Here is a 72,089-nt window from a genome sequence, read left to right on the forward strand (position 1 = left end):
TTTTACTTTATGGGGTGCAGACCTGTCCTGTCAATCCATACCTAGAGTGGTTAAGGGTCGTTGGGAAAGTTAAAGGGTATGGTTTAGAGTATGGGCTTGTCAGATACAGGGTTTTGTATTATGATATTGACAGCTTTTCCCTTACCCTGCCCCTACACTGAGTTTGCCCATTTCTTCAGGCATTTCGTGAGGTGCTCAGCATGAGGTCGTCCTCGGCAATATCCTTATGCTCCTTTTGGGATTTCATTATGCGTCCTCAGCGAATGCTCTCCTCGGCTTGGGCCTTGGGCCCTAATGTAGAGTGGCCTGGGGCCGCGAATTCTCTGGCCCCACAAGTTCAAATGATAAGAACAGGAAGATAGATTGATTTAACCTAAAGAAAATTGTCCTCGGCACCGTCCGAGGAGATCAGCTTTTATATATTTCTACTGAGTTTGATTACAAATTTGATTCCTGATTGCTACAGTGTTTCTCTCTTGATTTCTCGATCCCTTCTCCATGAAGGGTATCTTCCATTATATAGTTCTCTTTAGATGATCTTTGCCCTCCACTTGTTGACCATCCAAGCCACTCCTTAAGTGCTTGTCCCATTGGACACCCTCCTAGGCCCTCTGTGCGTTGGGGTAGCCAATGCAGCACTATTCAGGGGTCTTCTCCACATTAATGCAATCAGAAAGTTAGCTGCAGAGTATTCAATGCAGTGGTAGCAACTTTCTTCTTAGATATTTTAGGACTCCTCTCTATCCTGTGTTCCTATAATGCTTATCCGTATCAATAGAATTTTCCTGGAGTGCTCCCCCGGACGGCAGACCAACTCTTCTAACCTCGGCTTTGGTTAACCAATGAGGCATTCATCCTTGGCCCACCCTCCTGGGCCCTTATGACCAAAATTAACTTCTTCATTTACTAACATGGATTCCCTTTACAATGTTTACTCCTCCTCAGATGATTTTACGTCATCAGATTAGGCCCCAAGCCCAATGTATACATAGATAATAAGCTCCTGGGCCCAATATCCCCACAGCTTCTATTACCATTTCAAGTTTTTACTATGTAAAGGATTTGTACTGATATTAGCACGCTAAGTGACTAAGAGCAATCACATTCAGGTTGCTAAAAAATTAAGTTTAGCATCTCAAAATGATATTTTATATTTCTTTTAATACCACCCTTAACAATACATCATACGTCTTATTCTTATTTTAACATAAAACTTATTAAGAATAATATAAACATTATCTACCCATCAAATAATTTTTTTTTATATAAAAAAACCCACAAAAAATAGAAACACTTACAAACACCATTCCACAATCATGGAAAACTCACACCCACAACTAAACACCCAAACCCACAACAACAGAACACCCATAAACAATCATACCAATAGCCAAACACCCATTTCTCAGCAAGTCACCAACCATTCCACAGCCACACCACCACTTCCACAACCGTCAACCACTCCATAACCACCGACAAAACCAACCAAACACCAACACAACCCAACCACAACTCTACTAAAACCCAACCATAGAAAAAAAAAATAAAAAATAAAAAAATAAAAAACCATGGCAACAAGCCACCCACAAAACCCAATGTCCCACGAAGACAATCGACCCAAAAACAAAAAACCATCAAATGAGCCACCCATGGAATCTAGAGACCCACAACAACGAGTGACTCATGGCAACAAGACAAACACGGAAGAAGGGTACGAAGAGATGAGGAAATTGAGACGATAGGAGAGTGAAGAGGAGAGTATCTGAGAAGAGAAGGGAGAGAGGAGAGAAGTGAATTTGGTCTAGTGAGAGGGAGTGAGGAGGGAGGATGGAGAAAAATAAAAACCAATAAAATATGAATATTAACTTGTTACTAGTAACAAATTAATGTAGCTAGTTGCTAAATATTTTTAGCTATAACATCTTTTATGTGGCATTTTTTTTTTTTGGACTCTAAAATAGTTTTTTATTGGGTTTACAACCTCTAATGTGAATGCTTATGTAGGTATTGGACGAATCGGAGAAACTAGATTGCAATTCTCCCATCCTCACTTATTTTTAAATGAACTTTTTTCCTCTTTTTTTTTTTTAATCTAAATGGAGCTTGCTATGATGCCTTACCCTTCATTTTGTGTGGAAAAAAAAAATTAAATTCATTAAAGTTGAAGTTTTGGGTGCTTGTGCATTCACATTAGTCTCAATGCACTTTTAGTCTATTTTGGTCTAAAAATTGCACTTTTGTTACTTTAGTTAATTTACTATTCATAGACAATTATATTGGTCTCAATACTCTTACCATTATTCTATTTAAATAGAGAGAGAGAGAGAAATGTGAGAAAGAATATTTTTTTATTAATATATTATTTTATTTATTGAGTGAACAGTTTACAATAAATGTATTGAACTCATTATTCATTGTACAATATTTTGACAATTTATTGAGCTTGATGCAAGGCATTTTGAAGAGCTTAATGCTAAATTACTAATGCTTTGCAAAGGATGGTCGAAGCTAGTTGGGTGGAATGGGTTGTTGATGTTATCTTTTTTTTCTTTGACGTAACTGTTGGGATCTTTTTCTAGTAGAGAATTAATATGGGTTATGAGCTGACATGACTGTTGGGTTTTTCTTCTATTCTTTGGCGCTAAAATTAACATGTCTACAAGATAAGCATGTCCTAACATCCGACATTTTTTAATGGTATAAAGTTTCTTCTTTTTTAATGTACATAATTAATGCTATCTTTTTATCTGTCAAAAACCATCTTATTTATTACTAGTATAAAATAAAATAATTATATATTTTTTTAAAATGAATTTCTTGTGAGTTATAGATAATTTTATTATGGCCTGATGATAAAAAAATAATTATCATTAAGCAGATGTTATAAGTGCATATACCAAAAATCAATTAGTATTTTGATTTAATGGTAAAGAACAATTATTATTAAGCAAACACCATATATTTAAAATACTACCATATCAATAATTAAAAAATCAAATCAAATTCTTGTAACTATATAGTGGGTTTACAATGTCCAACGTGTTATGTTAGGTATTGGGCACATCGAAGAAACTAGATTGGCCCATCCTCACTTATTTTTCTAAGGAACTTTATATATATATATATATATATATATATATATATTAAAAAAACGGAGCTTGCTATAATGCTTACCCTTCATTTTGTGTGGAAAATAAATTACATTCATTAAAGTTGATAAAGAATTTGGGTGGATTTGATGGCAATGAAGTTCTAGGTGCTTGATCATTCACATTAGTTCCAATTAATGCACTTTTAGTCCATTTTTGTCTAAAAATTGCACTTTTGTTACTTTAGTTAATTTACTATTCATAGACAATTACATTGGTTCAATACTCTATCACTATTTTATTTATAGAGAGAGAATAATTTTTTTATATTATATTATCTTATGTATTGAGTGAACAATTTTCAATAATAAGTGTATTGAGCTCATTATTCATTGTTAAATATTTTGACAATTTATTAAGTCTGATGCATAAGGCATTTGGGTGAGTTTAGTTCAAATGTTGGTTAAATGTGGTTTTGAAGAGCTTGATGCTAAATTGCTAGTGCTTTGCAAAGGATGGTCGAAGCTAGTTGAGTGGAATGGATTGTTGATGATATCCTCTTTTCTTTGACATAACTGATGGTATCTTTTTCTATTAGAGAATTAACGTGGGTTATTATTTGATAGGTTGATCCAACCCCACCCTCCAACCCCACTCTCTTTTTTTTAAAGGGAGTCAAGTCTTTATAATTAGGCTAGTTACAGTTGTATTTCTTAAACAATTATATATATATATATATATACATACATACATACATACATATACACACACTCCTTTTTGTACTGGTTAATAATTTAAAATCCTAAACCTAACAAGAACTTGACAAATGCTGCTAACCATGGGTAATTGATTTGTTAGATTGTCCATTGTCATACAAATGCTCCTTAATCTGTTCAATGGGGATAAAAATATATCCCTTGGGATTAATTGCTCTTTTAGTAACAACATGAGTTGGTCCTCAACAAACCTTTTGGACCAATGCACATAATTCTAACATCTATAACATGCCACACGGACTGTCCCAAAACAATAAATCTAGTAAATACTTTTTTCTTTTTTTTTTACATTGGTTGACATGACATATTATAATTGGTAAATAATACATTTGCATTTATCAATGTTGCTAGTCACAAAATGATCTTCATCCAAAGCTTTCTTAGCAATTCCTAACTGTTACCCCAATTTAGCCCTTTATTTTGATGTATTGGGTTCCCTCGTTTGTCTTTTTTTTTGGGGGGCGGTTGAAAATTGGGTTCCCTCATTTACACAAGGCAATGCTCTTTTGCTATTAATTTTTTAAATCTTTTTCCCTCTATTCTATATTTCTACACGTGAAGGGAACATGCGTTATCGTTGAGCAAACAGACTGTAATGTGTAATCCATCCTTTTCTTTTTTTTCTTTAACCAACCAAACACATTGTTAAGGCATCCACGATCACGAATGTAAGATGTGAATTATATCAATAGTCAAATATTCTATTTTAATTGAATAAAATGGAATAATCATGGGAACAAAATTGACCATTTGCTATAAAGAACTATATTTCTTTTCGTTAAGGGCAATGAAAGACCTTAGTGGTCAATTTGATAGAAGCATCTCATGTGTTCAATAACATAAGGAGAAAATTGGCCTCTGCCCTTTTTTTTTTTTTTTTTTAATCTAGCATTTTTCCCAATTTCTCAAACTAATTAGGAAAATGCCCCTATTATAACTCGATTGTCCAAAAATGAGTTTCAAAACACCACTATAGGGTCCTTAAAACGTCCACTATAGGTATGGGGTGATTAAACTTAAAAAAAAAAAAAAAGCCTAGAACTCGAGTTCCAAAACGCCACTATAGACCGTCACTATAGGTATGGGGTGATCAACTTTAAAAAAAAAAAAAAAAAAAAAAAAAAGCCTGGAACTCGAGTTCCAAAACAACCACTATAGGGTCTTAAAATGTCACTATAGGGCTCCTTAAAACGCCACTATAGGGCTCCATTTTTTTTTTTTTTTAATTTTCAGTTTGTTATAACTCAATTTTCCAAAAATCGAGTTTCAAAACAGGGGCATTTCCCTAATTAGTTTGAGAAAGGGGACAAAATGTTGGATTTTTTTTTTTTTTTAAAGGGGCAAAAGTCCATTTTCTCCATATAATAATCTAAGTGTAACAAATATATGTCATAGGGTCTTTAGTTCTTAAGAAGTTAACGCATGCTTAGGGTTTTTCGTTTAAGAAATATTTTTACATTAAGGGCAATGAAAGACCTTAGTGGTCAATTTGAATAATTTGATAGAAGCATTTCATATGTTCAATAATATAAGGATAAAATTAACCTTTGCCCTTTTTTAAAAAAAAATCTAGCATTTTGCCCCATTTCCCAAACTAATAAGGGAAATGTCCCTATTATAACTCGATTGTTTAAAAATCGAGTTTCAAAACACCACTATAGGGTCCTTAAAACGTCACAATAGGTATGGGGCGATCAAACTAAAAAAAAAAAAAAAAAAAACTTGCCTGGAACTTGAGTTTATAGAGCTCGAGTTCCAAAATGCCACTATAGGGCTCCAAATTTTTTTTTTTTTTTTAATTTTCAGTTTGTTATAACTCAATTGTCCAAAAATCAAGTTTTAAACTAAAACTCGATTTTTAGAAAATCGATTTTCAAAACAATGGCATTTTCCTAATTAGTTTGAAAAGGGGGGCAAAATGCTTGGTTTTTTTATAAAAAAAAAAAAAAAAAAAAAGGCAAAAGCCCATTTTCTCCATATAATAATCTAAGTGTAACAAATATATGTCATAGGGTCTTTAGTTCTTAAGAAGTTAACGCATGCTTAGGGTTTTTCGTTTAAGAAATATTTTTTTAAACTCTTTATAAGAAAAATAATTAATTTTTTAACGACTTTTTATATTTTCTATAAAAGTAATGTCATAACTTTCTTAAAATAGTTTATAAATAATTACTTTAATAAGAGTACCATTAACATAATTTTTTTTATATAATTGTTAAGAATAACATGACATATTGTAGTTGGTACATAATATAAAATTGTATTAACTTCACTAGTGGCAAAATGATCTTCCCTGCATGTTATGTTTCTGCACGTGAAGGGAGCGTGGGTTACTGTTGAGCAAACACAATGTAATCCTCCTTTCATTCCAACCAAACACATTATAAGGGCCTAAAGGCATCCACGAATGTGGGATGTGATTTTATGCGACGTTGTCTCAACCAAACAAGGTTCCCTCCCTCTCTCATTAAAATTGTGCGAAGTGAGGTGGCAGGTGTAAATGACAATCGTTAAGCATGCGTTTATTATATATGCCGAAAAAAGTGTTGCTGATACCTAGAATTCAACGGATAATAAACAAGGACCTTAGATATACACGTCCGTCGGTAACAACGACGTATTGCACTTGCATGTGCAAGTTCTTGTCCCTTGTAGAGTTTTGAGTCATACATAATAATGAGTAATGAATCTAATGATGTCGTGTGATGCCAGAATGAAAGCATATCAAATTTCAACTCAAAAATAAAAAATAAAAATAAAAAGACAAAAGAAAAGAAAGAAAGATTGAACTCTTATAGCTCAGTATGCACCGAGAGAAAGTAGAGGAGATACGATTCGAGTTGACCGGAAATTGCATCTAGATTTCACTGTAGCTCAATTGAGATAGGATATCCAGCCTAGTGCTGTGGCATGTGGCAGCTTTATTTTGCATTTTCTTTGTAATTTGGTTTATTTAAAAGAAACAAAATGAAATTTCTATCTTGACATTAAAAAAATATGTTCAAAATCCTTAGTTAAATAATTTCAAAATACCCAACTTGTAGTAAATAATTTGTCTAAGAAACCTTAGGTAAATATATTATAATAAATAGACATGCCATTAATATAAACAAAATTTTGAATTAAAAATATGAGTTGGACTTACTTCCTCTACTTTTTCAACTGGACATCCAATTAGTTTCTCCTTGAGATATAGAACGATGTGGTAGTGAGTTTTAATTTTCACATTTTATTTAGTTAGTGGGTGATGTGATAGTTTCTCATTAAAACAAAATAATATTCTAATTAAAAAAGTATGAGAAATGATATGTTCACAATATTTTCACAACATTTTTACAACAAATCCTAAGTGGCAGGTTGTTACTGGTTGTTATTGTTGGGGCAAAAAAGTAACTTAGTGTTAAGTTCAAATTTGAACCAATAAAAAATAATCACTTGTGATTTGTTGTAAAAATATTGTGGACGTAGCATCTCTAAAAAAGTATTAAAGATTATAAGCCAAACCCTAAAAATATCACTTAGTACAAATTAAAAATTGAAGGGTGAATTGCAACTGCACCGCTATAATTTAGGGATATTTGGATTTTACACCCTAAAGTTTAAGAATTTGGATTATACCCCCTTAAAGTTTGGAAGTGTTTGGATTTTACATTATGACATTTCAGAATTTGGATTTTATCTCCTAAAGTTTGGAGTGTATGAATTTTACTCTCTAAAGTTTGAGGCTATAAAATCCAAATTCCAAACACCCTAAAATTTAAGGGGTAAAATTCAAATTTTGAAACTTTAAGATGTAAGATTCAAACACCCTAAATTTTAGTGGTGTAGTTTGTAATTTAGCCAAAATTGAAATAATCAAAGAGATAATGGATTCATTAAAAGAACAAGTAGAGTAGGTGATAATAAGGAGATATATAATGGAACTTTTGTGATATTAATCAAGGGTTAATTGCACTTTTCTTTACCACCGCACACCCTTGGTACGATGGTTACTCCACAAGTATAAGTGCTTGTGGGGTGTGGGGGGCAAGACTTGGGATTCAAGTATCCAAGAGGAAGTTTTACACACATATACACTTAAATTAGACTATAGTAGAATTTCTATCTTGTAAAAAACAAAAATTGTACTTTTCTTTTCTTTGTTAATTATAGTGCAATTATGACATCGTCTTCCTTGATTTATTGGTAATAAACACTTTTGTCTGCCAGTATTATGATTTTTGTCAAATTTAATAGAAAAGTAAAAAAAAAAATTATAAAAATGTTTGACAAAAATTTGAAATATCCACTAAATTTAACAAAAATCTCAATAGTAGGGGCAAATGGCTTATTTACCAACATTGTTTGGTATTTGAAGTTTAGGAGGACATTGCAATTGCATCATAATTAAGGGAAGAATGTGCAAATTGCCCATTAATTAATGAAACACTAATAACAATAATGGTTATTGTAAGGGGGCGGGCTTTAGTCCTTTGATCCAAAGGATGAATGAATTAAGGCCCAAAGAGCCTAATACAATAAATTTGTAGAGAGTGGGCTAAAAAGCTAGGCTCCAATGAAATGACAACAACCCTAATGGGCTAAAGCGGATAAGAGAACAAGGAAAAAAAATGACTAGACAAATGTGATGCACAAAAATTCTTCCTCGGCAATGTTTAAGGAGAGTAGTTCTTCAATATATCTCTCTCAGATTTGATTAAAATTGATGTTCTTAATGCTATGGTGTTTTCTCTATAGATTTCCCATCCCCCCTCCCTTTAAAGGGTCTTTCACATTATATAGCTCCCTTCAGGCGATCCTAGCCTTCCATTTGTTGGTCGTTCGGTACACCACTTGAGTGCTTATCCCATCAGACACCTTCCCAAGCCCCTTGTGAGTTACAGCGGCCAAGAGAGCACTATTCAGGGATTTTCTCCACATAAATGCAGTCAGGAGGTTTGGTGGGATGCATTAAATGTGGGGGGCAGCCACCATCCCTTTAGACATGTCAGGGCTAACCCCTCTCTAAAACTTTTTCTCAGCAGTAAGACCTCCTCTGGCAATGTGCCACTGACGTGGCCTTATTGTACGAGCGTGTGGCCTCCTTGGCTTGGCAATGGACTCTTTGACCATGGATATGACACGTGGCGCAGGAGCCTTATTTAAATTCTTGTACCCCACAATAGCCCCTAAAAACTCTGGTTTTTTTTTTTTTTTTTAATAAATAATCCGAGGAGAAAAATGGGGTTTTGACTTTGGAATATTAACTCCACACTTTTCTTTGATTTCCACACATGAAAGCATCACTTCGCGTGTCCCGCAACTGTTCTGGCACTTCGGAGTCGGCAACGTCCCATTAAATGCTCTAGGCGGTGCTTTGTTCCCCACATCCTACGGTGGGATGGAGATCCTACGGCTAGCGCCTTTCCTCAAAATTTGGGCGAGATAACTCCCACCCAATTTCGCCTCCTATATAAGGTGCCTGGAGGAATCATTTCCCCACTTTACAAATCTCCAAGCTCTTCAAACTTACAAACTCACAAACCTTCAGGACTTTCTAATTTTTTTAGTCTTCCAGATTTTTTCAAAAAAAAAAAGGAGTCCATTAAACCTTTAAGAAGTTCAGGAAGCAATCCTCGTGTTCATTCTCGTAAGTTTTTTATCTTTTAGGTTCTTTTCTCCTCGGCCTTCTGTTCTTTGCTTTCTTTCCTTAAAAATTTCTTTCACTTCACCCTAGTCTGCTTAAATAGGTAGATTTGCTCACCTTGTAGACTCCCCCGCCGATATGGAGGGATTTAGAGCTAAGTATCACATTCCCCAGGGAATTTCCTTACAGTACTGTGCCTCGGACCAGTTGCTTACCCATAGAAACGAAAGGGAGGTTGTCATTTCCATGATCGCCTTCATAGAAGGGGGAATGACACTTTCCATGGGTAGGGTGACCAGAGATTACCTAATCGCCCATAGGCTATGCCCCCACTAGTGTGTGCCCAACCTCTTTAGGATTCTGGGTAGTGTAGACGCTTTCAATGAGCAAATAGGGCTAAACCTCACTTGGCATGATGTCATTTGGATGTACAAGTGCCACCAACTTGCGGACTTAGGGTATTACCTTAAGTCTAGATCCTCCATCGTCGGGCTTGTCTTGTGCCTCCCTAAATCTAACAAAGGCATGAAGAATGAATTTTTGATAGTCTTGGGGGAATGGCACAACGGTCTTCACTACCTAGTCCAAGAGGGAGAGCCAGGTGGGGTACCCTAGGTTTAGGTTTATTTATTTATTTATTTATTCATTTATAAACAGGGGCATTAGCTTTGCGATTTCCTCACTTCTTTCTTTTAATATTCTGTTTGCTTCTAATGCATGGCTTCGTTATCCTAACCGTGGTTTTGCTTCTCGTATGCTTTTGCAGCTAAAAGACAGTTAGTTCCCAAACTCAATCTTGTCAACATCACAGGCCTTAACAAGGTGCTAAGGTCGGAAGTGTTAGGGATGGCAATTTCTGCCCGACCCGCAAGTACCTGGCCCGGCCCGACCCTAATGGAAACCCGACCCGATAAGGAATAGGGTCGGGTTTGGGTTTTTTTTTTAAAAACCTAAACCGGGTCCGAGTCCGAGTCGGGTATGGGTTTTTGTAAAAATCCGGCCCGAACCCAGACCCGACCCGACCCAGTTATATATAATTTTATAATTACTAAAATATCCTCATATATATATATATATATAATGTTATAAACCCTAAAATTTCTACATCCTCATTTCATTTCAACTCACATAGCCCGCCTCCTTCATCTCTATTCTCTTCAGTCTCACTCACAAATCACAATCTCACTCACTCTCAATCTCACCTTTGGCCAACTACCCAACCTCTCACTGCCGATCCAAGCCTTCGTCACCGTCCCAAGCCTTTGCCACTATCCCAAGCTTTGTCACTGTCATCGCTCTCCCTCAAGCGACCTCGCCGAGAAGCACCTTAAGAGATCAAGCACCTCTCCTCACGGACCTCACCTCGCTGGACCCTCATCCACCTCACAAGGGCACAACTCTCTCATGTTTCTCACCTCGTTGTGAACTCAAGCTTTTGCACTGAAAATCGTTCATTTTGTTCAAAGAATCAAATTTGTATTTTCTAGTTTAAGTGTTATTTTTGTTGAATAGGATCGACTTGTTTGATTTGATTTTGTAGGGTCTATATGTTAATTCTTGTTTTTACTTTTGATGTGGGAAAATTTTGCAATGAAAAAAAAAGGGTTTTCGATTTGTTCAGATCTGGATTTCCTTAAGTGTCCCCTACTATTTGGTTGCTGAGAAAATTAGTACCAGGCAAACTTTTTTTTTTTATTTTTTATTTATTGGGCATTGGAATGGGCCTTGATCTGGCAGGGCTTAACGGGGCCCAGTAGGGGCGGGTCCGGGCCCCCAAAAAAAAAAAAAAAAAAAAAAAAAAAACCCGTTTAGTAAACGGGCCAGGTCTGGGCAACGGGTCTTGGCCTGTGGGTCGGGTCTGGGTATGGAAAAACCCGGCCCGAACTCGACCCGTTGCCATTCTTAGGAAGTGTTTGTGAGCGAAGATAGGCAACTGCGAGCTGTCCACCTTATCCTTGACTTCGAGCCCTTATCGGACAATTTCCAAGACGTGGGCCACATGATAAGAGCAAGCGATCCTTGACTAGCCCAGATTGAAGTCTCAGTGCCTGGTTTCCTAGCCCGAGAAGATCTCCTGAAAGTTGAGTTGCCCTTCCATCGATCCCCTCCTGAAGTAGCGGCTCCAAGGGAAGAAATAGCCTCCTCACGCCTGTCACTCGAGACTGAGATAGAAAAATTTCACCTTGAGGAAGAAGGAAAGGCACAAGGAGAGCTTGTGGAGATCTTAGAATCAGAGGGTGAGCTTAACAGGTCCTCCACTGTTCGTTCCCCCAAACTCATAGTTGCTCGGGTGGACAGCAATTTCGAGGAGGAAGAAGAGATGGCCCTGAACCCAAGGAAAGGCCTGAAGGAGCTTTTCGCGAGGAGGAATAAGGGGTCGTCTTCTAAGGATGCCCCAAGGACCTAGCCCATTCCTGCTCTTCCCCCTCCCCCTACTCTTGCACTCAACCTGCTCCCCCTACCCAACTTGAAGAAAAAGAGGAAGGAGAAGGAGGGAGTCAATGAGGGGAAGGTGTTCCCCCAAAAGGAGCCCAAGCAGTAGAGGACGGCCAGAGACAGGGGGCGAGCCTTCTTAGTGGAGAGTAAAGAGGCCGAGCACTCGGCCGACATGCCCCATCCTCCTTGGAACCTCGGTTAGAGTTGGATGGCGCAGCAGTACCCTGGAGCTCCTCCATCAGGGAGTTCCAAAGAGGTCACACCACTTACGTGGCCGAGGCTCTAGAGTGGCCTCTCCTGCTGCCAAGGATATGGACGCCCTGAAGAACATGAGACAGCAGGATCTCTTCATGTCCCTAAAGAGAGCTTTGGTGAATTTTTTTTTATTTTTTAACTTGGTCCCTCTGACCCTATGCCAGTCTTTTTGTTTACTTTTCTCATGGAGTGTTTTTGTTGCCTTTGCATAGGCTGTCTAGGAGGTTTTTGCTGCCAAGGAGTAGGTGAAAACGCCCGCAACGAGGTGAGGCTCGCAAATAACCTTCACGTAGAGGCTAGCAAGTCCCTTGCCGTCACTGAAGGGAGGAAAAGGAGCTGGCTTTAAAACTGGCCATAGTGGACAAGGACCGGAGGAGTGCGGAGGTTGGCCTCAAGAGTGCTGAGGTGCAAGCGAAGGAGCAACGCTCAAGGCTTCACTACACCGAGATAGAGTTGGCCACAGCCAAGTAGCAAGTGCTGGAGCTGAAGACAGAGTTGTCCAAGGCCAAGGAGGCTGCCCAGGTGGCCTAGGCAGCTGCTAACATTGCAGGGAAAAAGTTTTACGACCTCGGAGTGCAGGAAACCGAGGCCTAGCTAACTGAAAAATTGGCTGGGGTCTGCAAGGAGTACTGCCTCGAGGTCTGGACTGAGGTCCTGAATGTGACTAGAGCTCCTGCGGACTCAAAGTGAAGGAAAGCTGAGAACGTCTTCTACCCTGAGGACCTCTGAGAAGTCCTTGAGGCAGCCCCCGAGGAAGCCCCCCTTGCTCTAACTGCGGCTGAGCAGCCTCCTCCCTCCCAAGCCGTTCCTCCCTTTCCCGAGGCCACCAAAAAGCCTGGCAAGGCTGGTGACCATAGCAAAGGGGTGAAGGTGGCCAAAGGTAAGGAGACTGACCAGAGGACAAAGGCAAGGGCAAGGAAGCCGCTTTCAAGGTGAAGGAGTCCGAGCTAGTCAAGCCCCTGGCCATGGCCCAAGAAAAGAAAGCCGCTGATCCTCCCGTCCTCTCATCAGTCAGCAAAGAAGACCCTCCCCCAGCGAAAGTTTAACATAGGGTTTTTCTCTCTCTTTTTGTGTCTTCAGCTTAAGGTCTTTCTTTCCTTCTTTGTATTTATTTTTTTGTTGGGGCAATTCGCCCCGGTCCATGATGTAATTCTCTTTCGTTGAATGAAAAGATATTACTTTTTGCCTTTGTGGACCTTTGTTTTTCTTGTAATGTTTATCTCTGGTTGGCTATAATTATTGTTTTTCCATGCTTTAACAAAAGCTAGTAGTAGTGATACGTTGTTAGCTTAAATAAACTAAACACATGTAAGTGACGAGAAAGGATGACTATGTGCTGGTACTGAAAACTGTGTAATCAACATGGAGGCCTAAGTCTTTAGAGATAATCAAAACATTTAGTAGAAAAAGGGATAAACAAGTATTAGTTTATTCAAGGCGAATGATCCAAGGAACCAGACATAGCCCAGGTTTTGCTCAACACTTAAGCAAATAACCAAAAACATTGATTTTCACAAGGTATGTGGTCCGAGGAGCCAGTCATAGCCAAAGTTCTGTTTAATGTTTGTACATGTAGTAGAAAGTATTAATTTACCCAATGCATGTGGTCTGAGGGGCCAAACATAACTAAGGTTCTGTTTAACACTTAGAGAAATAATGGAAAGTGTTAATTTACCCATGACATGTGGCCCGAAGAGCCAGGCATAACCAAGGTTCTGTTTAACACTTAGAGAAATAATGTGAAGTATTAATTTACCTAAGGCATGTGGTTCGAAGAGCCAGACATGACCAAGGTTTTGTTTAATACTTAGAAAAATAATGAAGTGTTAATTTACCCAAGGCATGTTGTCCGAGGAGCTAGCCATAACCAAAGTTTTGTATAACACTTAGAGAAATAAGGTGAAGTATTAATTTACCTAAGGCATATGGTCCGAAGAGCCAGACATAATCAAGATTTTGTTTAACACTTAGAGAAATAATGGAGAGTGTTAATTTACCCAAGGCATGTGGTTCGAGAAGCCAGGCATAACCAAGGTTCTGTTTAACACTTAGAGAAATAATGAAATGTTAATTTACCTAAGGTATGTGGTTTAAGGAGCCATCCATAACCAAGGTTCCATTTAACACTTATAGAAATAAGGTAAAGTATTAATTTACCCAAGGCATGTGGTCCGAAGAGTCAGGCATAACCAAGGTTCTGTTTAACATTTAGAGAAATAAGGTGAAGTATTAATTTATCCAAGGCATGTGGTTCGAAGAGCCAGGCATAATCAAGGCTCTATTTGATACTTAGAAAAATAATGAAGTGTTAATTTACCCAAGGCATGTGGTTCGAGGAGCCAGGCATAACCAATGTTCTGTTTAACATTTAGAGAAATTATGTAAAGTATTAATTTACCCAAGGCATGTGGTATGAAGAGTCAGGCATAACCAAGATTCTGTTTAATACGTAGAAAAATAATGAAGTGTTAATTTACCCAAGGCATGTGATCCAAGGAACCAGGCATAACCAAGATTCTGTTTAACACTTAGAGAAAGGCAACCAAGAATATTAATTTACCCAAGGTATGTGGTTCGAGGAGCCAGGCATAACCAAGGTTCTATTTAATATTCAAACAAGCAATAGACGCAACACATAATGTCATAAATGAAAACATGGCAGAGCTGCCTTTTATTAATAATAATATCTTCGTAGGTTATTTACATTCCATTCCAAGGTCGCGGCATAACTTTTTCGTCTAAATATTCTAGGAAGTATGCTCCTATGCTCGCTATTGAGCTAATACGGTATGGCCTCTCCTAATTGGGCCCTAACTTCCCCTATGTTAGGTTTTTCATAGTTCCCACAACCTTTCTTAACACCAAGTCCTCGGGGGCCAGTGGTCTTGACTTTACGCTTGAATCACACCCCTATTTGAGCTTCTGCTGATAGTATGCTAACTAAACCATGACATTCTCTCTCCATTCTTCAATGAGATTCAAGCTCCTTTCCAATAGGCGGTTGTTATTTTCTGGTGCGAATGAGCTAGTCCTCAGCGTTGGAAATCCAATCTCCAAAGGAATCATGGCCTCGGCCCCATAAGTTATTGAAAAGGGTGTTTCCCCTCTCGACCTCCAAGAGGTAGTCCAATATGTTCAGAGGACATGTGGAAGCTTGTCCACCCATTTGCCCTTTGTATCATCCAACCGCTTCTTGAGTCCATTCACTATAACCTTATTGACAGCCTTGGCCTGCCCATTCACCTGGGGATAGGCTGGAGTGGAATACTTATTCGTGATACCCATATCACAATAGTACCTTCTGAAAGCCTTGCTATCAAATTGAAGTCTGTAGTTCGAGATAAGGGTATGGGGGATCCAAATAGGGTGACAGTGTTCTTCCACACAAACCTTTAGGCATCCACGTCCCTAATATTTTCCAGTGGCTTGGCTTCAACCCATTTGGTAAAGTAATCAGTGCCGACCAAAAACCATCTCATGTTTCCTGCTGTTTTGGGGAAAGGCCCTACAATGTCCAAGCCCCATTAACCAAAAGGCCATGGGCTAGACAAAGGGTTAAGAACGCCCCCGGGCTTATGGATGTTAGGAGCAAATCTCTGACATTGGTCACACTTCTTCACGTACTATTTTGCTTCCCTTTGCATATTGGGCTACCAATATCCTTGAGTAAGGGCCCGGTGAGATAAGGATCTTCCTCCTGTATGACTCCCACAAATTCCTTTATGCAACTCTTCCACGAGTAGCTCCACTGCTTCAGGGTGGATGCATAGCAAATACGGCCTTGAAAAAGAGCACTTGTACAACTTTTGGTCCTCGGACAGCCAAAATCGAGGAGCCTTTCTCCGCACCTTGTCAACCTCCCCCTTCTTCTCGGGCAAGATGCCATCCTTTAGGAATAGGACAAAAGGATCCATCCAACTAGGCCCCACCCTTAGTTGATGAATCTGGACCTTCTATCTCTTCACCTCGACAGGGCTGTATAGATCCTCAACCAAGATGACCTGAGGTAGGCTCTGCGCCAAAGAGGTCACAAGAGTGGCAAGGGAGTCAGTATATGTGTTTCTGCTTCTAGGGATTTAGTGTAAGGAAAAAGAGTTAAATCCTAACTATAAGTGCCTAGCCTAGTTCAGATATACCTGCATTCTCACATCTTTGGCCTCTAGTTCTCCCTTTACTTAGCCTACAATTAACCTCGAATCTAAGAACATCTTCACTGTCCTTCCTCCCATTTTCTGAACTATGGCCATCCCTACCAACAAAGCCTCGTACTCAGCTTCATTATTTGTGGCCCAGAAGCCCGGTCTTAAGGATTTCTCAATGATGATCCTTTCAGGGATACCACAACTAGCCCCACTCCTGATCCCCTCTAGTTTGCCACGCCATCAACATACACCTTCTAAGGTAGAGGTTCCTGTAAGGAGATCATCCCAACTGATTTTCCATCCATGCTCGGCCCCTCACCGTTTTCTTCGAATAATGGCTCAACAAACTCAGCCGTTAAATCGGCGAGGACCTGGCCCTTTATGGAGATGCGAGGCATGTATTTAATATCGAAGACTCCTAGGATTGTTGCCCACTTTGCAACCCTTCTCATGTAGTCAGCTTTCCGAAGCAGTGATCGGAGAGGGAGTTGGGTTAGAACCACAACAGTATGAGTTTGGAAGTAATGCGGGAGCTTCCGAATAGCATGTACTACTACTAGGATGACCCTCTCCAGTGGTAAATAATGAACATCTGCCTCATGTAATGATTTGCTCACGTAATAAATTGGCCTCTGCACCCCATTCTCATCCCGCACCAGCACTAGACTCACCGCATGTGAGGCCACAACAATGTAAGTGAATAAGACCTCATCCCCCTCGAGTTTGGACATAATAGGTGGTCGAGAAAGATATTCCTTCAATTGCTGGAAGGCCGAGGAGCACTCCTTTGTCCATTCAAATCCCTTCCACTTATGTAGCAATTGGAAGAAGGGCCTACACTTGTTCGCTAACCGAGAAATAAATCGATTTAAAGCAGCGGTCATTCCTGTCAATTTTTGGACCTCTTTGGGATTCTGAGAAGGCTGTAGGTCGCGGATTACCCTAATTTGATCTGGGTTAACTTCAATTTCGCGGTAGGTCACCATGTATCCTAAAAACTTGCCAGAGCCTACACTAAAGGAACATTTTGCGGCATTAAGGCGTAGCTTGTGCTTTCTCAATATTTCAAAGATATTCCCGAGGTCATCTAGATGCTCAGCGCCTCTGTTTTGCTCTTTACCACCATATCGTCTATGTACACCACAATGTTCTTGCCCAACTAAGGTTCAAACATTCTAGTCATCATTCTTTGGTAAGTGGATCCTGCATTTTTCAATCCAAAGGGTATCACTTTGTAATAGTAATTCCCAGTAGGCGTAAGGAAAGCAGTCTTTTCCTAATCGTCCAAAGCTAAGGGTATCTGGTGGTAGCCTTGGAAGGCGTCCAAGAAGCTCATCAGGGGATGACCTGTCGTCGCGTCCACCAATTGATCTATCTGAGGCAAGGGGAAAGGGTCCTTTGGGCAAGCTTTGTTCAGATCTGTGAAGTCTATACATACTCGCCATTTCCCAATTTTCTTTTTCACGACCACTGTGTTGGCCAGCCACTCGTAGTAGAATACCTCCTTTATGGCCCTGGCTTGAGCACTTCTGCCTTGACAGCATCAGAGTGTTCCCTAGATGAGCACCGAGGTGGTTGCTTCTTGGGGATGACAGATGGATTGATGTGTAAATGGTGGCAAATGAAATTTGGGTCCACCCCCGGGGCCTCATAGGCGTTCCAAGCAAACACATCAATATTCTTTACAAGAAAGGTTATCAGCTCCCATCTCTCCAAAGGAGGCAGTTGGGCTCCGACCTGAAAGAACCTCTCCTTGTCCTCGCCAATAACAACTCTTTCCAATTGCTCGCATTTGGCCGCTTCTCCCTTTACCTCCGTGGACAGCACTGGCACCTTTGATTGCTATAAATCCCGCCCCACAGAGGCCAATGACTCGCCCTCGATCTGATGTCTGATTGCGGTCACCATGCATTACCTAGCCATAGATTGGCTCCCCACCAACTCTCTAACCTGATCCCTAGACGGGTACTTCACCTTTAGGTGTAGGGTGGAAGGTACGGCTCCTATGGCGTGAAGCCAAAACCTTCACACAATAGCAGTGCAAGAGGAGTAGGCATCCACCACGATAAAGTTGACCTCCACAACCTCAGTCCTTATCTGAATAGGTAGTCAAATTTGGCATTTCGAAAAGACAATCTTCCCATCAAACCCTATTAGAGGGGAATCAAGCAGGTTAGGTCCTCGGACCTCAGCCTCAACCCCTTAAAGAGGTCAGGGTACATGGTCTCTACGCCGTTGCCTTGATCCACCAACACCCTCTTCACATCGTACCCCCTATCCTAAGGGTGACCACCAGGGCGTCATCATGTGGTAGCAAAGTTCCAGCCTTATCCTTATTCGAGAAGCTCAAAGCCTGCCTGGTTTCCATTCTACTTTTATTCGGATCGGGGGGCAAGTCCTCTGCAGATGGCTGAGCTACGAACATCACCCTGGATGGCTGAGAACCAGTCCTGCCTATAGCAATGAGGATGACACTGATTGTACCTAGAGGTGGCCTTGTAGGAGCATCCCTCTAAGCCCTCGTCCCTGTCTGACCAATCTGCCCGTGGGACTAATACAGGAATTGCCTTAGCTTCCTTGCCCTAAATAACTGCTCCAGGTGGCTTCGCAAAGTTATGCAATCCTTGGTAGTATGCCCTCATTCCTAGTGGTATTGGTAGTGAAGGCTTTGGTTGCGCTTTGTGGGGTCTCCCCCCATCCGATTTGGCTATTGAAAGTATGGCTCATTCTTGATCTTCTCCATGATTTGGTATACTGGCTCTCAAAACATAGTTCCAATTACTTGAGGGGTAGCAGATCCTGAATGCCCCGTAAAATCTCTCCGAGGTCGGTTGTTACTGTATTTGTGTGACCTAAAATCCCTTCTATCCTGAAGGACCACCTTAGCCTTTCCCTTCCCTTGCTGCTGGTCCTCCTCGACCCGTTTATACTCATCGATGCGGTCCATGAGCTGGTGCATGCTCCTAACTAGTTTCCTGGTTAGGGACTTCCTCAGATCGTGCTCAGCAGGCAAGCCGACCTTGAAAGTCCTTATCACCACGTCATCAAAGTCCCCGTCTATTTTGTTGAACATTTCTCAGTACCTATCAGAATACGTTTTCAGGGTTTCCCCCTTGCGCATAGCCATAGACAGCAGGGAGTCCAAAGGCCAAGGAACTCTGCTACAAGTCACGAAACAAGAGCCAAAGGCTCTTGTAAGCTCTTTGAAGGAGTTGATAGAGCCTTCCTTCAAACCGTCAAACCATCTCATCACCACAGGCCTCAAACTGGATGGGAACACCTTGCACATCAGAGTTTCATTCTTCGAATGGACAGCCATTCTCTAGTTGAAGTGGCTAACATGCTCCATGGGGTCCATCTATCCATTATACATGGTGAACATTGGTTGGGTGAATCGCCGAGGAAGTATTCCTACTTCTATCCTATGGGTAAAAGGTGACTTGGAGATCTGGCTCAGAGCCCTGCTCATGGCATCGTTGCCCAAGCCTTTGTGAGACAAGGCCTTCCTACTCCTTCTATTGTGGCGCTTCTCATCATACAAAAAAGACTCACTGGGAGGAGTCCTTGACCTGGGCCGGTAGCTATCATGGCTATCTTCGCCAGAAGAATGGTTAGGACTTGAAGGAGTTCCTGTACATTGCTTGCGACGCAGTTTTTTCATAAATGGTCTATCTCCCTCTACAGGCTCTTAGTGTTCTCTTCATGAGAGATGTGGCTCCTACCTCGAGACTGACTCCTACTAGTTTGAGTAGTGTGTACACTAATTTCACGATCTCTCCTACGCTCAAGGTTGAGGAAATGATCCTAGTGTCAGGAGCTAACAGATTCTTCCCGGTCGGGACCTGGCTTCGCCATAACTGAACGCTAACCTCATCGAAGCTTAAGTGATTTCCCACAGACGGCACCAATTGTAAGGGGGCGAGCTTTAGTCCTTTAATCCAAAAGATGAATGGATTAAGGCCCAAAGAGCCCAATACAATAAATTTGTAAAGAGTTGGCTAAAAGCTAGGCTCCAATGAAATGACAATGACCCTAATGGGCTAAAGCGGATAAGAGAACAAGGAAAAACAATGACTAGACAAATGTGATGCACAGAAATTCTTCCTCGGTAATGTCCAAGGAGAGTAGTCTTCAATATATCTCTCTCAAATTTGATTACAATTGTTGTTCTTAATGCTATGGTGTTTTCTTTACAAATTTCCTGTCCCCCCTCCCTTTGGAGGGTCTTTCACATTATATAGCTCCCTTTAGGCGATCCTAGCCTTCCATTTGTTGATTGTTCGATACACCACTTAAGTGCTTGTCCCATCAGACACCTTCCTAAACCCCTTGTGAGTTTTGGCGGCCAAGGGAGCACTGTTCAGGGGTTTTCTCCACATAAATGCAGTCAGGAGATTTGGTGGGATGCATTAAATGTGGGGGCAGCCACCATCCCTTCAGTCATGTTAGGACTAACCCCTCTCCGAAACTTTTTCTCAGCAATAAGACCTCCTCTGGTAATGTGCCACTGATGTGGCCTTACTGTATGAGCGCGTGGCCTCCTCAGCTTGGCAATGGACTCCTCGGCCATGGATATAACACGTGGCGAGGAGCCTTATTTAAATTCTTGTACCCTATAGTTATTATTGTATTTATTATAGTATTAATTGAGTTTTTTATATATAAAAAAATATTTAAAGGAAAAATACAAACATGCCATTCATTAGACATTTCTAAGGTTTTTTTATTTTTATTTTTTATAACTTAACTTCAACTTGTGGGTTCTAGTTAGTTCAACTGGTAAAATCTCTGATGGTTGTGTAAGAGATCTGGAGTTCAATCCCCGCCTACACTAAAAACTGATTGGTGTCTTGGTCTGATTGGTGGTAGGAGGAACATTTCTTGGTTTTGTGAAGTTTAGAAGGATATTGCAACTGTATCATCATTAAGGGGAGAAATTACAATTTATCCATTAATTAATGAGACATTGTAACAATTATAGTTAATGTATTTAATTATAATATCAATTGAGTTGTTCTGAAAAAATACTTAAAGAAAAATTAAGTTTTTCATATGTTTGATTGTAAAATTAGAATGGACTCTATGTTTGTATTTTAGAAATTAAAATTCTGTCACATTTTACTTACATAATTATATTCACATTATTAGGAGATTAAATTATCCTCAAAATAGAATATTTTTAAAATGAACATCATCGTCTATTTTTCAAGTCAATGTGCAAAGAAAATCTAAAGAAAAAAATAATAATAAAGAAAACACTTTTATTATACTAATTGCATACCAAAGCATTTTTCAAAGCACATGTCATTCTACTAACCAACCCACCAAACTTGAAGGGTGGAATTAGATTGACTATTGATTAAGCTATTTTCTGTCATGTCTATGCATGCACACAAAAACAATTGAAATTGTGCGTTGAAGACACAATTTCAAATCAACATGTCCGTGCACATATGCCAAAAAAAAAAAAAAAAAACTGTTACGATTTCAATTGTTTTTGGCATGTATGCACAGACATGTGAAAGTGTGTGCGCGCAACAATGTTTCCCTTCTGTCAAAACTTAAGTATCAGAGAAGTTGCACGCCTTGACTTAAGAAAAAGCTCCCAAACATTGAATCGGTTAGCTAGCATGGTACTTTAACCTACCACCCCATCATTGGAACATAAATAAAAATAAAGACAAAACTTACTCACAAGAATCGTACTATTTTATTAGGTGATTCCTTTATGCTCGATGTCATAAATTGATTACAGAAAGTAACTCATGGCAGACTTCACCATATATAACTCAATGAGATTCACAATCAAAATTCTCCATTATAACTCAATGAGATTCACAATCAAAATTCACAATATATAACTCAATGAGATTCACAATCAAAATTATCCATTATCGAAATGATTTTCCACGCAAGCTTCTCATCTGCGACTGACCAAGTGCAGCAAAAAAACACTGCTTCAGATTTATTTTGAGTGTCAATTATTCTGTAAGGGCATTTGTCATTCAGACAAACAGATATGTCAAATGATTCTACTTGAAGATGTTCCCCAAAATCTTGGATGTTTCCACCAGAAATTTCACCTGAAAGTTTATTATTCAACAGTTGAAGCCAAGAGCATCTGTCAGACGTGCAAAGCACATTATCTGATGTGCTTTTGGTCTCTTCCAAGTTGCTAACATTTATGGGGCAACAGTAAGCAAACCGAACCTCATGCTTCTTTTCTCCCAACATGAGAAGAAGCTCGTCTTGGTGTAAAATCTTTGCTTTTTTATTCTTTTCCTCAATCAAGATCCCTTCTGCTGTCCTTTCGTCCGTTACTTGCAGCTGCGGCATGAACCTTCTATCTTTCAAACACGAACCAGATTCATCTTCTGAAATGCTTTTTGAAAACTTAAAGTTTGGATTCAAACTACTGTGGATAAAAGTGTCTGAGGCTCTTGCTTTCACATAATGAGTTGAAGAAATACTAACTGTCTCATTGTTTGCAGGGTCATCACATGGAATTCCCAATTCAGAATGTATTCTTCCTTTTAGGGTAGCCATCTTAGGTTTTTCACCATGTACTAGTATCACATGCTTGGGGGAGAGAAATTTGACAAGATCCATGATCCCTTTGGCGTCTGTATGAGGACTGAAAGACAATTGATGAATCTGGCAATATAAAACACATGTTCATTGTTCAGGCAAACTTTAGAGAATGGGAAAATTTTTAACACAAAAGCATTTCAGTTCCTCAGAGAGAGAGAGAGAGAGAGAGCTTTCTTTAAAGAGTATGCATATTGTATCTCATTTAAGGAGTTAAAGGGACCATTAACAGGTAGACTCGTTCACACAGATTTAACAAGCAATTTACTGTTATTTTAAGCAATAGACAGAGCAAACTGTCTTTTTTTTTTTTTTTTTTAATGAATGAAAGATTTTCTTGAGCAAAACCAAAAAAAATATACAGAGATAACAGCCTTGTCCCTCATAACAGAAACAAAACAGGGTGGGCAGCAACGTACATCAAAAGAACCAAACATGTTACAGCTAAGAAACCATTTGGCAAGCAAATGTGCTGCTCCATTTACATTTCTTACACCCAACAAACAGAAACATTAGGAGCATCAGAAAGCAGCTTACGAATGTCTAAGACAAATGGCTCTAATTCTCAAAGGAGGGATCAAACTGGGGTCAGCTAGGACATCATGGCAAATCTTGGGGTCTCAATGGAAATGGAATTGGCCACCAGCCTCGAGGACAGAATCAGAGCCCACTTAATGGCATTAGCTTCAACTTGGAGAGGGAAGGTGGTGTTTACTCTCTGAAAGCAAGCAAATACCAGCTCCCCTCTCCAGGTTCTTGCCATAACAGCTGTCAAAGAGAACCTGGGGCCAACCGCTCCATCTACATCGATTTTTAAGGCCAATCTATCTGGAGGAGACAACTTTAGGGAAGAAGACTCAGTGGTAATTGGGTGACAGCAGGCCTTCTGGTGAGCTTGTGCTCATCTACAAGCTTTAGAATTCTAGGGACCAACTCATCATGATTGATCGACAACCCTTCAAAAAGCACCTGGTTCCTTAAATTCCAAATGGAATAGCAAAGAATGGCTCCAAACAACAGAAATTCTTCCTTTTGACTCCTATCCAAACTTTCACCAAAAGGAGGAACGAGAAGGAATTGAATGAAATCTTGAAGCTGAAACTATGTTCATCAGTTCCATTCTTAAACCCCACTGTCTTGTTCTTCTTTTGAAATCCATTCATTTCATGAAGAGCAATAATCTTGAATATCACAGAGAAAGTACTGTAGCTCAACTATTTCCTCACTCTCAGACCAAGATCATCTTGGTGTTGGTTTCATGTGTCAATTAATATTTTCATCGTAAGTAGGGGCAGTTCCTGCCCTAAACTGTGGCTTTGCCCTTCAAGAATATATATCAAGATCATAATATTACAATTTTTTTTATCACATTGATTTACTATTTCAGATGAAAAGGATGCTAGAATCTTGATTTTCTTTTTTCTTCCAGGGTGCTGGGCATAGATGCTGCCATAACTAATGGAGAAAAAGTGATTTGTGCAAAGTTTTCCTTACAAAATTAGCAAACCTCAAAAACAGGAACCAAATTTAATATTCCAGAAGAAACACAAACAGATAGAATGGAGAGTGAAGAGGAGGCCCAGTCTTAAATTAATTGGCCAAGCTCAAAAACAAAACAATCAATGAAGGGCCTAGCCTAAGGCATGAGGCTTTATGATGTCGAACAAGCAAGCACTGATGCGAAAATTTGATGCAGGACAACACTAAAACGGATGTAACAAAACAATTGAAAAAAAAAAAAAAAAACTTTAAATAAAGTAACCTAGGCATCAGCACCTAGGGTTAGCTGGAATCAGAACAAGACCATTGGAAAATTTCAATAAATTTTTTTTATTAATCAAGCAAACTATAAACTTGTCTCCATAAGAGTACAACAGTAAACTTATATAGACTACTATGACTCAGCCTAAATTCTAATTGACGTAAGAGATCCAATTAGTGAATCGCAAATATACTCTTGACACTAAGAAATTAAATAAAATACTAATAACCTAATCAACTAATAAGACCTAACTAAAATCCAATTGATAAATAAAAATACAATTGACTTCTAAAACTAAACAATAGTATATCAAGATAAAATTGTCTTCAAGCTCCAAGCATCATCAAACCTACTTTTTTGTTAGCCAATTTAAATATAGGTTAAGATAAAACAAGAGGAATCTTAACACCATTTAATAAGGACAAAACTCATTAAAAAAAAATGATAAGATGCAGAAAGTATATGTGAATTAAGAGATAAACATGAACCTGGCATCGCACATCAAGTTGAGTATTCTTGTCCAGATCAATTTTGGTGGGTTTACCTGACATCAATTTATGTCCTATGGTTCCAGCCGCACAGTACCTACAATAGGCGTAGTGCAACGAAGATTAATAGCCTTTTTTTTTCCTGAGAAACTAATAGCATTTTAGTTGTAACTTATAATAACTTTGAGGAATGAGAGCATCAGTTGTTGGTGGGTTTGTAACATGTATATGAGTGGGAACGCATGTTTTGTGTAAAATTGCACAGGGTGGGCCTGGCAAGCTCTCACAGATGCTCATTTGTGCACTAGTTAGAAATTTTATCAAACAAGCATTCCTACATTATCCATTGAAGTAAGATTCAAAGACAAAAGGATCAGAATGTATGTTAATAACATTTTTTGTATTTTTTTTCCTACAGTTACCTCCCTGTTACTTTGTAAAGATGGCCATATCCTAGAGTTGGATGTGTGCTGATTAGTGTCTAGAAGCACCCAAGAAGTGTTGCATTTGTGCTACTTATTAGGTTCATATAAGATTAACTTTACAATCCAGCATTTTCAGATAATAAAGGACATCATGTACCTTTGAACTGAGAATCATACTTAAATGGATTGTCATTCTCAGTTAATTTTTCTTGAAACTTAAGAAGCTTCAAATTTAATGTTTCATCCAAGAGAACCATATATCAGATAAAGATCTCCGTGATTCAAGCTCATATGCACCTAGAGAAAAAGTTTAGAATACATGCTACTAGAGGCTGTACAATAAGAATTCATTCTGTCAGGAGGTTAGTTCTAGTGTACATTTCCAACTCAGAAAATCAAATAAGAATATCAGAGGCAATGCATGATGGGGCATGCTTCAAATTTGGATTCACTTCAACCTATTTTAACAGAGGTATCAATCACAATGCATAAATTATAAACCGAGCTTCATGCAGTTAACAATTTGACATCTCTATTCAGCATGCAAAAATAGCATATGAAGATACATTACAATAACTTCAGTAGTCAGATATGAGTTTAACCTTTGAGTATCACCTTATGAGAAGAGTGATGCAAGTGAGTGGGTTTAACTAAATGATAGATACCATTTGAGAGACTTTTAATCCAAGATTTTTTAAACCAATGCCAGCATGTTTGATTTGTAACATCAGAATGTGAAGAAACAGTATAAATGACCCAATAAACCTATGAACAAGACATTGTGTTTTTCATTTTAACATTTATATCAGCATTATAGATTTTTTTGATAAGTATAACAGTATTATAGATTTACCAGGTGACTCACATCAAATGGTTGCCTGCCACCGTTTCAGAGAGTTGGAAGTCAGATTGTAAGAAAAATCATTATTTAGGTTCCAAACTACGTAAAATCATTCTTAACCAATAGGGAAAAAATAATAAGGTTGGTACCCAGGCAATGTAACAAGATTCATTTCAGATGGAGCCCAGTGCTTAAAAACCTCAAGTGAAAAACCGCCACTGAGCCAACCAGGTGTGGCAAAAAGAACACAGGGTCCAGGAGCAGCTATCATAGAACGATCAAAATTAAGAACTGCAATATCCAAACACAATCAGTAAGGCACAGAACCTATCAAATAATTAACCATCATGCAATGCAATATAAATTCCAATGAATTAAATGATATTGAGAGCACTATTTGAAATGATAATTATCTATACAAACACAGTGAGACCAGTTTTTACCCTTTAAAAAATTCTGACCAGGAAAGCTGGAGGGAAGGAGTACAAAAATAAACACAAGTAAAGACTTGAGAAGTTTAAATTATTTAGATAGTGCAGCAAGCAATCTAAACATGCTATTGGGGGAATGAAAAATTACAGTTTACATCATAGAAAGGGAGGAGTAGTTACTGAATAGCGATAGTGTATTTTTCTCTAGTTTTAGAAACAGAGAAAATAGTAATGATTTTGCGTTTCTAATACTTTTAATTGCAAAACTTAAAAATTAAATCCATTGGTGAGATTTATTTATCACAGAAACAGAATCTGGTGAGAACATGTACTATGTCATGTTAATTGTGATTTTATCAAACAAAGAAAACCAATGGCATATCAAGTGTACAAGTCAAAACTATAGAAAGGTGCTAGGGGGAAGAGAGGGAGAGAGAGAGAACTAGAGATCCAGTGGGGAAATGTTTTTTATGAAGATGAAACTGTGGCTGGATCTCTGTGATAGGAATTTTGGAGGCTAAGTTAAATCAAAACACTCACATAGCTTGCTCTAATAAGGAGGGGGCCGCACTTCAGGAAAAAAAATTGAGAGATAGAGAGTTCTGAGAAAAAAAGTAAGAATACTCTGCTTGAATTAAAAGAAAATTTGTGGGAAGAGAGGGCAGAAACTCTGCTGAAATCATGTGAGAAAATTTTCATTATAAGATGAATATCCTAAAAAGAGCATGAAATAGTTTCTATTGAAGGCCTGGAGCTTTTTAAGGTGAAAATCTGAAGAAAAGAGAAGACCATATCATTGGAAATAAGAAAAAGGGGTGCCGGACAGAGAAGAGCCTGCAAGTGGACTTGAAGAAAGTTCAAGAAAGCCAGAAAGACTTAGTCATTCCCTATATTCTTGCCTGAAAATTTTAATTTCCTTTTTTTTTTTTGTGAAAATAAATCTTAGTGAAAAGAAATTGAAAAAAAAAAAATAAAGGATCTCCTTCTATGTTATGCGTTCTGATTTATCAATTCCTGTGTTTCTTTCTTGTACTGCTTTCTTTAAGACTAGGAGGTTACCATTAAGTGTAATTAACAATCAAGATTTTTCTTGATTGAAAGTAGGATCCATATATATATATATATATATATATATTTTAAAAGTAGATTTGGTTATACAAGTTTTATTACTATTAAATTGAGTCCATGGAAGAAATTTATATTACCACTTGTAGTAAATTAAAATGACTATATGAGTACATGACAGGATTCAGTTATAGTAAGCAATTCAATATGTGAAAGATCAGGTTGTCCCTTGTTTAATGGGAAAATAAGCTATTCATCTAATGAAATGTAGTCTTTCTCATTGAAAAACTACACTAGTAATTAAAGCAGTAAAATATGGCTAAATGAATTCAATTGTCCTCAGAGTTTTTATCCCCTATTAAGTATGCAGCTTAAAATTCTGAGAGGTTGTAACAAGAAGAATAGGAAGCCTTGCTGTAGACTAGCTTAAGAAATTAATCTTGTGAAAAAGGAAACTGATACTAGCTGATTGAGAAGCTTCAGAAAACCATTAATTCAATAGTTTTTACTGTGAAAACACACCAGAAGAAACAGTAACTGCAAATCCTACAGAACAACTTAAATTCAATACCATCTCTCAATAGCAGATAAAAAAGTAGACGTACCATGCTTAAAATCAAATGCATTATGTGTAGAATATGTCTCTTTCACCTTCTGGCTGGTCCAACTGATAAGCATTTTATAATACATATTGGCTTGCATAGTCAGACCTAAATGAAGAAAAACAAAAAATAATATCATCAATTCAGAGGGAAAACACCACAAGGAAGAGATAAATTGAAAGAGCATGGACTATATAACCACCACGATAATTCTACTATGAATTTTTTCTTATACATAGAAGTAATATGCCACCATTTACATATACATAATGCCATTATTCAGGAAACTGTTATTTATCTCAATATATAACTCATGCATTCAAAACGATAAGGTTCAAAAGAAACTCAGCATTTGATAGATCACCACATACATTGTGGCCAAGTATCATGCATTCAATTAAAAAAGGAGTAAATCTAATAGAGCAAACCTGAAGAGAAGTAAATAGGAATCTTTAAATTCATTCGCTCCCAGTAATCCTCCAACAAGATACAGAGTTCCTAATTGATAATGGATAAGGTTATCAAAAAAAAAAAAATTGCACAACAATTTTATAATACTAGAGAATAGTTCATAATGAACTCATACTATATAAATATTGAGCTAAGGTGAGATATCTAAGACACATTTTTTAACACACACACACATAAAGGACATGGTATTATAATGCACTAAGGCACTAGAAAAGATAAGGACAAGCAAAAGAACACAAAAAGGGGGAGGATTAAAAATAAAAAATAAAAAAACTTAAGCATCCTATATGCTTTGGAACTATATTTAAGATTACTAAGTTAATATGAAGATTCAAAATGTATAACTTGACTCTATTTAGTTGCATGTTATGTACAATAGTTTACTGGGCTGTGTAGCTCACTCTTTCATTGATAACTTTTAGATTAAGGTTTAGCTAGGATTTATAGCCTTGGGGTACTCGGTGGTGAGTGAAGATGGAGTTTTGGAGAACTTAAATGACTTTGACCGTAGTTGACATTATTTACAGAACTTTAGCTGTTCCTGTTTTATTTCGGACTAGATGACATTGGATTTTCTCTCTAGTTAAGGATATTTATGCGAAGAATATTTAAGAGTTTATTTATTTGGAGTTTTATTTAATTTTGAGATTTAGTCTTTTTTTTTCTTTTTTTTTTATAAGTAATAAGATTTATTGATATAAAAAAAGGGATGCCGTAGTACACAAGAAGTGTACAGGAGGTCAACAAATCAAGTACAAAAATTACATAAGTCAAGAAAATCAAAAAAAAGAAGAGAATGATTGGTTTCGCAAAGCAGACAGCCAATCCACTAAGGTTCTATAGAAAAGATTTAGGCACTCTAATTGATTTTTGTTAGATTGATAAGTTAATCATGTACTTAAATTCATTTTTTGTGGATTTAGATCATGACAATTAGACTCTTAAATCTCTTTATCCTCAGCTATTTGTGTTCAACCAATAAGGAAGCTTGTATTTCTGAAGTGTTAAGTCCTCCAGTTGGTGATAATGATAGAGTATGGAGTTCAAGATTTTATAGGGAATTTAATGCTTGGGAGTTGGCGGCTTCCTATTCCCTTCTTCACTTCATTCAAACTCAAATTCCTAGGGGTGGAGGTAGTGATAGACTTTTTTGGTGTCTTAGTGGAAGTGGGAAGTTTGATGTTTGGTCTTTTTATCATAAGATTCGAAATGCAACTCTTCGTACTTTCCCTTGAAAGGGCATTTGGAAAGTAAAGGTTCCTAAAGGGGTGGCATTCTTTATGTGGGCAGCAGCTCATGGTCAAATCCTTACTTCGGATAATCTTATGCTACATGACCGCATTTTGGCAAATCATTGTTGTATGTGTTGCTGTAATAAGGAATCTGTGGATCGCTTGCTGATTTCTTGCCCAGTTGCTCATTCTCTATGGATGTATATGCTTCGGCTGTTTGGGATTGATTGGGTCATGCCAGGTTCCGTTGCAGACTTATTTTTTTGTTGGTATCATTGGCCTGGGAAACATAATTCTGATATTTGGAATCTAGTTCCGGGTTGTTTAATGTGGAATATTTGGACTAAATAGAATCGGCGTTCTTTTGAGAATACGGGGAAATCATTGGATCAATTGTTAGATTTATGCAGACGGACCCTCTTTGATCGGTCTCAGTGTTGAGGCCTCTCAGATTGTTCTACTATCACGGATTTTCTTTTGTCTCTTAGTATAGCTTAGCGTTTATTTGCTTATTTTTACCTCTTTTTTCAACTTGTTTACTATCATGAACCTTGTGTATTTTTCATGCTTATCCTTTTTCAATAAAACTTTTTCATACCTATCAAAAAAAAAAAAAAAAAAAAATCACAATCAAAGAAAGTAAAATTAATAAATATATTGATTAGAACACCTGAGCTCTTCCTAGTGCAAATGTAGGAATGAGCACCTTTCCTCCACCGGCAACACATTTATGAACCTACATCCATTTGTTAAGCAGGAAAAACAAAGAATCATTGTAGGTCAGACACGCAAAACCTTAAACTAGGAGACAAACAAATAAATACACATAATATTACTCTAAAAAGGTTTTCATGTGAGTTCAAAAAGTATGATAATCAGGTCAATAACACAAGAAATAAATAAACATATGCAGACCACATGCATATCAAAAGAAAGTTTGAAAATTACTCTTAAGAAAGAAAAGGAAATGGGAGTGACGCATTTAAATTTGGTTCTCTATATCAGTCACTGAAAATTCTGGATCATGCCCTGCCCATGGTCTTTGAATATTTAATGTGAAACATACTAAATAGAAAAATTCATTTATTTATTTTATCTCTGCTTTTTTAGATCCCTGTTTAGATAATTCCTTACAAAAAGTAATAATATATTAATGCACGATAATAAACAAATAGCCACCCTTAACCCACCACAACCACACAGACAAATTTCTCCAATTTGTCCTACATCAAACATACTCTAAAACCCCATTAACACACCACCAGTCAAGCCAAAAGCGAACATCAGTTCCTTTGCCAACGGAAAATGACACAGACCTGGCAAAGTAATTCCATCCCGATCAAATATACTTCCATAAACAAACCCTACACCCTCATTTAACCTCCTTCAAACACTACCCACCCCAATTAGTACCGTATTTAAGCTCTACAACCCTCCTCCAAAAAGCATCTGTTTCAGTAGCAAAACACCATAACCACTTACCCAACAAAGAACTTATCTATTGTAAGCGAAAGATGCTACTGAGAAAGGTGAAAAGTGGGAAGCAACCCCACTTTTCACCTTGGATCGGTCAAAATATGAAGACTTTCTTACTCTTTTTTTTTTTTTTTTTTTGATAGGTAATCAGAAAACTATTACTAATGAGAAAATAAGGAAAAGTACAAGTTGTTCATGATGATGAACAATCAAGAAAAAAAAACAAACAGCACAACAAAAAGAGTAATCAGGAAACTAAGCTAAGGGAAGCATAAACTCAGAGAGAGAAGAGCAATCAGTAAAACCCCAACAACGAGACCGCTCCAAAAGACTACGTTGGCATAAAACTTTTAACTCATCCAACGTCTTCTCATTATCCTCAAAGGAATGACGATTACATTCCAACCACACAATCTACATTAAGCAACCTGGAACCACAACAACACATACAACACCAAGTAGCCAACGGGCGACCCCTATGCATTAGATTATCCAAAGTGAGGATCCGACCATGTGCAGCAATCCACAAAAAGAACGCCACTCGCCTAGGAATCTTTGGTTTCCAAACACCTTTCCAAGGAAACAAAGAATTCGAAGCACCCCAAATCGCATGATAATAAGACCTGATGTCAAACTTACCATCACCTTTTAACCGCCAACAAAGAGCATTGCTCCTATCACCCCAAGGAATACAAGTTTGGATAAGCTGGAATAGGGAATAGGATGCAACTAGCTCCCAATCTTCAAAATCTCTATAAAATCTTAAATCTCATACTCTAACAGTACCCCCTTCAGGAATCCACAGAACCTCAGGGATCTTTTAGAGTATTATCCCCAATCCACCTATTGTGGCAAAAGCGGATACGAGTGCCTTCACCCACAACAAAAGACAGATGCTTAGAAAAGCTCTCCCACCCTTCATTAATGTTTCTCCATAGGCCACACCCATGAGTCCTCCTGCACACTTTAGTACACCACCCCCCTTGACCCTCACCATATTTTGTGGAGATAACTCGCCGCCAAAGATGGGTAACTTCATGACTATATCTCCACAACCATTTCCCTAATAAAACTTGATTAAAAGACACCACACTTCTTATCCCCAAACCACCCATCTCGACTGGTAAACACACCTTTTCCCAAGCTACCAAAAGATATTTGAAACTCCCCTCAGAAGACCCGCGAAGAAAGTTCATCTGAATACTTTCCAATCTAGCAGCCACATATTTAGGAATAGTTAAAAGAGATAAAAAGTACATTGGGAGGCTTGAGAGAGTACTCTTAAGGAGCATGAGCCTACCACCCTTAGATAAATAGAGACGCTTCTACCCAGATAGCTTCTTCTCCATTTTCTCCAAAATAGGATTCCAAATCGAAGCTGTCTTAAAAGAAGTCCCCAATGGCATCCCCAAATATTTCATAGGCAAACTACCCACTCTAAAATGGAGAATATTAGCCAGTGCATCTAGATTATTCACCTCCCCAACAGGGACAATCTCACTTTTCCCAACATTGACCTTCAAACCCGTAAAAGCCTGAAAAAAGACAACACCAACCTTATGGACAGAAGTTGTTCTCTAGAAGCACCACAAAATAAGATAGTGTCATCAGCAAATAACAGATAGGAGATACGCACACCAACAGAGTTCACAGAGCCCACCTAAAAACCCCGAATAAGATTACATTCCTCTGTCTTCTTCAATAGTCTACTCAAAACCTCCATTATCAAAAGAAACAGAAGCGGGGATAATGGATCCCCTCGTCTCTCTCCACGAGAACTTCCAAAAAAACTTTCAGGGGAGCCATTTACCAAGACTGAAAAGCTGACAGAAGTAACACAAGCCCTAATCCACCCCCTCCATTTCAACCCAAAATCCATCCGGCCCAACAAATAAAACAAGGCCTCCCAGTTCACATGATCATATGCTTTTTCAATGTCAAGCTTACAAACCGCACCCGGTAATCTACTCTTCAACCTGCTATCCAGACATTCATTTGCAATAAGCACTGAATCCAAGATCTGCCTTCCGCCAACAAACGAATTTTGAGACTCAGAGATAAGTTTATCCAGAACCGCCCTCAACCAATTAGCCAACACCTTGGATAGCAGCTTGTACACACTGCCCACCAAACTGATGGGGCGAAAGTCCTTAATGTTAACAGTATTACACTTCTTGGGAATTAAAGTCAGAAACGAAGCATTCATAGACCTTTCAAACACAGAGTGCCAATAAAAATAATCAAAGAAATCCATGACATCCTTTTCCACAACACTCCAACATTTGTGAAAAAAAGCCATGGTGAAACCATCAGGACCAGGGGTTTTATCACCCTCCATCTCCCTTAATACCTGACTTCCTCCTTTGAGAACTCCTTCTCTAAGGACAACCTCTCTTCCTCTTTAATGCATGCAAAATCTAACCCATCCATAGTAGGACGCCAAACCTCAATTTCCTCATACAACCCTTGGTAGAAGAGAACTAACTGAGAGCGCACATCAGCCTCATCCTCATAAAGAACACCATCCACCTCTAACCTCTTAATTAGATTAGCATTTCTATGGGAATTTGCTAATCTATGAAAGAAACGAGTATTATTATCTCCCTCCTTCACAAACAAAGCACGAGACTTTTGTCTCCAAGAAATTTCCTCAAGAGAAGACAAATGTTCTATGTCCCCTTTGAGCTGAATGCGACGATATTGATCCTCATTCAATAGACCCACCGACTCCTCTCTAGCATCTAAACCCATAAGTTCAGTCAGCAAATTCTTCTTTCTAAAAGCCAAATCACAGAACACCTCCCTGTTCCACTTTTTTAAATCAGCTTTCAAAGCCTTCAACTTTTGTGCCAAAATATAACTTGGAGAGCCCGTAAAACTATAACCAATCCACCATTGCTGAACTCTATCAACAAAACCCTCAGCTTACAGCCACATGTTTTCAAATTTAAAGGCACTTCGGCCTCGTCGAACAACACCAGCTTCCAACAAAAGCGGACAGTGATTTGAAATAACACGGGGAAGCACCCGTTGGGATGTATTCTCAAAATATTCCTCCCAATCTAGAGAAACCAAAGCCCTGTCAATTCTTGACATAGAGGGGATACCAGAATCTCTAAACCATGTAAAGGAACCCCCTTTAAAGGTAAATCAACTAAAGAATTGCTCTCTATAAAGTCCGAGAAGGCAAACATAGCAGGGTTGAACGACTCACAACCAAGTCCTTCACTTGGGTACCTGATAATATTAAAATTCCCTACTAAACACCATGCCATGGGCCACCTGGCGTGCACCCGTAATAACTCCTCCCACAAATAAGACCACTGACCGTCATCATTGGGGCCATATACACCTGCACAGGCCCAAACAAAGTCATCCACCACCCCTCTCAATAAGACAATGACAGAAAACTATCCAACAATAACATCCAACTTTTCAAAAACCCTCTTGTCCCAAACTAGCAAGACCCCTCCCGAAGTCTAGACAGCATCCAAAGCAACCCATCAATGAAAGGACTTCCCCATAGACTTCGAAAAAAAGCAATGTCGATAGAAGCTACTTTCGTTTCTTGAAGACAAACAATGTCACATTTCCACTCTTTTAGAAGATTCATACAGACCAATCTCTTCCGGGGATTGTTTAGCCCCCTTACGTTCCAAGAAAGAAGGCGTAAATTCATTTAAAACTACCAACAACCCCCATAGCATTCGAAGGAGCTCTGCTCCTACTCCTAGAAGAGACACCATCATAATTAACATTTGAAATGAGCCCCTTAAGCTCCCTAAGACCTCGTGACCCTGAGTTTGTAGGTTGCTTAGGAACTCCATCATCGATCACCTTAAGACATTCCTGTTCGAGAAGGCGGAACAAAGCCAAACATTGAACTTCATGTTTCACAATAGGAAAACCCACCATATTACAAAAATCTTTCATTAGCTAGGACACCCAACTTGAATTTGGTTCAGTTTCTGCCACCTGAGCCCCTCCTACATCATCCTGAATCAACACCACCTCACCAATAGTATTGGGATCCCACCGAGTCACAGGATTACACTCCAAAAGGCAATTATCTTTCACCCCACTACCACCATCACAGTTATCAGCTCCACTGTTGTCCCATGGTAGGAAAAGAGGCCCAAAATCATTAGGACTAAGACCAACAGAAGCCACTAACCTAAAAGCCTCAACTCGATCTTCCCCTTCCCCAAACTCAGTACCCATCTCGTTACCTAGCTCAGACAAAGGGGAAAAACGATTATGTTTCGCCCACTGATGCCGACGATGTGACCGTGACCCATTTTTTAACTGTTGATCAATGGCTAACAAATATTGCACACCATCATTTAGCTATTACAATTCTTTTCATGATAGCAAGTCACATGTATAGGACCAACTAGGGCATTGGTAATGGTATAAAGATATTTTAAAGGCTCAAAAGTTCTATAACTTGTATATCCCAAAGACTAAAATTGAGAACAAAAGGGACAAGAACTGATGCAACAAAAATCAGTAGAAATATAAGAATATTTGAAATATGATAGTGTTGATATTCCATACAGCTTTAAGAAATTCTCTCTCCCGACCGTATTTTGAGTCACGTATAGTCGTTGCATATGTGGACCTGCAACAGGAATATCATTAAAATAGAAAATTATAGTTTGTCCAAACAAAACCAATCATTGAGATGATAATATCTAAGTAAGAATGGAGCTTCTTTTTGAAATTGAGTTGGTAAATTTCGCACCTAGAATAGCTAATAGGGCTTCTCACAACTTAGTCCTTTGGGCTTGTAGCTATAATTTCTGGGGGCCAATCCCCATATCCTCAATCCCTTCATAGGTATTACCTAAAGAGAGATGTTGAACCCCTCAGTGGTGGTGTTCTTAGTAAAATGCATATGTTCTCATGGGGAAAAAAAAGATCAAGAAAGGAGCTTCAATGGTTTGATGTTTGATTATACCAATAAATGAATAAAACAAAGAGGAAAATTTGATGTTTATTAAATAAATATATACATAGATGTCAAATTCATAGATATATTTTCCAGTTCAATATTCACTGATTTTGTTTATCATTGTTCTAAATCTTACAGGAAGACTTGTGCCCATCCACCCATTCAAAATCACTTAAACACACCCAGAATGAAGAGAGAGAAAGGAAAACCAGTGTCTACTATGTGGTGGCCTATAGAGAACCACTCTCACCTTCAAGTCTGCCTTTGATTTTGCTATCTTAAGGCATTTAAGAGGGACATAAATAAATTTGACTTAACCCGATATGACAACTACAACTTTGATGACAACACCCAAAAGGCAAGAAACTATCATAAACCATTAGCAAAGTCTGACTATCAATTCAGAATGTTGTCTATGAAGTCTCCCTAATCCACATTGACAACAATGAAGTGTATCTCAAAGAAAGAAAATATCAATGAGAAAATTGGATAAGAAACAAAAATAGGAAGAGTGAAAACATAGATATTTTTTTACAATGGCAGATAGGCAGTACAACAACAAATAGAGAAGCATAATAATCTAAACACACATATTCCATACTCTGATATAAGAAGGTCCAGCTGCAGTCGATCAATTTGAGCAGCTCCAAGATGTCTATCTGGCGTCATATTATAGTCTCCTGTATAAACCATAGCAGTATCTCCCACCTTTGCATAAAACATTGCTGCTCCAAGAACCTTAGGGACATAAATAACAAGGAGGCTAAATTAACAACATGAGATGAGCCTATAATAATCATTGAAAAGAAACATAAACAGACTGCTATCTCAAAGTCATTTATGGAAAGCATTGAAAGTGACTTACTTAAGGAATTGATTGTGTTAAAGATCATCTCGTGGAGCCATGTCAAAATTATCAATAATGATGTAACTTTATGTTAATGATTATGCTCTATATTGATACTATGTAACAGATTTTCTGAATCAGCCATGGAAGAAGGGTCAAGTTGATGTCGTCACTGTCAGAGTGATTCTTGGTTTCCTGATGCAGCAAACCACTTACACTGAAAACATAACACTAAACCGTAATTTTCCACTGCTTCTGGAAAATACTGTAACCTGTTGGTCTCCGTTTCAGACCTTTAAAATAAAATTATATCAAATGCTTCTGGAAAACCCTGCTACTTGTTGTTCTCTGTATCTGTCCTTTGCAATTAAATTCTATCCTTTTGGAACCCTAACCAACCTACAAATCCAAAATGCTTTCTTCATAACCCCTGGGAGGCCTAAAACCTCAAGTTTCAAACCCTAGAGCCCATTACATAAGCATCCCTAGGCAGATTTCCTAATCTGTCCTGCACTGATCAAAGTCAAGGACTTGACCGCAAATCCATCTTAATTTGATAATACATGTCAATCAATGAGGAAGTCTTTAATCTAATCAGAAAGAAAAGCTGTCTACTTGAGCTTGACGCCAGACCAAGGTCCCAATCAAACAGAAGATCCCAAATGGCATAAAAAAAGGAAACTAATTAAGGGTCAAATATACCTAGCAAAAAGAGGGGATCAAAACATTAGAGTACCACTACCTCTTTAAACCATAGCTCGTACAAATTAAAATTCATAGAATTCCAAAATGCAGCTTCACCAAATGCATTAGCCGGTACAGTAAAACTGAGCTTTAATTCCTAGATTTCTTTTTCCTTAAGGTGTCAAACATGGGGAGGGGAGCAGCCACAAAAGTGCAGCACCCAAATACCAAGTAAACATAGAGTGGCTCAAGCAGGATAAGGAAGCTTGTGGATAAAGAGGTACTCACCAACAATAGTACTTGGAGTTTGACGCAAGACAACCATAACAATTGAACAGTAAAATTGAAAGATAGGAAAATAAAGGGATATGACCTAGGAGTCAGCACCTAGGCCTGGCTTAGAGTTAGCACCAAGCAAGGAAAACCACTAGGAAACAACACATAGAGTTGGCTGGAGTCAGCACCAAACCTAAGAAACCAAAAGGCCATTTTTTTCATTCATCAAAATCTTAATCATAAATCATCTCTAAAAGGAGTACAATGGCTTGCCTATATAGGAAACCCTAGTTCTAATTGGCATAGAAAAACCTAATTGCCTTATTACAAAAATAACCTTGCTTCCCAATATTTAAATACTAATAGCCTAATAAACTACTAGGGCCTAAAACATAAAAACACAAAAATACACTGACCTGCAAAAAATGAATAATACTAAAGAAAAATCTTCTCAAGTCTCCCACATCACAAAATATGTAGGTAAGAATAAAAATGAAATTGTCATGGACAAGATTAAAGAAGCTGGAAAGATTATAACACATTTTTGGAAGTTTTAAAAGAGAAGGCTAATAAGTCCAATTGAAAGCGAAACATGGCCGTCAACAGAAAATATAATCTATAGATGAACTTCAGAAACCTTACGTGTCCTGCATAGTAGGCACGAATCCAAAGATCCTTATCAACATGCACAGTCTGCTTCAGATCCACAGCTATAACTGCAAAGAGGAACCAAATCAAGACACAAAGAAAAAGACATATATGAGGAAAGAAGTAGCAGATGTTGAATTTGGAAAGTACATAGAGTAAAATCAGGATGACCACTGGGACATCAAGAACATAGAGTAAAAGCAGGAATCATAAAATTGCACAAGTCTAGTCTTATCAAAAAAGGAAAAAAATATTCTTAAAGTGGCAATGAGAAAGGTTAAATATGCTGGTACAGAAAAAGGAAATCCATGTACCTTTTTTCATGCATTCCACAATATGCTCTGAAGTAAATTGTTCTTCTTCACCCCTTCGTTCAACCATCACCTTTCGATAATCTTCCAACATCAAAGGAGCCAATGCCTTCGTTGGATACTGTGGTGCAATCAATTTCAACATAAATATCAAATTCCAATTCCAATCATGATTATGGAAGTCCACATGCAAACTTCTGATAAGCCATTTGACAAGTCAATGTGCCTCTCCCACCCCTGCTCAATCGTTTACTTTCTAAAAAATTGCTAGCTAACAAGCCAAAGAACATAAAATAAGGAAGAACAAAAAATTGCATGGAATATACTTTTTTTTATTTTTGATAGGTAATAGATATCTTCATTAAAAAAAGTACGTCATGTTCACAATGATGAACAGAATGTACTAGAAACAAATACAAACAAATCAAACAGAGATAGAATGCACGAAATAAAAAATGGAAATACATTGTGTAAAACCCTAAGTACGAGACCACCCAAACAATGTCCCAACTAGCAAAGACATCAAAAAATCTGCAAATTTCTCAATGTCCTCAAAAGTGCAGGTATTTCGTTCCCTCTAAATTAGCCACATCAAATAGGCTAGAACCATATTCCAGACCGAAGAAGAGTGTAACCCCAAATAATTCTCCCACACAAAAAGAAGAGAAACAACCGTCCTTGGCATCACCCACTGCAAACCAAACATAAAAAACACTTCACTCCATAAGGCGTGTGCAAACTTGCAATGAAGTAAAAGATGATCCATTGTTTCTCCATTGCAACGGCACAAGCAACACTAATTAACCAAAGACAAGTTCCTTTTTACAAGGTTGTCAATAGTAAGAATACTATCTCGAGCTGCAGTCCATAAAAAGAAAGACACTCTTTTAGGTACCTTACTTCTCCAAATACATTTCCACGGGAAAGGAAAGGTAGGAGGCGCAGATAATGAATTATAGAAAGAGCGCACATCAAAAACACCATTTGGGGTTAACTTCCAAAACAAACTATCAGTCCCCTCACCCCTAGGCCAAAATAAAAACGCCTTATGTCCCAACCACTTAAGGTTGGCTACCTGATGGCACAAGTATTGCATGGCTAGATATGAAACTTCCTCTTTGGAAGACTAAGATATTGCATGGCTAGATATGTCATATGAGACAACCATTTTTTTTTTTCCTTAAAACCACACTGCTCCAACATATATACCAAAAAATTCCAATTCACACGATTGTAAGCTGTCTCCAAATCCAACCCACATAATACTCCCAAGATGCTAGACCATGACTGGGCCCATAGAATCTAAATTAGGTAGCATAATTCTTCATTCACAAATGAGCAATGCTACATACACAATACTTTTCACAATTGTTAAATTATCAAATTGTAATTGATTCTCATCTGGGCTCACCACGAAATTACTTTATTGTCTACCATCTAGAACCCCGCCCAAAGAAAAAAAAAAAAAAAAAACGTGATTCTAGAGTTATTGTTCACAAATATATGTCAAGCACTTTTCCCACACACACACACACACACACAAAAATAAATAAATAAAAATAAAAATAAATCTCAGCCAAACATTTCATCGAACACGTAAAAGACTCACCGTCATGTATATTGGCCCGCTGTACCCGCATACTTCCGTGAAGTAAGGAAGTGCACCAATGTGATCCAAATGGCTATCCAATTAACAAAATCGATAAAAATACAGTGATTTCAATCAAAACTGAAAAAAAAAAAAAAAAATGAACAAAGAAACAATAAGCTTGGGTTGAGAAAGTTAGGTACAAGTGGGTGATGACAATGCAAGTGAGGGCGCTGTCGAAATCGCCGGAGTTGGAGATGCGAGAGAAATCGGGGTAGCGGCGGTGGTCGTGATAAGCCATGTCCATACCGCAATCGAACATTATTCGCTTCCCGTTCATCGACACCACCACGCAGCTCTTCCCGACTTGTTGCCCTGCGCCTGAACCAGAAAATCGACGAGGAAAGTTTGTGGTTATGAGTGTTAGAGCGTCGTGAGAATTGAGAGATTGTGAATAGGAAAAAGGGATTACCGAGGACGAGAGAGTCGATCGCCATTGCTGAGATTTTTGCTTTTCTTTCTGCAGAGAAAAACCCTAGGAACCTCTTTCGCGCGCTTTTTATTTGATTCTGTGGATCTCAACTCTCAACAAGTTGACCGTTAAACTTGCTTCTTCTATTCCTTTTTTTTTCTTTTTTTTCTTTTTCTTTTTCTTTTGACACAGATGAGGGAATAGACTCATGTATACTTTCACAAACTAGTCAATGTTTATCATTTTTTTTGTTTGTTTTTTTTTTTTGGGGGGGGGGGGGGGGGGAAATACAGTTAGGGTTGTCCAACACTCACCCGGACTCGAAGAATCCGATCGGCCCGACGCTCTTCGACTCGATAACCGCCCGACCTGAGTAGTGGTTCGGTTGGTTGTGGGTCGTCGGCGCAAAGACCCGATGCCATCGGTTCGAGTCTCGATTTGCCTGTCTGAGAAACCAAAGCACTCGACCTGCCCGATGCCTTTCTCTCTTCCAGTCGCAAATCTCATGTTTCGGCGGAAAACTAGTAAGCCTAAACTCAAAACTCCGTTGATATAAAGAGATCTTGGTTGGATCTCGACAAATATTGCAACATCTCGACCAGATCTCGAAGGATATGGAGGAATATTGACCAGGTCTGTCAAAATCAGACAAGATTTTGACCAAAATCCGGCCAGATTTGTCGAGATTCGGCAAGATTTTGTCCAAAATCCGGCCAGATTTTGACCCCTGTAACAAACCCGAAACCGACCGAGATGCACCCGAAACTGACAAGACCCGATCCGACCGATCCGAAGCTCCATACGGGTCGGTTGCAGGTTATGATTTCTCCCACCCGAGTCTATCGAGTCGAGTCCAGGTTGGGCACAAACCCGATCCGGACCGACCTGTGGGCACCCCTAAGTACAGTTAACATCAAAACTGACCAACTTGGTCCCTAATTACTAAGAGAAAAATGAATAACGATTTAGGAACCAAGTTGGGTTTAAAAATCAAATTGAGATTTTTTTTTTTTTCAAAATAACCAAATCCCTTAAACAATTTCATTAGTTAGTAAGGTTTTGAAACCATTTAGCAATCTAACAAATCGAGTGCAGAGAACTCGATTTTGTTATGCTAAATCGAGTGTGAAGAGGTCGAGTTCCATGGAACTCGAGTCTCCACAACTCAATTTCCCTGCCAGGCTACAAACTTCATCAAGAAAACATAGAGATGGAGGATTCGCTTGGGTTTGGGTTTGCTGCTGTAGGTGGATTCGCCTGGGTTTCAGACCAAAGAACAAGAAAATATAAAGATGGAGGATTCGCCTGGGTTTGGGTTTGCTGTTGTAGGTGGATTTGCTTGTGTTTGGGTTTGTTGTTTTTGTGATTATCAGAGGGCGTTTTTGTGAAGATCAGAGGGCATGGGTTGGTGAAGTTTCTACTATGGAACTTAAGTGTTTCACTCTCAAGTATGAAACTCGAGTGTGAGACACTTGATTTCCAACTGCAACTAGGCTTCACGTTGCTCGATTTCAAAGAGCAAAATCGAGTCTAATAGACTCGATTTGTTAGATTGCTAAATAGTTTCAAAACCTTACTAACTAATGAAATTGTTTAAGGGATTTGATTATTTTGAAAAAAAAAAAAAATCCATCAAATTGAGCAATTTTGAAAAGTTTTAAACTTGGCTTGCATTAGTCCAAATCCTAGTGGCGTTTGGTATCGGAGAATTCACATTATTCTCGGCATCCAGATTCCTTGGAATTCAATGTCTTGCAATTTGGATGCCTTGGAATATAACTATTCCTATGTTTTGTTTATTTCTAGGAATTTTAAATGAATTTTTTTCCATACTATCCTTATATTTATAACCTAATATCAAAAAATTTAAAAAAAAAATTCCTCCAAGTAAATAATGACAAACAAAATATAAACTATAAATTATGACAAATTTATTAAAACTGTAGTCTAAAATTTCAAAATCACATGTATAATATAAAAATAACTATTTAAATTCTTCTTTTTTTAATGGAAATCATGACATTATGTGTTGGAGCATTTTAATATTAATCAATTAAAATGAATAAATATTACAACGTAAATGTAAAGATGTGAGAGTTAATATGGAAGATGAAGAGTTAGTGAAAATGTTTAATCTCACATTGAAAAGGAGAGAGTCTATTTTATTCCTTTTAATTGTAGTGATTAATGGGCTAATATGAATTGAATAAGATATTGGGCTAGATACGTGCGCAAGGCGGAGGTGAAGGGCGGAGGTATAAATATTTTATTTTAACATCTAACCAATTCCAAATAGGAGATATAAATATTTTATTTTATTTTTGCATTTAAGTTGTTATGGCGAGAAGAGATAAAGATAAGGGAATAGATATTAATAATTTGTTTTATGTTTTATCTCCATTGGTTAAATGATAAATGAAAAATGGTAAAATTGTCAATTTATAACAAATGTAATTTTTTTAAGCTTGGGAATTTGAATACTCACGTGTTTTAAAGAGAATCCACATTCCTACAAGAAAGGGGTTGAGTGGGAATCCAAATACCCAAGCATCTAATTCCCTTATACAATTTGCAACTAAACGTGAGAATCTTTCAACATTCCTAAGCATTTTAAAACTCTACCCCGTACCAAACGTCACCCTAAGTGTTTTATCTGTATTTTATCTTTTTTATAAGTTAGTCAATATTTAGCATGAAAGCATAGTAAATGATACGATAGGCTATGCTTTCATGATAAACAAGTCTAGCTAAAAAAAACATATTTTTTATGGTTAAAAAATATTTATGATTTAGTCATGCACTCAAGTATATACTTGCCATTTTCTCCACACACACACAAAAAAAGTATATACTTGCCATGAAAGCATGAGAATGATATGATTAATTGATTTTAAATAAGCCCTAGCAAAAATAAAAATAAAAATGATATGACTGAACAAACTTCATGAATTTAGTACTTCAACAACTAACAAACTAAAAAACACTATTTGATCAAATAATGGATTAAACCTGTATAATACGAAGAGAATTATATCAAACTAAGTAACTAACTCCATACACACGTACATCCAATAGGATTGTTATGATTTGGTCATAACATTTACACGAAATCATGTAAATGATATGATTATAAACAATATAAAATGATGGACACTTTTACTCAAATCCCATCCTCATACCCTAAAGCCAAAAACTCTTGAAACAACTCCAACCTTTCTATTTTCTGAAATAGAGTTTGCCCCATCCAAAATTTTCACTTACAAATCAAAGCCACCTTGGATGAAGTGAGAAAGTTGAAGCCCAGGCCAAGTTGAAGCTAAGACTTCCCATACTATGTCAAGGTATTGCATTTGAATCGCATAATAAGGGGGCACAAAGCACCCTGCATCAGTCTTCTTTTGTATAAAGGCGGCCATAACCGGCCTCCATTATAATATTCCCTTTTTTAGTGACAATATTGACACTGCTCTTGAACAAATATTCAATAAAAAAATGCAGTGTGTATAATGTCCTAAAAAGGGGAATATCATAATGAAGATCAATTATGGCTAGGGATGGCCATGGATAGGGTATGGATCGGGTATACCCATACCCTACCCAAAATATTTGTCCATGGATACCCTAATATCAATACCCATTAATATCCATACCCGGTCCTTACCCGGATCTATTATCCATGGATATCCATACCCTACCCAAAACCCATTTAAAAAAATGCATAGAATATCATACACCTACAGACCAACCAATCAATAAAGCAAAAAAATTTGATTTTTAAAATAAATAAAAAATCACGAATATACATATTATCAAAATTTTGCTGAAAAAAAAAAGAAAAAAAGAAGATACCATTGTATCTCACTCAGCTTGCTCAGCAAGACTAGCCAAGTAAACCAAATGTTCTCCCTTTCTCCATAGCTTCGTTTCTCAACTCTCTCTCTCTTTTGGAAGCCTTGTGATTTCACCAATTGCTTTCTGTGAAATACGGAGCGGAGAACCAGATGTGTCTCTCTCTCAACACCATGGCTTTGTGTCTTAAGAACCAGATGCCGAAACTATAACTGCCATCAACAACGGCTTCGCAGCAAGCTCGCGTAATGGAGAAAGCTGAGTTGAGTTTGATCAACCATGACCCACTCCAATCACCTTCTCTCGCTGCTCAGGTACATCACAGAAAGCTCTGATCCTGTTCTCTCTCACGATTTTGAAGACTGACCTTCTGTCTCTTTGATTACATTCTCTCTCTCATGACTGTTGATCTGGGTTGATCGAGGTTTTTTTTTTTTTTTTTTTTGAATGGGTTTGATCTGATTGTGTTTGTGTGTTTGAGGAGAGGCAGAGCCGCAGAGAGCTTTGAGAGAAAGAAATTTAGGTTTTTTTTTTTTTTTTTTTTTTTTTTTTTTTTTTTTTTTTTTGTACGGGTCAGGTTTGGATAATATCCATACCCTACCCGCAAAATTCGGGTAATATCCAAACCCTACCCAATTATCTTTACCCATAAAAAATCAGGTATTACCCGAAACATTTGGATCGAGTAGGGTTGGATATCCATTACCTAATGGGTATAGCCATCCCTAATTATGGCCATCTGTGAGAGATCGTGCCCTTGGGCCCATTTGGATCAAGTTAGGCCGAATTGATGTGAACTGGTCGAGTCCAGTTTATGCCTCTAAAAAAATTCAAAATAGTGATTTAACTTATTGTATTTTCCCTAATGCATTGATCGTTTTACAATGCAGCTGTTGCTTTTATTTATATATACAAAGATTAAAGAAAATTCAATTAGAATTTGAAATTAAAATCCAATTTTGCATCATGTGTCTAAATTTATATAAACACCACATCATAATTATCCACTTAAGTTTATATCATGTGCCCACTTAAGTTTTTTAATCATTAAAAGTTTTGTAGTTGAATTGACATCTCCTCTTGTACAAAGTGCTTGGGGGTGCAGGAGGGAAAGGGTTCGAGCTACGGAATTAGCAGCATGTTGTAATTATTTTTCAAAAAAAAAGTTTTTTAATCTTTGTACCAAGTGAGTTAATGAGTGCAAAATACTAAAAATCTAATATTAATGAACTATAAAATTATTTTATATATAAAAAAAAAAAAAAAACCAATCACATATTTTCAATAAAAATAACCACACAACAAAAAACACCACAAGTTCTATCTTATTAAAAATTAGAACAAAAAAATGATCATAAGTAGTATTAAATTTAGGCAAGAATTTTAATTTGTGACTAATTATGTTTACTTAAAAAAAATAATTTGACTAATTATTTATATTTTTATGATAAAAATTGTGTTTAATTTTAAATGTTTTTATACGTATGTATGTGTTACATGCTTTTTTTAAATTTAAAATTTGACTAATATTTATATTTTTATAATAAAAATATTGTTTAATTTTAAATGTATTCATGCGTTTGAATGGGTTACATGCTGGTTTTATTAAAGGGAAAAATAGGAAAACCAAATAAAAGATTGTATACCAATGTGACTAAGATATTACATGGCTTTGGTCCTAAATAAAATTTAAGAGAAATTTTACATGCCTTTGATTCCTAGTTACATTCAATAAATTGAAAAATTACATGGATATTAAACTAATATAGAACCTTTGAGCCTAAGTTACAAGGTGGAAAGGGATTAGGTACCCACCTTGCCCAGTGAAAAAGGTTTTCTAGGCTATGATGGCTAATGATCATGTCACATCATCCATACAACTAAACATGCTATCAATCAAATTGTTGCTTGAAATAAAATGTGTGTGCATGGTGATAAACCCTAATTTTATTATAATCATGATCTTATTTGGAATAAAAGATAAAATATCATGATTGTGTGTGATTTATGTTATCCTAGATCTACCATTCAAGAGGAATTAAAAGTTACCATGCTATTTCATATGTTTGATATAAATTTAAGATCAAAACCTAGTGAATGCATGAACTGAATTAAAAGTTAACATGCTATTTCGTATGTTTGATATAAATTTAAGATCAAAACCTAGTGAATGCATGAACATGTGGGGAACATCCCAAAACATATATAAAAAAAATTAAAAAAAAAATTCAATAACTTGTGAACAACATTCAAACATATAAAAAAAGCATAACAACCAATTAGTATATTTTGATCTAAATTAACATCACGATGATATGAAAAACAAGCTTAAGGAAAGAAAGAATACATGCATGCAAATCCAACACGGTGGAAGAGGCATTTTTGAAGATTCTCAATGGAGTGTAGAGGAGTACTCACTTAATACCTCGAGTCTCAGGAAGACTGAGGTAAGACAAGTCTTTTCCCTAATTTTAGGAAGAGAAATAGAAGGAATTCTTAGAATGGTAGAGAGGTAATTACTCAAATCCTAAATCTTAGGAAGACTAGGAGATGACAAGCCCTTTCCTACTTCAACAAAACTCTAGAAGTAGAGGAAGAGGTTATGGTGTGTCTTAGGTAGGGGTGGCCATTTGTGTTTGTGTGTCAGGTTTGTGTCGTGTCGACTCATAAGTATTTGACTATATGGGTCAACCCTAACTTGACATGTTTATTAAACGGGTCAGGATTCCTCAATCCTAACACAACTCATTTATTAAACGGGTCAGTCATATTGACTTGTTTATCATATTTTATCAAAATGAAAAAAAATAAATAAATAAATAAACTAATTTTAGTGTCAACCAAATTGATATGAATTATGAAAAACCAAACAAATAAATATTTTTAATATAAAATTCAAAACTAACGAGTAACTGTATCACAAATAATAATTCAAGATTAAACATATCTCAATATCACAAATAATCAATCATAATATGTCAAAGAAAATAAACCACAACAACTAATAAGTTTATATACCTAAGGTTTGAAAGGTATATTGGTAAAATGTCATTTAATTAAACGGGTCAGACAGGTCAAACAGGTTCCATGTCATGGATATTAACCTAACACATTTATTAAACGGGTTAGTCTTGTCAACCCAAATATGACACGAATTCTTTAAATCTCAACCCATAATCTACTAATTTCGTATCATGTTGTGTCGTGTCGTGTCGGGTTCGTGAGTCGTGTTGGGTTCGTGGGTCATGTCCAATTTTGTCACCCCTAATCTTGGGATGAAAGGCTCACCCCCATTAATTTAGGGTTGGTGCATTAATTTTGTGGCTGGTAGGAGTGGAGAGCTTGGAAAGGGTTGAAAATCTTGAATTTTCCTAAAGCTTCCCGTAATGGCCATGACAATTAGTAGGGCTAACTTCAACAAATCATATCTCACTTGATTCTAACCAAATAGAAGCCTCAGATGTCTAATTTCCAAAGAAAAAAACTTCATTCACAAATTAACAATGGTTTGAGAGATATTCACAAAATAGTAGATAATGGTCATTTCTTGGAAATGATTTTTCAAGCACAATTAACATTAATAAGCCCCAATTTAACTCTCTTTTGGCATATATATATGCTCCAATTAACTCCATTTCAAAACTCATTGGCCCTAAATCATGACCTAATTATCCCAATTTAAAATATGATTGTACCAATTACTCATAAAATCATTAATGTTTGACCATTTGAATAAGAAAGTGTGAGCAACCTTATTATTAATTTTAGTCCAAACCAATATGATCATGATGCATCACTGATTCCAAATTGAATCGTCACTAGACCAATTAGAATCAATTGTTTATAATCACATGATTAGGGTTGTCCATAGGTTGGTCCGATCCGGGTTTGTTCTCAACTCAGATTCTACCCACTTATATTAGGTGGCAAAAGAAGAGACATGTTGCTATTAAGCACAAGTTAAGTTGGTTTTGGTTTTTGGGGGATAGTGGTCGGTTTCGATCGAATCCAACAAAGGAGTAGCGGTGGTTGATTTTAGTTGTCAGATCTAAACAGATTTGGAGAGATCTCATCAAATCTCACTAGATTTGAGGATGAGAAAGAAGGGAGAGCAATGGTTGACGGAGAGTGGAGGTTTCTAACAAGCTTTATTCTATTGGGTCAATCGAATCGGTTTTCTTCAGGGTTCGAACTCCTAAACTACCACTCATCCCACTACTTGTCGAATTTCAAATGATTCAACCGCAACACTAAGCAAATTGGTAGAGTCTCGGTTTAGGGCCAAAAGGTTCTGGTTGATCGGTGGTTTCTAGTCAAGTTTGGACAACCCTACATGTGATTAAACTTAGTCATGCGAATGCATCATAACCGTGAAAATTTGATTTCATGATTTTTATTTTTAATTCTATGGCCAATTATATCCCATGACACATCTTTTTGATTGTTAAGACTTCAAAATTATATTTACAAAAACAAAGGGTGCAGAACCCATGACAAAACATCCACAAAATTTATTTCCAAGAGACCACTTTGCTAAAGCTAGAGCAGCTTGATTAGAATTTTGTTGAGGATTATTTTAGGAGCCCCAAGCCCAAACCACAACATTATTGGGCTTCTTGACCCATTGACATCCCCCTTTTCATGTTGAAGGCTCAAATCCCATAAAAACCAGGCCCAAAAAAAGCCTAGGGAAGTGTACTTGCCTTTTGGAATTACAATATATAAGATAAGTATTGTTGCACAAACTTTTACTTATAACTGAAAAAGCAACTGAAATCGTAACTTTATTAAGTTACAATTTCAAACTTTGACTGCTAGAGCTTCGTAGTGCTCATTGGTATCAACTTATTTGATGTTTCTGCCTTTTTTTTTTTTTTCTTTTTTCCATTTTTTTTTTCATGAAAACAGAATAAAATATATTTATGTTTAAAAAAGAGAGGTTTTAAAAAATTGTATATAAACAAAATAAATTAAAAGCTAAACAAAGTGAGAATCCGATTCATAGCTACCCTTTTTTTTTTTCTCTTTTGGCAAATTGATAACTTGTTAACTAATTAGTTGAATGTATAGAAATTGAGTAAGCATTTCACCCATAAATCATAAATTATTCATTTTATCCTAAAAAACTGATGTAACATGGTCTAGTGCATTTGACCATCAGTCAAAATTTTGAATTACGACCGGTCATGGGTAGAAGAGAGTTACCCTTCATAATCTGCTGTGATTTCGTAGTTATACTTGTATGATAGATAATTAGACACATTATACTACCGCATGCCCCCACAATTCATTAATTTTCTTTCGGTAAACAATCACAGCAACACTCGATAGCTAAAATGGTCGTAGCTTCCTTCTTGGCTTTATAGCGTCAACTTTTTTATCATGAAGATCATGGTCCCATTGTCCACATGCTTTGAATGATTAACTACTGGTGGGCTCAACCAAAAAAAAATCAAAAGCTTCTGCCACCTATTAGACTGTGTTTTTGTAGGCTATCTATCTAATCCTTTAAACTATAGCGATGGATATGTCTCATCTGCTTTGTCTCACTTATGCCTTTATTGTATCCAAACAACGGACAGGAGAGGCCACAGATTGTAGATTGGCAAATAGTTAATGGCAATGTGTACATTTTGAGAGTGAGCACAAGTACTTGCAGAACATGTTCACATGATCTTTGCATCAGGATTCAAAGGTAATTCGTCAAAAAGGACAGATAAGAGTGCAAAAAATGACAAGAGAGAGTACTGCTTGAACATAAAGTAAAAGCCACACTGTTATGCTTGTTACCAAAGATCAATGATGGAAGCCTCACACTACCATACCTACAAGCAATTCTCAACTTTACTATTTATACACTCCTTAAGGAAGCTGAAATCCTCGATAGAAACAACCTATCACTGAAGTGTCCTACTTTACTCAACCAAAAAGACACCCACTACCCTATAAACTTGCAGACCACTAAACAAACATGAAACATGACATGGGGCCTATATCAATATGCAAGGTAGCTCAGGAGCTGACTTGGGCATGTCATGCAGTTTTTTGGTGCTTGTCCAGCTTTCTTTGACCCGCAACTTCTAGCCAATCCACTACTATACTATTTATTCAAATTAACCATATGACCAAGGCTTTTGATATTACAACCCTACTTAACAGTGTTTCTCCCCTGTTCATGGAAGTATCTTTTGTAACAATTGTCTGCAACCAATGTCTCACAAATATATGGGGTCCATGGTTATGTAATCCCCACCAACTGCGAGACACGATTGCATGCAACCGATGTATAAGGTTATTTTCTCCTGTTCATGCCATCTGCTTTTCGGCCGAAGCATTTCATGTTTTCTCTTTCTTTTTCCTTCCCTTTGTTAGCCATGTTTTGTTCATGCACTTCACTGGATCATTTAAAGGTGAAGTTTTGTTTCCTTTCCAAAAGAAAAAATTATTACAAAGCAGACAATGATGATGGCTCAAAACATTGAGGATCATTGTATGCATTAAGGAACATGCAGTTGGATAACATATACAGATTCTAAAGTTGAGCAAGCGATCAAACATATCTATCATTTCTATGCAATCATGTCAACATTCTCACTTCAGTGAGTCTTATGGACATGAGATCTATATTTGGCTCACATTGTAATAGCAAAGGAAAAACTTTATTAAACATTCTCATTAAAAACTCAATTAATCATTCTATCTCATAAGCATATCTCAAAGTCAATTATCCACCAAAGGCCTTGTAGCTGAATTGGCATCTCCTCATGCATATAGTGCTTGGGGGTCTAGGGGAGAAAGGGTTCGAGCTGCGGGGTTAGTAGCATGTTGTAATTATTTCTCAAAAAAAAAAAAAAAAAGTCAATTATCCTATTCTTTAATCTTCACTAGAAACTTGAATACAATCACTGTTAGATTATAGACGCCTAATGGGCCTTCTTAAATGAGCATTACATTAAGGTTTGTAACTTCATATGATGTAATGAAGGAATACAAGCATCACGATAGGTCAAAAGACATAAAAGAAATAAAAAATGAGAATAGTAATTGTAAAGGCACGATTTGCTCCAAAATCCCAAATGAAGGGTCAATGGCCCAAAGAGCCCAAAACAATAAATTTGTTAGAGAGTAGGCTTGAAGATGAACTTTCAATGAGATAAGTAGATAGTAGTCACAATAGGTTAGTTTTGGTTGGGAAGAATACAACAAACAGTTTAAGCAAGAAAAGCTCTCCTCGGTCAAGTCCGAGGATGATTTGTTCTTATATATTTCTTTCAGATTTATACAAATTTACTGTTCATGAGTGTACAATGATTTTTCCTTTGATTTTCTGATGATCCCTTTGTAATGGGATTTTTCTCCTTTATATTCTCATTCCTTCTTTCATCTCAGCCCTCCACGTGTAGATCAGATTGCTAACTTTGATACTTGTCCCATCAGCACCTTCCTAAAGTCTTTGGGAGTAGCTATAAGGCTGAAGATTACTGTTCAGGTATAACTTCCACATTAATGCGGCCAGAGATTAGATGCAGAGCATTTAATGCGGTAGTAGTAGCTTTCTTCTCAGATATTTCCCAATTCTCTTTTGTTTTATCCCTATTGGATGTTTATCCTCACCAGCACGATTGCTTGTTGCATTGTCCTTGATGAAGGGTCGGACCTTTGACCTCTACTCCATTTAGCCGAGGAGACAGTTCTCCGCAGACAATGTTTCCTAGTTCTTTATGGCCAGACTTCTTTCACAGTTCATTAAGCCCTCGTTAGTATTTACCTGTCTTCAGGCTATCTGACGTCCTCAGACACAGCCCTCGGCCCAATACCTATATCTGGGCCCTTCTTCCCTACAATAATATTCCTTGATATTTTGAATAGCTAGTTAGCAGTTTCAAATGTATAAGAGAAGGATTTTATTGAGAGATAAAGGCAGCTGACTGGTGTACTACCAATGAAATCACAGGGAGGGTCAAAAGCTAGAAAACAAATTGAACTAATCCATGCAAAAAAGAATGATTACAAGAAAACAGAGCTTTTAAAGAGACTTAAATATTCCACTCTTAAACAATTTATTTGCATATGAAAATCACAATTCAAAATGAATTGTCCCAATAGAGTAAGAATGTATCTGTACTGTGTATAAAAACACCTACTCCTTGAGGCAAAAATTGACCAACCAATATAGTCTTAATGATTTCAACGAGACAAAACTTTTAGTTAAGGATATTATTGTAACTTAAAAGGATAGGAACAACTATAGCAACAAAAAAAAATTTAAAAAGTAATGATGGGTCTAAATAATAATTAATAAAGAAAATTGGTAGCTGATGGAAAAACAATTTTGTTACTAAAGAATATATCTGAGAAAAATTAATAATTTGAATTTCATTATATTTATTGCTCAAGGACAAGTATATATTCTGTTACTGAAGAAAATTAGTGGCTGATGAAAAATAATATTGGGCTATATACATGCAACCAAAATGCTAATTAAAGTATCACCCAAAAAAAAAAAATCGTACTTAGAAGAGCTTAACACCCTAGCTTTATACCACAAGTCATTTGGAAAGCAAGGTATCTAAAGGCCAAATTAACTATATTTGCTAGACAAAATCAGAAATGTCTGGACATTCAAGACATTTTAGCAAGGAAATACTTCTGTTGTGTAATCTTGTAACTGGCACAGAAAGGTGAAGCTTTTTTCTTCTATTTTATTTTTATTTTTATTTTTAAATTTCAAAACAGAAGGATATATACTTTTTTTGATAAGAAACAGAAGGAGATATACTAACATAAATGTAAAATTATTCTGGACAAAGCTCACATGCATAGCCTGTGCTTCATAACAAGCATGCAAAAATAACTATATATAGCCTTCTCAAATTTCCACAGGCCTTCAATAATGTTTATCTGTACAAATTCAACTTACAGAAGAGGCATATACTGCAACACTACCAAACCTAGAAAAATCTTAGCCCAAAAAAGTAGCAAGAAAAGATCGACAAATACATCAGTTCATAAAAGAAGTCAAGGTACAAGACCAAAAGGTACAAAACTTCATAATAACTTAAATTTGTGAGTACCATAGAAAGGTTCAGGAAGGCCATATCAAAGGCCAAATGCTCAGCAGAAAAGAGACGTGCAAATTGCAATGGCAACACTCTTAATATTTTACTGGGATCTTTAAGCACATTTGAGTTCATAAAACCTATGCCACCATTTACCTACCAAAAAACAAATAAACAAATAAAACCTATGCCAAAAACAAAGAAGCACTCTCAAATGGCTTTTCAAATATTTTCCATAAGCATATACTTAGAGATAAAGGAATCAGGAGCACCAACTTTTCCTTTGATCCTGAATAAATGGCTTTTCAAAATGAATCATCGCTCACGTTAGCACCTAACAACTATATATATATATATACACACACATACATATTGATGCCAAATGGTACCATTTTTCCTTACTTTTCCAGTATATTCCAATCTTAAATAGCAAGACAACATAGTGGAAGGCATTTCTGTATTCTAATGAAACCACTGCCTAGCTCCCCCCCGGGAGGACACAAAAAAAGTACATTAGATGACTATGAAGTTTGCCTCCGACAGTGAGATATACAAGAATGAGAAGCATGACCTCTAATTTTTACCTAATTATATGTACATTAGCAACAAAGCTTGTACAAGGTCACAAAGTATATGCAGACCTCCATGAGAGAACTGGTAAATACCAAGTAAGTTGTATACTAATTCAAAATTTATTATGTCCCTCTAGTTTACTTCCTGTATTTACAAGTCCTCTCTTTCCCATTTTGTCATGCAAACCCGAAATGGCAACTTCATTACCCTCCTTTAAGAATAAGATAGCCCCTAATCAGAATATCATAAACTGCAGAGTCAGGATTAATTCCCCTTTTCAACATATCATCAAAAACTTGTTCTGCTTCAATCATGAGCCCCTTATTAGCTAAACCAAATATGAGAGAGTTATAAGCCTATGAGTTAACAAATCAGGTTCAACACCCTCCCGAACCATTTTATTCTCAAGTTTAAAAGCCTCCAGCAATTTTCCTTGCTTGCACAGTCCAGCGATCCAAGATGTGTCCACATACTTGTCAGGAACAAATCCTGCCTCTAACACCTCTGTAAAGACCCTTTCAACTTACATTCCTTGCACATTCCATCGATTAGAACAGTGTAAAAAATTTCATTGGCCTTTTCCTGGCAAAAAAATCCTCAAGCCTCCTGCAAATGCCCATGATTGGATAGGCCATCCATCAGGGTTGAAAGAGATACAATATCAGGTTCAAAACCTCTAGCCAATAATTCTTTGTACACATTCGAAGCCGCTTTCAATTTCCCAGCTTTAAAATGTGCATCCATAATAGTTGCAAACATCATCTTATCTGGAAAATGTCCACTCCTTACCATATCTTCCACAATCTCCATCACTTTATCTAACCTACTGTTAGAAAAAAAGCCGGAAATTACCACCCCGTATGCTGCTTAACAAACCTAAACCCTTGATCACGCATTTTACTTATATACATCACTGCATTATCCACGTTGCCTTTCTTAAAGTAACCATCTACAATTACTATCGATGTAATTAGGATGAACTCCAACCCCCAACATTTTATACAACAAGCACTCGCCTCGTTTGCAAAGGCCATCAATTAAAGCAGTATAAGTAACCACTTTCGGCAGAAGTGAACATTCCCTCATTTTCTCAAGCAACTTGAGCGCAACCTCCAAATTTCCAGCCTTAAAACAATAATCATTAATCAACGAAGTAAAAGCAACCAAATTTAGGGACACCCCATCACCCACCATATTTTCCTAAAAAGCCTATACCCCAAACCCAAATCCTTAACTTTACCAAACATATCAATCAAAAGTAATCACATTGAGCAAACAGCATTTCCACATACGATCAAACCCATATACACAAAAGCCTTTCTCTTCAATTTTAGCTTACAAAACCCTTTAAACAATAGCCGAATCGGGTTTACAGTTAAAGTACTCGCCTAGACGTATCGTTTTGAGCGTAAGAAATGTGTCCTAGTTTACATACAGAGAAAAAAAAAATGATGGAATTGAAAGAGGATGGGTGGGGAGTATACCCTTTAGAGAGCGAAGTGGAGCCGGAAGTTATTTGAGAGAGAGAGAGAGAGAGGTAGGCGCGGTTGGAAGCTTCTCTGTTCATGCATTTTCTCCATTCGTGGAAGTGGATGGTCCTCACTCTTCACAGCTTGAGCGGTTGAGGAGCCCAACCATATTCTTTATGCTATGTCAAGAAAGGTAAATGGGAGGGCTTTCAGGTTTAAAATTTTTAGTACTAGATTTCTTTCTTAAAAGGTTTTGTTTTTTTAGTCAAAGGTTAAAGGGTAAATACCAAATACTAGTGTACACTTGTTGTGTGCACACACGTTTTGAACTAAAATAGTGGTTTGAAGTTACGATTTCAGTACCCAAAAAAAAAAAAAAATGTATAATTATATGCAATAACTAATATAAAATAAATATTGCCCAACTTTAAAAGGGAAAAATACAGAAAATTACCTTGAAGTTGGTCTAATATTGGCTACCATCAAAACTTTTCAAAATTATCCAAATTATTTCCCTTTCCTCCTTTAGTATACACATTACTTATGCTCCTCTCTATCTTTAGCTACTATTTATTTTATCCACAACATTAGTTGCCCAAACATTCCCTCTCCCACATAATCATCATCATGCAGTCATTGTAAGATTTGTGCAGTCAAGATAAATTATTGGACTTGGAGGAGTTGTGCTTAAGAAACAAATTGATTATTTTAGAAGAGTCTTGTTAATAATTTGGTAATGGCTCTAACCAAAAGGTAGTTTTTTGTATTTTACCCAACATTAAACCTAAAGTTCCTAAACCTTATTATTCTCCTAAAAATAAATATATTAAATTACGCTTTTACCTAACTAAGTTTAGGGTTGTTTTCATTTCTATCCTTTAAGTTTATGTCCATCATTATAAGTGATTTGACCATTAAGTGCCAAATAAAAACATAAATGCACACCAAAACTTATTATTAATTATAGAATAAACTTCAATGAATTTTTAATATGTTCATAAAACTGATATTTACCTTTGTAATAAATTTTCATTACTTATTTTTTTTAAAATGTAATGAACATAAACAAAATTCATTGTATCAAAATAATGAAAATTATGTTAAGAGTAAAAATCCAACCAATTATCTTCTTTTTTATTACTAAAATGGAGCAATCAATAATGGACAATTAGCATATTCTACCAAATGATTGTTGAGGTACAAATTTTTGGGCCATAATCTTATTAGCCCACTCGCTAAAATATACCTACACAAGCCTATGAACTATTTTAAGCTCACATAAACATTTCCCACATATTACCCAAATATTCTCCATGTTATTGGGCTCTCACAAATATTCCCCATATAAGCCCCATAAATTACCTTGAGCCCTCTCACAAATACTGCCCATTATATCCTACATATTATCCAACTTGAGTTTTCCACAAAAATACTTATCACATTACTACCAAATTGGACCACAAAATTACACTATCTCCACAAGAAAGCCCAACATTATTTAACTTGTGAGCAAAACCCAAAAAGCTCAACAAAACTATCTTATAAAGCCCGTTGCTACACGGCACCCTAAAACCCGTTGCTACACAGCACCTCTTAAAAGCTCGTTGCTACACGACACCTTTAAAGCCCATTGCTACAGGACACCCTAAAGCCCATCGCTATACGACAACTCTTAAAAGCCTATTGCTACACGGCACCCTAAAGTCTGTTGCTACATGGCACTCTAAAACCCGTTGTTATACGACACCTCTAAAAACTTGTTGCTACACGGCAATATTTTTGCAAAGTCCTACAAAACCCAAATATTATTTTGGCACCTATTTTACAAAGCCCAAACACTATTTTGGCACCTATTTTATATAAACTAAAGTCCCTAACTCATGAGAAATATAATTACTCATCCCTCAAAAAATACTTCTCTTACAAAATTTATAAAAGCCCATGTATATCACCCATGGCATAACTATTCATTTTTGTAGAGATGACCAAGTCCAAAAAAGCTCAACTACAAAGCCCAGTTGAGCCAGCCCAACTCACTTACAAATCCCAGCAGCTGAAACTCACGTGAACTATCCAGTCAAACTTCAACACAACTTGACAACTGGGGCCCATTGCCATCAGTTCTAGCTTGTCCAATCAGATCAGAAGATGACACATGTCCAGCAGGGGTTAAACTCTTCCTTGCCAAGCTAAATTCCATCATTTCTCATGTGACATAAAGCTGGGATGACATGACATAAGGTTGGGAAGCTTCAGCCAGCTGTTTTTCCTTTCTTCTCTAACCCATTCGGTTAAAGACTAAGGGTAGTTGTGAGAGCTTCTAGAATAACTGGAAATCAGTTCATTTTCATGCCAAAAACGTGTACTCTCTAGTTCATGGACCAAGCACATGAACCATAAATGGGTAAACTTAAGGAAATGTGGTTTGGAGAGCACCAAAAGGATCTCCAGCAGAGTTCCCTACAAAGGGCTCCAAGATTGACACCTGGCTTGGGGTGATACAATCTGCCCTAGGGAGTTTTGATTCTAGCAGCAGCAAAACCAAGATCATTAGCCTATTACATGTTTTAATCCCATCAGCTAAGGTCAATTAGCATTTAATGCTAGGTCAGAACTCCAGCTGCCATTACCCAAAACAGCAAAGAACATTCCAAAGTTGAGCTTACCACTCTTGGCCAAATCCTAGGAACGATTCTCTAAAGATTTTCTAAAAAATTGAGGATGATTTAGTAGAGATTATTTGCTAATTACTCCCTCAAACTCAAGTATAAATGGAACTCTCCACTAATACTTCAACACACGCTAAGAGATAGACCAATAAAGAAAAACTCTCTCAAAAAAACTTTTCTATTCTCCTCACTCTAATTTTCTGAAAACTCTTAGTGAGGTTCTAAGTCTCTAAGTCCTTAGTTTCAAGCTTAGAAACTAAGCTCTTCAACCCATAGCTCACAAATACCTCTCACACCTCTACTCATAAGTTTTTACCTATCCCCAACAGAAAAGCTCCAACAGCTTTACTAAACCCTACCACTCACTACTCATACCACTCAAAATGATCCTCTCTACTCACCTCATATATTATATCCATGAGTATGCCCTAGCATCATAATAATCTTGCTGCGCTAGCTGGAATCTCTTTCTCTCCCTGAATCTCACATTAAGTTTCCTCATTACTTGCTATAATGGAAACTATTATTTGTTTATTCATTTACTATTGAAAGTTATGATGTAATTGTTACCATAGAATTTTCTCCTCATATTGTCATATTAGAAAACTCTTCTCCATAACAAATGAATGATGAGTTTGAAGATATAGATGCTTTTCTTAATCTGTGAAATAGTTAACGGCTGGAGGTTTATGTTGTTTTGTCTCATTTTACCGCTGAATATTTTACTGCTAGAATATTTTACTGTTGGGTTATTTCTTTATCGTAGTATGTTTTTTATTGTGCTGACGTGTTTGCTGTAGGAGGTGTTTTTGGGCCATCTTATAACCCTTGCCAATCCTATCCTAGGCCCAAGGTATAAAAAGAAGGCAAACTCTTCGAACAACTTCACCGATGGCCTTTGAGCCATGCTTCAAGCCCATCGTCGAGTTTCGATTTAGACCCCTAACCCAACATAAATCTCATTTGTCAAAAGGAATACTTTTTTGCCCCCGACAATGATATATGTAAAAAGTTTTTTTCAAGAGTTGGGTCAGCACAAGCTTGAATCCTAATCTGAATCTAATTTGGATTTGATGTGATTTCCTTTGTAAAGTTGTGATTTTCAATTCTTGTTTGTTGGCATTAATTTCATGTCAAATTTGATTGTAATTCAATTAATCATTTATCTGTATTTTTGTAGGATTAAATGTAATGGGTATAGTGTTAAATTTGGTGAAAAACTGTGAAGAATAGGGTATTTTGTGACTGGCACGACTGCTACAATTTGCAAAAGGTCACGTGAGGAGCACATGTTGGAAGTTCAAATGTCTCAAGTGTTAGAGGCAACTTGCAACTTGCTCGTGACTTGGCTGACTCGCGACTGACTTGCGACTGACTCGTGAAATGCTACTGACAACTGTTTTATGTGTGTTTCCCTCATCTATGTAGCCACACTATAAAAGCCCACATTACCCACAAAATCATAAGAAGAGTTTCACAGAGAAAACCCTAGAAATCTATTGGAGAGTTAGAGATTGCAAACCAACAATCATCTACACATTTCTCTTAGTTTTCTTCACTCTCTTCCCTTTCAAATTCCATATCCTATGAGACAAACTTAGCCCAAACCTAATCCATGCCCATTTAGAGTGTAGAGAGTTAATTTGGAGCATTTGGGAAGCATTGGGTTCATGTTAATCTTTGGTAGGAGCAATTGGTGATAATTGCATGGTCCAAAAGCTAGTAAAGACAAGACTTGGTGAAGTCTGTTAGTAGATAGGGCTTGGAGGGCTCAAGTTCAGTGGGTAAACTAGGCTTGGAGGGTCTATTTGTATTCATGTAATCCAAATGATTTACTAGTGGATCATTTCAGCTTATAGGTTTGTGGAAAGGTTTTTCTGCCAAGTTCTCCGGTTTTTCTTTTTGATAACACATCGCGGTGTTATCTTGTGTTTGCTTTTTTCTTCCCTTACTACTTGTGCTTTTTAGTTAATTGTCAATTATGTTTATCCATGCACTAGTTAATAGTCCTAGTTGATTGTGCATTTATTACTCTTGTTCCACATTGTTTAGAGTAGATTAAAAAGCAAACTAGCCATAATTTTAAAATTGGGGGTCTAAACTCATTCTAGTATTTATTCTAGTGAGCTTTCATCCTTTAATTGCTTACTTCCTTTGGTTCAAATTGAATTGGATATACCTTTTTTAAGTTGATTAAGGCACATGTCAAAATTGAGTCCATTAAACAAATTCACTTGTGCCTTTTTTATGCAATGTGCATGCTAACTCGTGCAACTCTGATAAAACCTCCTAGAATTAGTTCCAAACTCTTTTAAAAGGCATATCCTTGCATTAAAATTCATTTTAAGCACAAATTAATTATTAAATGTTATTCCAAGATGAAATATAAAATGCATGAATTAACACAAAAAAGTATGATAATTCTCTTTAATGATGATCTAAATATATAAAATTAAGTTTATTATAAATGTATATTAGTTGTACTGAGTAGCATGGTTTGCATAAGAGGTTCTCGATGGATGGTGGTCTTTAACGCTAAACTACATGTAGGGTTCTTGGCTATCCTTTACGTGCGTCAACTTTTGGCCATGTGTCACTATATTGACGGTCCAATGCATATGAACCGGAGACCCAAGCCAAGGCCTACAATGTTCCCTAGTGTCTACATGAATGGTGTTAGTGGTATAGGTCATTATTGGAGGCTTTTCACAGCCTCTAACACTTGCACTAAAGAGTTTTTGGCGATCCTTAATGTATGTGTGGGTTATGTCAAGTGGCACATGTTGTATTAGAGATTTTCAACAAATTCTAACACCTTAGGGTATGTTTGGTTGGGGTGAAAACATGGAGGATAGAAAATAAGGAGAGGAAAATAGGGTGGAAAATGACATTTTCCATTGTTTGGTTGAGAGGGGAGGGGGAGAGAAAAGTGATGGGGCCCACAAGTTTTCTCTCCTCCCCTTTCAAAATACAATCTTTCCAAATTGGAGTGAAAAGTGGAAAAAATATTTGGACAAAACTCCCCCCACCTCTTTTAAAGTTTCTAGCTCTTTTTTTTTTTTTTTTAACTTTTCCTTTGTAACGTTGGCTTTTTGTTTTTGTTTTTGTTTTTTATTTCTTTGGTTTTGTTAGGTGGTGGGTTCTTCTTCTTTTCCTTCTTTTTTTTTTTCTTAATTTTTATTTTTATTATTTAAAAAAAAAAACATTTTTGGATGATTTCTTATGCTATTTTTTGAAATGTCCGCTTTCATCTGTACACAATTTAAAAAAAAAATTATAGTGTATTACTTTTTGTTTAATTTAATAGGGACATGGTAGTAAATTTATACAAACCTTGCTTTCAACCAAACAAAAAAGTTTTCCATCTTTCCACTTTTCCACCCTCTCAACCAAACATAAATGAGGAAAACTAAAAACTTTTCTATCCTTCTACTTTTCCATCCTTTCTCTATTTTCTATTCTCTCACTTTTCCATCCTCCCAACCAAACGGACCCTAAAACTAAAAGTATGCGTGGATTGTGTAGGGTGGCACAATTTGCTGTGCGTGGATTGGGTAAAAAGTACTTTTTGGTAGTTTCTAAATCTAAATCACACTTAAGGGATTTTATGAGTCCCAAACACGTAATTGTAATTAATTTCTTCTTTTAGTAAATGATAGGAAAATCTTAACCTCAAAATTCTGTTTATATCCAGAACTTGGACCCTACAACTATTCATCATTTATGTCTGTTTAGACTTTGGATCAAACTTCTGTTTTATGTGAATCTGTTTAGATCAAACTTTAATTAAAACTTAATTTAAAAAGCTTGTCGATGGATAATCAAATTTAATTACAGGGACCAAATGGACCCTAAAACTAAAAGTGTGTGTGGATTATGTAGGGTGGCACAATTTGCTGTGTGTGGATTGGGTAAAAAGTACTTTTTGGTAGTTTCTAACTCTAAATCACACTTAAGGGATTTTATGAGTCCTAAACAAGTAACTGTAATTAATTTCTTCTTTTAGTAAATGATAGGAAAATCTTAACCTCAAAATTCTATTTATATCCAGAATTTGAACCCGGGTCCGTTTGGATTGAGCTTATTTTTGTTGAAACTGAAAACTGAAATTGAAAACACTGTAGCAAAATAATTTTTAAATGTGTGAATAGTATCGTGTGACCCATTTTTAATGAAAAAGTTATTGAAAAGTGGAATTTGTGAGTCTGTGAACAGTACATGAATGCACTGTTCACGGTTGACTTGGTCAAATAGTGTGGCTGAAAAAAGAAAAAAAAAAAAAAACGCAGCCTAGGATTCACCGTTTTCCGCTAAATCCAAACGGGCACTAAAACTATTCATCATTTATGTCTGTTTAGACTTTAGATCAAACTTCTGTTTTATGTGAATCTGTTTAGATCAAACTTTAATTAAAACTTAATTTAAAAAGCTTGTCGATGGATAATCAAATTTAATTACAGGGACCTTCAAGCTTGGTAGCTGTTGACTTTTACCAAAGAAAGTGAAAGGTAGCTTGTGGTAATTTCGTAGAAGATCCACTAAACTCGGAAAAAAGTAAGGCTTCACAATGGTTGATTTTAATTTTAGTTTAAGTTCTCTACCCCTGCCTTCCCCAACAAAAAATCCCAACCCCACCATTTTGCCTAAAAAAAACCCACGTATTTAAAAATTGGTTACACTGTCCACTCTTAATGTTGAACTTAAACCCCTAAAAAACGAACCGAATGGAACATGAAATAATGCCTATAATGTAAATCCTGACATCCACGTGCTTGCAAATAGTATATTACACAAACTGATCCATACTTGTAAAAGGGGAATAAAACAAAATGGAAAACCCTGTAAAGGGTATGAGCTACGCAAAACAATATACATGTTCATCCAAAACAAAATGAAAATACAATATATAATATTTTCTCATATTGCTTATTGATTTGATAACTGCTTAATTGTGGTGAAAATATAGTTATTTGAGTGGATCACTTAATCGGGGTAATTTGATAATAAAATTGCTCAGTTCGCCACAAAACAGATTTTTCAAAATTATTTTAAAAAATTTAAATGTTTTTCCAAAAAAAAAAAAGGGAATTAAAAGTTAACATGTGCTCTACGGATATTAATTTAGAAAACATTTTTAGAAATTTTTTATGAGAAAATAAATATATACTGATTTTTTTATTATAAATTTATATATATATATATTTTTTATGAAAGTGTTATAAATTTTTTTTTTAAATGATCTATTAACAAATGTTTCAAAGGCAACTGTTAACCAAACTCAAAAAATTAAAGTTAATTATATTAACTCATAAATGATTAAATTCTATTACAGTAGCAAACATGCTTTGGCCAAATGGTCTTTAAAGAATAATTTATATGACTCTTTTGATTTGACATGTAGCCCTCCTTATTTTGTATATCCGTAGTCAGGGAGGAATTGTTGGCCCCTCCCCTCTTTGTAATTAATTTCTTTGCTTGTTAATAAAATCTATCCATTCCATTAAAAAAATCCTCTTATGATTTCTAATAAAATCTCAATTGATCCCAAGGTCCAAGAGCATATTCAAGCCATTCTAGCTCCATTGTGGAACATGAGTACTGCAAGTTACCTATATAATATGGGTAATGGGGCAAGCCGGCAAGGCGTGAGAACGCAGGGTGTTGGGTCCCTCGTTAATCCACAAATCAGTACAGATAGTTGGTATAGTGTCAGCATCACTGTACCGTTAAACCCCGAGCAACAAGTGACCTTTTGTGTTTTTTGTTTATCATGATTCATGAAAGAAAGTTCTATAAATTTAGAAGCAGAACAAAGCCTATAGTTGTGGCTGTTGGGGGGACAAATTAAACCTATAGCACAAACCTTCAAAAATCAAAACCCATTACAAGGCATACAAAAAAAAAAAAAAAAATCCTATTAATTTCAAGACTATCTCTCTTTTTTTAAACAAGATAAAAAGAAAGAAAAAGCTTTAAAAGTTTAAACCTTTCTCTCTCTCTCTCCATGTTGATTCTTCAAGGGATAGCAATATTATCGAAAGGCCAAGACAGCTGCTTTTCTTCTTAATTTTTATCTAGAACTCTCTCTCTTCATATTTGTTTAGCTTATCCTCTGGAATTTTCTCCAGCAAAAGTGCACAAACATTAAGAGGCTTGTGTAAGTGTAAGGTCCAAGCATTTGTTTGGCTGCATTCAAAGCCATATCCCTGTCCCAGGTGATCAGTACGTAGCTTCCTTTAATTTCTTAGGCTCGACACTTCAAAAATCTTTTCGTTTTAATAATATGACCTTGATAGGAAGATAAGCCTAACAAGAGCCATACACTATAAAAAAAAGAGCCATACACTATAAGATTGCTATTAAACTTTTTCAACGGCTACAAAGAGACACAGTAATAATGGAACATATTTAACCTAACATCTTAGTCAATTCATATTAACCCATTAATCACTACAATTAAAAAGAATAAAATAGTTTCTTTCATTTTCAATGTGGGATTGAACATTTTTACTAATTCCTCATCTTCCATATTCACTCTCATATCTTTATATTTATATTTTAATATTTATTTATTTTAATTAATTAATATTAAAATGTTCCATCAAGACGACGTATAGCAATCCCATGTCAGGACCTTGAAATCTTTTTTGGCTAGTAACTTTAAAGTGTTTTGTAGTAAATTGGGTTGGGATGAAAGTGATAGGGACGTTCTTACCCAAAAAGGGAACAATGATAGAAACAAATCGATCAAGAGCTAGCAATGTCTAATATGATTTTGAAAATAAGCCCTTTCAAGCTCTCTCTTAGAAGTCATGTCATATAGCTGTTTAACTCAAAAGGTAATACATTTTAGTCGAAAATTTGCTCTTCATAAAGTATAGGACTAGAAAATCATTGCTTGGAATTTCGCCAACCCAGCTCTTAATAACTAGGAGTTAGCAATCCCATGAGTGACAGAACCTTGAAATCTTTTATGGCTAGTCACTTTAAAGTGTTTTGTAGTAAATTAGATCGTGATGAAAACTAATGAAAGATTGAAAATTTGAAAGTGATAGGGACATTCTTACCCAAAAGGGAACAATGATAGAAACAAATCGATCAAGAACTAGCAATCTCTAATATGATTTTGGAAATAAAGCCCTTTCAAGCTCTATCTCTTTAAAGTCATGTCATATACCTGTTTAACTCAAAAGGTAATCCATTTTAGTCGAAAATTTGCTCTTCATGAAGTATAGGACTAGAAGTCATTGCTTGAAATTTCGCCAACCCAGACTCTTACTAGGAGTTAGGACCACTTGCTTAAAAATCCTCAACCAAAAAAAAAAAAAAAAAAAAAAAAAAAGAAAAGAAAAGAAAAGAAAAGAAAGAAAGAAGAAGAAGAAGAAGAAAGGAGAGAAACAAAAAATTGGAAGTGCAGAACATGAATATTTAGATCATCCTTGAGAGGTCTTCTTATTCTTATTCTTTTTTCTTTTCTTTTTTTGGGTGTGAAAATCTTTGTTTTGGGCTATGAATTTTAAATAAATTTTATTTAAAACACTATTAAGACATAACCATTGACAATAGTTTCATGTATACCTTTCATATATTGCAACGACAATAATGGTCTCAAATTTTTTGTATCAGTTATAGACTCTCAACATATTATTAGTTAGGGTAGGATACATGTATTGTTTGCCGCTACTGTATTCTATTTGCAGTCATATACTATATAATAAAAGAATTATTATATGTTATAGATGCATTTTTCCTTTTTACCCATTTATTTTGTATACTCGGTGTCTTTTATTCCAACTAGTAAAAAAAATCCTAACTACGCCACTTTATTTATTTATTTATTTGATAGTTGGAGGAGAAAAAAATTGAACATTTTACGTATTTGTTGAATACACTAAAAAAAAAAGAAAAAAAAGGGTAGCCTAATATTAAATTTTCGGAGAAATTTGATTATTATTTTTTCCTCAACTGCGTCCATGGAAAGAAATTATGGGGCAGTTATGAAAGCTTTTCTTAAAAATTAGGCTCTTATTCCTTTCAATTTTAGAAATCATCATGGATTAACTGAGTAGAAAACACCAACGAGTTGACAAGCTCCTATGGTCCCAAAATTTTCTTTACTTGTATGGTCCCAAAATTTTCTTTACTTGGCAGAAATATCCATGTTGGAGCAAGTCACACTTGCCAAGAAACCAGTAATATTGCTTTATTTACCAAAAGGATAACGATTTGCTGCAAATTAGTTTGCAGCAACTCTTACAAAAATACACATATGTCAATGCCTCAAATAGACACTTATCCAGACTTATATTTAAATAAAAACTTACTTGTCAAGATTGAATTTTTCACCAAATAGCCACTTGACACATGCATTTTGCAAAAGTTGCTGCAACTTATTTTGCAGCAAATCTTTCTCCTTGACAAAATTATTCAAAGCATATTATGAGAAGTTGATTTTTGAAGCCATCTTGCAGATCTTGGATATCGACTGAAATTTTAGATTACCTTCCAAACCATCAATTAATAGATACCCATGAGATTCAATTAATTTGTCTATTTTTTAAATTCCTTTCATATCTATATTCATATATTTTTAATTGACATTAATAATTATATATATATATATATATGCACACACACAAATACAAGAAAAACCATGTATAATATAAAATTATAAAATGAGTAAAATAAAATAAAAATTTATTTTTGTAATCGAAATAAAATAAATTTTAAAGAGTAAAAGAATAGACACTCTTGTAGCCTCATTTAACAGTAGAATCATTCAACAAACCTCAACCTTCGTAAATAAAGTTAGATTTGTTTAAAATCAAATTAACACTACAAATTTTCACATGAATAGTATATTAACGCAAAGCATAATATATATAAAGAAGAAAATAAACTTATTTACCTTATATGTGACTTGTGATAATAAGTTTATCTGTAAAAGGGGAAAAAAAAAAGGCTTGATGGTGATTAATTGCGAAGAAATCTTCTAGAGAGAGAGAGAGAGAGCAAAAAAGAATATATGCTTTTTTTTTCTTTTTTTTTTCAGTTTTTAACTTGACACTAATCACTTTTCAAGGAAAAAAAAAGTTAATAGATATGAGATATATTTGATTTTAAGTTGCTATAAAAGTACGATATTATACTGTACAACCAAAATTATGAACAACTTTTACTCTTGAAGGCTTTAGGTAATTGTTTAAATAAACTAAAGTTAAAGTTGGCATTACCTTTAATAAGCATACCAAATCATTCATGGAACAGGCAAATTTGTAAATGAGTGAATATCATGCGATTCAATTTTATACTCTCTATATCAAAGTTGGTTCTACCAACCTTCCAAATAGTATTTACTCATTTGGCTTGTTAGTTGTTACAAGAGGCTCTTGGTATGCCTGTCATGACATATATTTTATGTATTTGCATAGCTTACCTCAATTATGTGAGCAGTATGAAGCATTTGCACGAACAAACAAATTAATAGGAACATGCATTGAGCACTTTATATATGTTGATTCTTGATCAATGCATGTTCCTATTGACACCACAACATATACAAAGATGGTTAAAAATTTTTTTTTTTTTTTTTTTTTTTTTTTTTTTTTTTTTTTTTTTGTCACTAAATCCTTTACACCCATTTGGACAAGGACTTAAATATAGTCATTTATCTAAATTTCTAACTCTTCTGTACAATAATTGTGACAATCATTGTTTGGCCACTAAGACATAAGCACAATCAATGTCCATGAACACAAGGATTTCGTATTCATCTGCCATCAATTATCAAGTTTTAACTACTACATGAAATGACACGGTATCTTTGTGCATCTTTCCAAAATTCTTTTGTTTCCTTTTTCTCCAATTATGGACTATACAGAACTTCTACTCACATTGCTATTATTAACTTCATATCATTTTGAACTAGAAATATTCCATGGCTCCAATTCGAGAGTACCTGTACTGCTCATGATCTTGACACATGAAACATGAATTTGTTGTATTGTGAGGGTCGTTTTGATGAAAAAGAACTATCAGATGATAACAGAACCCGTGAAATTATATTATCTTCAACTCAGTCTAGTACAATACTCTTTTTCATGATGTAACCGGCCCCATGCTATTCCAGAGAATGGTTTACTGTGTCACATTTGGCCATATGCGGAAAAAAAATCTGAAACCTTCCATGCATGGAATAAAAAATTAAGATGGGTGCCATGAAAATTTATGCTCTATCAGTCTCATCATTTGTGAGAAAGAAAACAAAGACTAAATTCAATCCTTGGATTTACATTACTACACAAATTGTGGAAAGTGATACATGCATTGATGGCAAAATGACAAAAATCTCATGATGAAAATGATTTCAGTGTATTCATGAAGCGACTTTTGGCAAGAATTGTAGACATTCAAGAAAGTATGGTTAGTTTCAGAGTTTTTTTTTTTGGGGAACTAGTTTCACAGTATTTTCAGTGCTTGTAATTTTGTTCTTACATGTTTATGCAGCTAGCTTTAACCGCGAGAATGATCGCTTCAACTTAATTTAAAATATATATATATATATATATATATCTTTTATAGATATGATAGTATGCCTTTTATCATTGATAGGCAAGACACTAATAGGTTTTTTGATATAAGTAGTGATTGAATCCAGATCTTTCAATCAATGATAAGAGAAATTTACAGTTGAGTTAACTGGAACTTATTAGGTGGTGAAGTTTGGTGCTTCGTGCTCGATCAGTTTTCCCTTGACATACTTTATATTTGATAATATCTAGGTAATTACTGGGTAATCGGGAATTCAGAGCAATGTATTTCCATAACTTTTTTTATAAAGGGGTGATTAATATGATCAGCAATAAAATATTGCCGAAGAGAACTCCAATCACATTGAATTCTCATCTAACAAAAAGCAATGGTCCACAATTTTTTTTTTTTTTTGATGAATGATTGTCCACAAATTTGTATAACAAAAGAAGAAGAAAATTATATAATAAGGTTAAAGTTTAGCGACAAAATTGGTTGTAGCCTAAGACTACAATCTTACTCAATATCATTAATATTATTACATATCTTGAAAATCTAACCGTTAGATTGCTTTATGCTCTTAATACATATGTCAAATTTTGTGACAATAAGATATTATTTACTATATGATCTATGAGATCATATTTTATACATAATTTTAAACTACAAAAACTTGCAATTTAAACCATTTATTGATGACATAGCTATTAATCTTTAATTTTTTAAAAATTTTGCAAGAATGAAGTATATAAGAAGAAGATGTAATCTAATGGTGGATTTGTCAAAATTCACCTCTAATAAAAAGATATTGAGTAAGGTTGTAACCTTAGGCTACAATTATAATTTTGTAGCTAAACTTTGTTCTAATTGTATTTTAAGATTCGATCATAATAAATTGCATTATTGGAAAATTAGTGATGATGCCGAAAATCGTCAGTAAGTCACACAATCCTCACGTACTCAAGACAACACCTGCACAACATAGAACAAGAAGACTTTAGGAGAGTATCGGTGTGATACCGGCCAAAGACCCTCCGAAGGTTAAGTTAGAAAACTTCTCACAATTCTAGAGTGCCAAAGCTAGGTAAATTATGCGTATCCTGGTTTGTGAGCGTTTTGGAGTTTTTATAGTAGTGTAGAACCGATTTTTTCTTTCTTGGGGAAGAAAAACTTTTCCTTATTAAGAAGATCCTCATAAAAGCACGTATTTTACGGGATTCTTTCTATATAACAATTTTGTTGATTAGGGTTAATCGTGAGAGGCAAGATATTTCTTTTTGAGGTTTCTTGAGGACTGCTTAAATCATGTGGATGCCACGTGACTTTGCCCCGTCCACTTTATCCCCCATCCTCCATAGAGGATCCGTCCTCTTATGTACACACACCTCGTCTTCATTCCTCATCTTGATCATGAGCTTAAAGCACCATCACTTGTGACTGATTTAGTAGAATGAGACCATCTATATCCATTTTACCTTCAGTTGCTACCTCACTCTACAGATCAATCACACAATGTTAGGACGGATCCATGGAGTGACGGCCTAACTTTAACTTTGTGAGATGCATTCTAATTGACAGGCTAGCCTAGGGTCATAAATGTTGTAGGTACACGTGGCACATTTTTAATGGTTACTTGCTCGAACTGAAGTGTCCCTTCATCTTTCGTGTCGTTACTTCTATATATATGTGCTCCTTTACCTTTCTTTTTTACTTTATGCAACGAATCTACAATTAGAGCGCTACCGTCCTCTTTACCAAACCAGCATACCATCTATTTGGTGTTACCGTCTTCTTGGTGTTCCATCAGCCGTACCTTTTCTTGTTGCCTTCTTCGCTTTGCTCAATCAGTAAGTACGCTTTTCCTTAGTTGAATTTCCTTTGTCATTTATTTAATTTTCGCCAACTTGTCGTCTATGTAAACCATCAGAGTCTTAGGGTTTATCCGTCACGTATAGGTGACAGATGTCTAGTGGGTCGAGTGAATAGTCGTGTGTCCGCAAGGTAGCAGGCTATGATGACGTGTATCTGTTAGGTCAAGACGACCCCGACACCTCTTCTGACGAAAGGGTCCCGTCGGCCAACTCACCTTCCAGGGAAGATGATGAATTGGACGTAGACAGATTAGAAAGTGATTCAAACGAAGGCATAGGAAATGATGAGCCCTCCATCCAATCCATCATAAGCCCTGATGGATTCAGGGAGTTCATTATGCTCCCGTTGTGGACGATAAATGATTTCTACTCATCCATCAAATAACAACACTTCAACACACTTAGGGAGAAGTACTAGATACCCGTCAACATTCCGATGCATCTACCCCTCAAACGTGAAAAATGTTACTACAAGGGTGTAGAAGACGTTGGTGTATATGAGCAAATGCTAAAAGCGGGACTTAGGTTCCCTCTCAGTGCTCTTCACCGTCGTCTTCTATAATATCTTGGTCTGGCCGTCACCC

General features: G+C 36.4%; 2 protein-coding genes across 2 annotated transcripts; both read right to left on the reverse strand.

The window, feature by feature from the left end:
* Positions 1-22,015: 22,015 nt before the first annotated feature.
* On the reverse strand, positions 22,016-41,663 carry LOC115981595 (cleavage and polyadenylation specificity factor subunit 3-II). The gene is made up of 13 exons (XM_031103868.1): positions 41,486-41,663; positions 41,217-41,394; positions 41,035-41,107; positions 39,429-39,546; positions 39,109-39,182; positions 37,261-37,397; positions 36,263-36,326; positions 30,900-30,965; positions 28,955-29,024; positions 28,530-28,634; positions 26,578-26,719; positions 25,163-25,259; positions 22,016-22,978 (listed from the first exon to the last, which is right to left on the reverse strand). The coding sequence occupies exons 1-13, from the start codon at positions 41,508-41,510 to the stop codon at positions 22,187-22,189; spliced, it is 1,941 nt and encodes a 646-aa protein (XP_030959728.1). The 5' UTR covers positions 41,511-41,663; the 3' UTR covers positions 22,016-22,186.
* Positions 41,664-53,659: 11,996 nt separating this feature from the next.
* LOC115980821 (pentatricopeptide repeat-containing protein At2g01740) lies at positions 53,660-58,635 on the reverse strand. The gene is given in 10 exon segments (XM_031103032.1): positions 53,660-55,183; positions 55,185-55,319; positions 55,322-55,491; positions 55,494-55,835; positions 55,838-55,935; positions 55,937-56,160; positions 56,163-56,220; positions 56,222-56,256; positions 56,259-56,354; positions 58,519-58,635. Coding segments are annotated over 10 exon segments (1,380 nt in total). The 3' UTR covers positions 53,660-55,078.
* Between the last annotated feature and the right edge of the window lie 13,454 nt (positions 58,636-72,089).

This window comes from Quercus lobata, chromosome 3 (genome assembly GCF_001633185.2).
Source record: "Quercus lobata isolate SW786 chromosome 3, ValleyOak3.0 Primary Assembly, whole genome shotgun sequence".
Classification (NCBI taxonomy): Eukaryota; Viridiplantae; Streptophyta; class Magnoliopsida; order Fagales; family Fagaceae; genus Quercus; species Quercus lobata.

What these genes read in the sequence shown, in the direction of transcription:
- LOC115981595 (XM_031103868.1), bottom strand. Translation starts at nt 41,510, where the DNA reads ATGGCGATCGACTCTCTCGTCCTCG. An exon ending in GATCGACTCTCTCGTCCTCG is followed by an intron (nt 41,395 to 41,485) that starts GTAATCCCTTTT and finishes TTTCTGGTTCAG; the next exon opens with GCGCAGGGCAACAAGTCGGG. An exon ending in CTGGACCTTCTTATATCAGA is followed by an intron (nt 36,327 to 37,260) that starts GTATGGAATATG and finishes TTCCTGTTGCAG; the next exon opens with GTCCACATATGCAACGACTA.